This window comes from Humulus lupulus, chromosome 8 (assembly GCF_963169125.1).
Source record: "Humulus lupulus chromosome 8, drHumLupu1.1, whole genome shotgun sequence".
NCBI classification, from domain to species: domain Eukaryota; kingdom Viridiplantae; phylum Streptophyta; class Magnoliopsida; order Rosales; family Cannabaceae; genus Humulus; species Humulus lupulus.
The window spans coordinates 6,864,035-6,935,074 of NC_084800.1; the positions used below are offsets into that span (position 1 = coordinate 6,864,035).

Here is a 71,040-nt window from a genome sequence, read left to right on the forward strand (position 1 = left end):
AGAAAAATATGGTTATATTATCAAGCTCATATAGACACACACGTTTGGCAAACAGTAAACAATACCTAATGTTCAATCTACATATTTACATTATTTGGTCTGGGTACTGAAATATTCTTGGCTAGTCTATCATATAGTTCAAAGTTGATTAAAATATTAATGTTTGCCGAAATTGCACGTGGGGATGTGTGGGGTCTGTCTCCTTAATTTTTTAATGTACGTTTGGTTAAAAAAGAGAGTGGAAAATTACTAAAGATAATAATATTATTATAGATAATAAAACTATATGGCCAACTAAAAGGTAGACTTCCAGGCAAAAGAAAAAGAAAAAAGAAGTAAAGGTTTGATTGGGATTCATTTTAATTTAGAACCATTAATTAATCTCCCTTTGTGTTTTGGACTTATATAAATAGTAAAGGTTCTTTAATAAAGCAATGTTAGAGCTACAAAGGGATAATAATAATAAGTTGGTGACCATGTATATGTAGAAGCTTTATTACGACAGTGGTAGAGTAGAAAAAAATGGCTTATATACTTAGGTCTAGGGGTGAAAAAGTAGTAATATGTCTGTGTTGATACATACATACACAACGCAATTAAAACTGGAATAAAACATACGACACTCTCACTTCAAGGAAAAGCAAAGGGTATAACGGTCATTTCGAGCGGGATTTTCAGCGTAATGGTTGGTAGCATGGTAACTGTGAGCCACGGTCGTGTTACGCTGCATGTAAAATAGTTATTAATAAGTAAAAATATATTTTTAAATATTTTTGTAAAAAATAAAATGTGAGTTTTGTAATTGGAATTGGAATATTTTGGCGATTTTTGAGGGTATAATAATTTTAATTTTTTGCGAGTAATTTCAAAACTGTAAACTATTGGTACGGAAGCAGAGTTAAAAAACCCACCCAAAAACAAAGAACAGAAAAGCAACAAAAGCAGCTATCCTTTAAGCTGATTGGGTCAGAGTGTTTTCTTGAGCGTTGTGTCAGATTAAACGTTTTTCAGTTCTCATCCCAAGATTTTTTTTATTTTGATCCAACGGCTCAGATTCCTGCAGACAGGATCATGGTGTCTGCATGTTTTTATTATTTCACAAAACCGATCATGCAAATCCTTTCTCTCTTTCCTTCTCTTAATTAATTTTTTTTAAAATTTAAAAATAATGATAGCAAAATAACAAAACCAAAAAAAACATCTACGTATCTCATCCCATCAATTTCTTGACACACTTAAAAATTTATTAAAGTAAAGAGCCCTGTCCTGCCCTGTAACGAAGGTATTAATTAATTAATATTAAGTAAAGTGTTTCTTATCTACTTGACATTAATTAAGACGTACCTAAGCCGATGACTTTGACACTTTAATAACAAATAAAATGGAAATAATTGGGGAAAGGGAGTGTAATGTGCTAATCAAGTCAAGTCCCTATTCGTTGTACCCTATTTGAAGTGTGACTAAATCTACTTTATTAACGCATAACAAAAGAGTATTGATAAGAGATATTATTAGTGCCCTAACACCATAAAAATAAAAATGGCATATCTTACATATTAGAATTTAACAAATATTATGAGCCATTATTAACCAATCATAATGTACTACCTTATACAGTATTAAACCTCTTAAATTGTCAACTAGTAATACTCCTACCATAATCTCCCTTCACATTACTAATACTAATATTAATAACTAATAACAATTATAATAATTATAATGTGTAGTCTCTCTCTCTGGACAAGACTCTAATAAAGAGGGGAAGGGATGTTTGGTTTTGGGGTAGTGTGCTCTAAGAAAAAGGCTTGTGTGTATATTGGCGATGTGGTGTGGTGTGTGTGAGAGAGTATCTTTAGGGATAGGGAGGTCAGCAAACCACGCTCTGCTTACTGAGCTGAGCAAACCTAATAACGTTTTTCTAAGGGACAATGGTTGCGTGCTTTACGATCTAATTGCGTTCCTGTTTTGGGTGTCTTAGGGTGAAAGGGAATCTCTCTAGTTTTGTCATTTTTATTTTTTATTCCTCTACTTAAAAATAACTATATAAAATAAAAACAACATTCGGTCTTTACTCTTTAACCTTGTTCCTTCCTCCTCGTCCTCTCATTCAATATTCATTCACATCCCAAAAGGAGAAGAAAGAAAGTTAGCAAAGCCCACTCACTAAGCGTGCTCAAATATTTTGTAGAAATAAAGAAAGAGAAAAGGTCTTTAGGACATCAATACCACCCCCCTCTCTATTGTAGCTTCTTCCTTTCTTTTCCCTCTCTCCCTTTTGCTTATTCTATTTGGGTTTTCTTTCTTACCTCTTGGTGGGGTTTCTTTTTGGGGCGTCTTATTAATCATTATATGGTCTTTGGTGAGTTAGTGTGTGTTGGTTTTAAAGATTTTCATGGGTTGAGGTTTGAGAAACTTGGTCTCTGTTTCCATAACTACCTTTTCTTCTTCTTCTTCTTCTTCTTCTTCTTCTGTTCTGCTTTATATTAAGTTGTTTGATTTTGGCTATATAGTGTGTAACTGGTTTTCAAAATGTTTAGCTTTGGACTTGGTTGAGGACTTTGAAAAAGGTATATGTATATTTATGAAATCCATGACCTTTTTCAATCTTTGGTTTCTATTCAACTTCTGTTGAGTTGAGTTTTCATGTATGTGTATTTTTCTCACACGACTCTTTTCGTTTGACAGTGAACTTCTTCGATTTGCTTGCTTTATTTTCAAGACTACAAAGAGAAAAAGGTTGAAGAGTAAAGGAAAGTAGTGCTGATTCGTCATCTGGGTTATTTCAAAATTGTGGTTTTAGTAACTATATATTGACATGGAAGGAAGCTCGAGAAGAGAGGAGGTTTGTCCTCAGTTACTAGATTTGATTCCTCAAAACAGAGAGTGGCTCGTGAACGGAGAAAAGGAGAGAAGCCATGGCACATCAGATGAGAAAAAGTTGGAGCTCAGGCTTGGTCCACCAGGTCAAGACTGGCCACTGAAAGGCAACAGAGAAAGACACGAGTCGCTCCTTTCTCTTGGTTACTTCACCCAAAAGACTAATAACATCAACAGCAACAGTGGCAACCATAACCAAAACCACAAGTTTTCTTCCTCAGAGAACGGAGTTGGGAATGCTCTATCTTCTTCCCCATGGCCTTCTACTCCCACCTCTTCGGGATACCAAGGGCAGTTCCAACAGCAAGGAAAAGCTCCGACGTCGTTTCTTCAAAGATTGCCTGTTATAGCAAAGGAAGCGTCACAGCCCTGTTGCCCTAAAGCAGTAGTAGAGTTGCAGAAGGCAGAAAAGAAAGCATTTTCTCCAGCTACAGCTCCTGCAAATACAGCTGTGACCAACAGCTCTCAGAAAAGGTACCTCAGCTTTTTTTTCCTTTTTTTTCGCTCTTGCATCTATTTCTACCGTTTGGACAGAGGATATTCACTCCTAACACAGCTCCACAGTGTGTTGTGTGGTCCATGCATTACCAGCCCCCTTATTTTCTTTACATTTTAATCGATCAAACTCAATTACTTATACGATGTGCATAAATATGTGGAAATTTTTTTGCTTGTTCTGCAGTAAGATAAATATCCTTGGTCATTTACGATAGATAACTCTTAGCTTATTTTGGCAAATCTCTTCTTTTTTACTATTTTGTCTCATTTCCATGATAGTCTTTTCTTTTCTTGTAATCATTTCTATCTGTGTCTCTTTAAATGTTACATGAATGTTGTCTTTAAAAAAACTATATGCAAAGGCAAGCCAACTAGCCAAGTAGTGTGTTTTTTTATGCAAGTTCTCTTGTCTCATTTTCATTCTTTGCTCTTTCCATACAAGAAAAATAAAGTACTTGAAAATAATTAACCATTGAATTATTTGGATTTGGTCTAATTTATCTGTTATATTAAAAAACACAGAACTGCTCCTGCGCCAGTTGTTGGGTGGCCACCAATTCGTTCATTTAGGAAGAATCTGGCTAGTAGTAGCTCTTCTTCAAAACCCACCTCAGAATCACAAAATCCTGTCCAGAACAAGAAGATTCACGGTGAAAAACCAGCGGAGACCTCAGGAAAAGGCCTATTTGTGAAGATCAACATGGATGGTGTCCCTATTGGTAGGAAAGTGGACCTCAAAGCCCATGACAGCTATGATAAGCTCTCTTCTGTTGTTGATGAACTCTTCAGGGGACTACTTGCAGGTTTTTGTTTTCATCATTAATTATCTTGTTAGTACAATAATTCTTGATTGTCGAGTCATTGTTTCATTTTTACCAACGTTTGGTTGTAATCCATTTTCACATATGCCATATGGTCAGACTGTTTGTTGTGAAGCATATAATTTATTGCTATATGTGTGACAAATGGTCAATCCATTTCTATTTTTTTACCGAACAAATATTAAAAAGTACAGATAAGTCGGAAGAATTGTCGTTTGCCTTCCCACCAGACATGTGTTAATCTGACTTGATACAGAATTGTTTAATTCATTTTCTCATTTATTTTCTTTTGTCGTTTGCTCTTTTGTTTAGCTCAAAGAGATTCCTCTGCTGGTGGAACTCAAAACAATCAAGAGGAAGGGAAAGCCATTACTGGATTACTGGATGGAAGTGGAGAATATACACTTGTTTATGAAGATAATGAAGGAGACAGAATGCTTGTTGGGGATGTCCCATGGCAGTAAGCATCTTCATCTTAGATATATAATAATATTATATAACTCTGCTTAGTCTTCTAATTAATTGGGTTTGTTATGTTTATTTATATTCCTTCATTATTATGTTCGAAAACATTATATTCTATTGTTCTTTTAGTCTTTGATTAAAACAAGGCAATACAGCATTAGATTCCCTATTATATTTTATCTGAAAAAAATCTTAATCTTAAATTTTGCTGAATTTCTTATTTAATTATGTTATTCTTGGTAACATTTATATAGTTTTTAATTAAATTTCTCATTGTATTGGTTGGCAGTATGTTTGTATCCACAGTGAAAAGGCTGCGAGTTCTTAAGAGCTCTGAACTTTCTGCACTTAGTCGTGAGTTTTCATTATCTCTATATATTTTCCCATGTACATCTTTGGTCATTGTTATGACTACTATATTTAAACAAATTATTGATACTAACTATGTGATATTTTTTTTTGTTCTTGTTTTCAGTTGTTAATAATAAGCAAGACCAGATGCGAGTTGACTCATCATTGAAGTGAAGAATGAGAGAAATATTTTATCTGAAGTAAAAAAAAAAATTCCTACTAAAGTTTGGAAGAGAGTTTGTATTTGACATTTTGTTTTCGTGTTTTCTATGATCAAGAAAGTAAAAAAAAAATGTTAGCCTAAGAACAATGTAATGAAGTTTTTCGGATTTGTTTTTGCTGAAAATGCTGTTTATTCCAACTCGGCTCTTTGTAGAAAAATGATAGCCTTCGTAATATATGTTCTGAATTCTGACACTGCTTATATTATTACTACTTTCATACTTCGGGTTGTGAAATGGGTTTTACTCGAATGTAACTTGTGACAAGAACGTCAAAAAATGTATATTATTATTTATCCAAAATGGTCTAATATGATATATACTTTGCTTTTATTTTATTTGCAAAAGTTTGAAATTTGGTAAATAAGTGGGGAGTCTGGACTAAGTAGTAGTAAAGATTCAATGGTGCAATTAACATCCAAGGAAACCATGCCAATTAGTATATCTTCGTAAATGTTGTGACTTTTGTTGCCTTATCTTGTAAGTAACTCCGCTTGCTATTGTTAGTCATATCTTTACACAACATATATATTTGTTCTTTGAGCTATTCAAAATCTATAGAATTTGTTTCACATTAACCTTTAAATGAAATTATCTTTCAAAAAAAAGAAAAAGAAAAAGTAACTTGACAAACATGATGCGAGCCATTTACCTAATTCCTGCTTAGACCTTTCGTTTTTTTTAAGTTAATCATTTCATACATTGTATTTGAATTCCAACTTTTTTATTTCTCAAGTTTTGAAAAATAAAAAATATATATTATATTGCTAACTACAATTCACTATCAATCCAGTTGTGATAGGTGTATTTATGTGAGAATTATTATTATGAATGATAAGAATTGACATACCAAAACATACATGGGAGTGTGACTTGATTTGGATTGGCTAAAGTAAATGACCATAAGCAATTGAGTTCGGTGATGTGAATATTCCGTTGAAGGGGGAGAGAGTAGATAGATATGGGTTCCCTTTTGTTCTTTAAAACAACTCAAAAGACAGTAGACCAAAAATTCCCACTCACTCTGCTCTGATAGTGATCTCCATAATTTAGGTACAAAAAATTGTACAAAAATGGTACTAATTCTAATCCAAAATTGGTGGCTTATTTACTACTAATCAAGTAGTATAGATGCTCATGGTTTGCTTTAGTCTTCTCCATAAATCTTTATTCTTTGCCAAGTTTCATTTATTTTTGTTATTATTTACTCGCTTTTAGTCTTCTCTTTTATTATTACAGATTCATACTGACATGTAACAATGATATCTAGTTCTTTTGGGGCAAACTGTGCATTACTATTTACAATGCAATTTGATGTAAAGGAAAGGAATTTTAAATAAATAAAAAAAAAATTAAAAAAAAAGGTTTTTAGGGGGGAGAAGAGAGAGGTCATTGTCGTTGAGAGCTGCCTAACTTGGGGGCGAAAAATAAGACTGGTCTTTGATTCCAAAAGTAGATATTGTGCGTGTGATTCTCTCTTCTTGTTGGGATTTCACAACAGTAGTAGTAGAATTAGTACTTGGTAAAGCACAGTTCTTTTCAACTTTTCCTCTTTTTAGTCCCACTCTTGTTCTGCCCCTTTCTGTCTCCACATGCATTTTCATTTCAAGAACAACCTTTCAACACAACAAATCTAATAAAAAGATTGTTCGACTGCTTCATTACTTACCTATATAAAAAAAAAACCAGGGAAGAAATCAATCTGAACTACCATCTCAAAAATGAGTAGATATATAACACTTGTTTTATCAAGTAACTTAGTAGAAGTACTTTGTGTTGTTTTCTTGATAAACGACTTGTCGTTTGTCATTGTATGTTGGCTTATTTGGAACGCAGATGGTAGAGATTTCCATACACGTTATACATAGATAGACAGAAAGTGATGATCCCACACTTTATTTGGTTGGTTTCTTTGAAAGAAACAATAAAGTCAAGGAATTGGGTAAGTGGATGGAAGTGTTGCTGATGATTCATCATTATGTCAATTATGTGTCATTTCCTCAAGGCCGCACCCTTCTTTTTTTAGTGTAAGACTATAGTCTTCCTCTTTGTTAATATCTATTAATTAATTAAAATAAATTCATGAACTTGATAAAGATATTCAAAACATATATAAAAATGAGTAATGATACGTGCACACAAACATTAAATACATAAAATTATCACTGCTTTTTAAAATAGTGGGTACATACTAATCTTAATAAAAGTGATTAATTAAGTTAAACTGCCACATAAATATATATTTTGGGTGCACATATTTCAACTTTGGCTGTTGTATAACACATTTCAACTTTCATACACACACTCATTTGAATACAATACCTTGAGAATAATTCTGGAAAGTTTATATCAATTTATTTTAGGTCTTGCCTCACTTTTAGAGCATTGATTCCAATTAGAAGAGAGTTTCGATCAGTATTAATTAATTAGATTATGAAAACAGCAAAGAGTGCTCATCGATCTGTTAGCTTGTTTTGATTTTTTTTTTCAGTAATTATTCTTCCGTTGTGAATAAATATTTTACCAAAAATATAATGTGTGTTAGTTCTTATTGTGTTCTTGTATTGTATTTAACTTTTTTAATTTCTGTATTTCTAGATCCAAGTCTAAAAATTTCATTCAATTATGAAAAGTTGGGAGTTGATTATTTTCTTCGTATCCCAAGTGCAAGTGCAAGGATGATGTAAAGCTTTCGTTATATATTTTCTGCTAATAGTGGAGAGTGATAATCCTCATTAATTATTTGTTTATAGTAATAATGGGATCAACTTTAATTTGCTTTTAGTTGAAGATCGTTTATGTATTATGTTGTAGACCACTGAGACTAGGTGTACTAGCAATCTAGATTCTAAGATAATAAAAAAACTATATAATAGGAATAGATTAGGATTAGGATTAGGATTAGGATTAGGTTATGTTATGTTTTATTGTTACGTTAGCTGAAAAGTCGTATTTTGTACGTACGTACGTCATGGAAAGGTAGCTTATAGGCTTGCCATAGCCTTGGTTTCTATAAGGGCAACGCCAATGTCAAATGTCATTTTTGTGTTAAACTAGCACCAAAATGCTAAAATTTTAGCACCATTTTTTTTTCCAATTCCAATTACAACACCAAAATTTAAACTAAAAACTATAATCTATATTATTATATCATTTTATCTTATAAATATAATAATATACATATAATTTTATAAAATATTAATATAAAAAAGTTATGACGTTTGCTATAGTACGCCATCATATTTGGTGGGACACTCTCGCTTAACAACAAAATAATGGGAAAAATGTCGTGTGGTTAGAATGACATATAGTGTAATTTTAGCACCATTTTGGTATTTTCCAAATCCATTAGAATGACGTATAGTGTAATATATCCAACCGCACGTCATTACTGGATTTTGATGTGAGTTTCACATCATTTTTATTCCAATGGCCACGGGACTGCAAATGTGTAATGTCCTAAATTCCCTAATGTGGCTTAATACCTAGATTAAGGGGTCAGGAGGGTCATAATTGATTTAATATGCAATTATGTTATTATATGCATGATTATGTGGGCCTACTTCTTATTAGAAGGACATTTTCATAATTTTTGTCTGTTAAGGGCATAATTGTATATTTATGTGCATGTGTTAGGACTAGTTTTGGTATGTTTTTATGGCGTGTTTTAAGAGGCAATTTTAATCTTTTATTTGGTTTTGTGCGATATTATGCTGGTGTTTATTGTGTTTTCAGGATTATGTGTGGTTATGAAGGAAATAGTTTGAAATTGAAGGAAAAACGCGTAATTCTTGAAGAAACGGTGTTAAACGAGCTAAGGAATGAAAGCTAGGTGAAACCGGGGGTCAAATTGAAGATTTGGTGAAAAATGGAATTAGAGCCGCAGCTCTATGGTGTAGAGCCGCGGCCCTAAGAGTTACAAAGAAGGCAAATACGTTGGCAACATTTGAGCCGTGGCTCTATCAAGTGGGGCCGCGGCACTACAAGAAGTCAGAGAGGAATCCTGGATCGCGAATTGCACTAGAGCCGCGGCTCTATTCAACAGTGTCGCGGCGCCAGTCCGTACGGTACCCGAAGTTAGGGCATTTTTCAAGGGCAACTTTGTCATTTCGCACATAATTAATTAGGGATTATAAAAGCTTTCTTAATGACGTTTTTAGAGGGAGATTAACCCGAGGAGACGGCTGAAGGCACATTGTAGAGGATTGCAAGCGGAATCGAAGAATTCATCACAGTTTTCTTCTTTTCTACTTTGAATTTCTGTATTTTGGATGCCTTTTATTTCTTCTATGGTTATTATGGATTTGATCATGAACTAAACTATTTTTCTAGGGTGTTAATGGATTCTCCTGAACCTTTATTTTAAATTAATGCAAGTTTTAGATTTCAATTTTATCTTGTGATTTATTCAATTCGAACCTAATGCTTGTGAATGAATGATCACCATTAACATGAAATATATGATTTTGATTCGAAATCTGAGAAGTGAGAATTGAATATGCTGTAATTGAATAAATATAGATTTCATATTAGGATGATTTTACCTATGTGATTTGTGTAGTTTTAGGGTTGTTAATCTTAATGCCTATCTTATGTTTATTTATCACAGAAATGTAGAAAATTTGCATAAGATTGAGACTTATATATCCTAGTACGAATATAAGTTATTATTGTTGATCTGCTATCACAAGAGAGAAATTGAATAGTAAGATTTGTGTTAAGGAGAATTAAAGAGGATGGTTGATGAAATTAATTGCCCTAGTTTTTAATCCATTGAATTTCCTTAACGTTATTTATTTTCAGTTACTGAAGTTAATTTTAGAATTTTGTTTTACAATTTTAGTTAATTCTTGAGATTTATTTATCGTAAGCCAAATAGAAATAGGAACTAAGTTTTGGTACTTAGTATACAGTCCTCGTGGGAACGATCTCACTTACTCATTATTACTTGTTACGATTACGTGCACTTGCGTATCGATTTTACACAACAACATGTTTGTGATTTATGGGTGAGATCATATTATTATGTGGATATGTTCGAGCTATTCGACATGAGACGATTCTAGAATGCAAGTTAGCGGTTTGGTCTATAAATTTCTTGATATCTTTAAAGATGGGTCACACGTGATCAAATTTGAACCCTCTCTTGTATTTTGGATCTTGTTCTAATAACATATTCACTTGATTAAATTGTTCAAATATAAATTGGAGAATGAATGGAATAAAATTTGAAAACAACTTAGTAACCACAAATAAACTATAATTAGATATACTTACAATAACTTGTTCGGAAGCACCACTTGAATTTCTATATTCAATTTGGTTAACACATCCCCTTACTTTGACAACTGCATCAAAAATGGTCGTCATTCGGGTTTGCAAAGATCTTCTCAGCCTACGTTGACGGCTAAACATTTGAGAAATGTCAAGATATACATGACATAAGTGCATATCTTCTTCTAGTGAGTATGACAAAGTTTGAATTGAAGTCATTTTGAAAGAAAAAGAAGTTGTTTCAGAAATATATTGAACAGTCAGAGAGTAGTATGCAATTATATAGGAGAGGCTTAGCTAGTTAAGATGAGATTCTTAACTTCAAAAATTGGCAAAAGAGTAAAAGAGAAGATATGATATGACTACACAATGCAACTATTGAGATCGTAGTCAAATTAATCCATCGGCCTAGATTAATCCGCCAGATTTTGGAAGAGTAAAAGAGAAAACATGATTTGACTACATTCCTATGTTTGGATGCATTTTATGACACGTTTGCTTAAAATAATAAGAAAAGTTCTCTTCGCAAATACCAAGGGAATCTCATTACCTTCAATGACTTCTATTATTTATTTATTTAATTTTTAAAAGTAAAAATAAAAAAACAATTTTGTCCTATATAAATCCATCTCGCTAAAATGGTACATTGTTTTTTTTAGTAAAAAATAATAATTTAGTCAATTTAACATTTCGATTCCGTTTCCCGATTATGTAAACATGATAAAACGATTATGATTACCTTTCAAATCATTTTTAGTAAACGATTTGATACAAATAATTATTCTGATTCTTCTACATTTCTCTATTAATTTACTCCGATGACGATTACATATTAGTAAATGTGTTATTAAAGTATTAGAATATCATTCCAATAGAATGGTTTTCCCACCATTTTGGTGCAATAAATATTCTATTTAAAAATAAGAGAAAAGACAATTTCAATACAAGACTGAAAAAATATTATTAATTTTTTTTATCAATTTTTTAAATTCATATTAATTTTTATTCCATTCAATTTTATTCTTATTCCCAATCTTTTTTCCTCTATTTTCATTCCTTTCAATCAAAAGCTACATAAAAGATTAGATTAGTCCGGCTAAAAAAAACGTAACTATTGGGATAAGTCGGATTAGCTTAAAAAAAATGGATTAGATAGGATAAAAAAAGCTACGTTCATCCAATAAAATTGTGGCATCTCATTGAAAAAAATTAATAAGTTAACATAATGCGCTCCTTGTGACGTTCGTTGACTAAATATTATCATAATTTTAATAGGTGAACAGAGTCTTTTTCACTTAAATATAAACATGTTGATCTCTCAAGATAGATGAGTCTTGTCGTTATTTGTTAGCTTTTAATGGGCTTTTCAACCAATATTATCGTTTTGGAATATTAAATTGACGGTTCTCTACAATTTTGTCGTTTAAATGGTTTTGTTTTTTCGTTTGAAGTTGTTTTTTCTGATATTGTGATTTTTTTTTATTGTTGAGATTTCTTGATATTCGTAAAATAATGGTTTTTGAACAATATTTTTTACGATACAATGTTATCTTGAAATGTGTTTCCGTTTTATACTTTTCATAAGAAATTTTGTCGTTTTGAAATACCATTTCAAGAGATTTTGTCGTTTTCATTGTTGTCGTTATTTCAATACAATGTCGTTTCCCCTTCCCATTTTTTTTATTCTCAAGTTGCTTCCCATATGCCATATCCCATAAAAGTTAAATCCTATTTGCATAGTAAAAAATAAAAAACCTAACACTAACCCAACAATGTTGAATGAGAACATGACCCATTCATCAATCTCAAGATATTCAAAACTACACACACACACACATATATATATATATATAATCGTTACTTGAATGAGGGTGAAACTTGAGAGATCAAGTGCCATAATAAAATGCCCACTATATAAAAAGGTTTACTCAAAAATTTAGTGTGAAATACTGTCTAACATATATATTTTTGTGCGAGCGATCCATAATATCTGACACGTTTATTATTATTATCTCAACTAAGACAAAATGATGAACTCTCATCATATATAATCTCGAAAGTAACCGATAATAAAACCATGGATTTTTGGGTAACTAAAACCATCAGAATGAGAGAAATGCAAGGATCTCTATCCAGTAATTAAATTTGCCACAAAAATCAAAGTTACAACTTCTTCTTACTTGGGTAAATAATAGCCTTTGAGAGAGAGAGAGAGGTTCTTCTGACTCATCAATACAATGAGCAGTTTGCTATCATAACATATTTCAAGCACATATATATCGTTATAATACGTACTAATAATTGTTCTTTTCCTTGGTTGTTAGGGAGTAAAAACCATACAAATATACAAATAGAAAGAGAAGTTTGAATATAAATCTTAAAACAATAATTAATGAAAGTTTCTCCCTAGTTTGAAATACATATATATATATATAGGTGATCACGTACGATGATGGCCAAGCTCACGGTCGGTCCTCAATAATTACCTGCGTTTGAATAGAATATCATGATATCTGAGTCTGAGTGTGTATATTTATGCCTGCGTTTTTTTGGGAACATCTGATGATGTTCAACCTTGGTTGCGATGCAGATGCAGATGCTCATCCTTCTTTTGCTTTGCCTGGCTTCACCTGTGTGCCTTTTTCTAACATAAATACGCCTCTTTTCCTAATAAACCAAACTCATGTATATATACATATGAAACATACACCAACACATATATAAACATGTATATTTGGCTTTAATAATAATAAAACACTACTTAATTGGTATTATATATATATGTACGAATATAACTCAAATTAATTTAAGTTATTAATTTGACATTCACTAGCTAGTAGACCATATAGATATATATATATATATATATATATATAGTACACTCATTTAACGGTGTGTAGAAAAAGAAAAAGAAGTCATTCACTTTTCAGGGCATATATATATAGTCACTTTTTATAGATATTTCATTTGGCACAGTGCTATCACCACATGATCTGACATTCTTTAACGGGTTAGTGATAGTTAATAATATTTATTAAATTAAAATTTATGATTTTCAATATTAAATTACACTAATAATAACACTATATCACATTCTTACGGTGGTGGACACCATCGATTGACCGTTAGCATTTCTCTGACTTCCTTGTTGTAATTATATGAGAGGAAAAGAAACGAGAGCAAATGTGTTTTATGATTGGTGCTATATAATGCAGTAAATAGAGACTAGTTGTACTAGTAGTTGTGTGATAACCTGGAAGCTCTAAATTCAACTAATTCCTTTAATCTGAAGATAAGAAATTGTATATTATGGTTATACAAATTAATAGTATATACATACAGTACAACTGTATTCATCACAGGCAATAATGGATTCAATAAGACCAAGAACTCGACTTTATATAAAGAAAGAGAGATTGGATATATTATTCTCACTGAAGCTAGTCAACATGCAAATGAATTTGTCATGGTTGGTGGTGGGTTTTCTTTTAGCTAACCACTACTATCATATTTATATGTATTTACTTTTTTATTCAATGCCACTCAACAAGACAGATGAATCATAAAAACCCCTTTCCCAAATATAATTGCTAATGGGTACTAATAGTGTCCAACAATACAAAGAGAGCTCTCGTAATGGTTTTGGTGAAATTCAATATTGAGTCTCGCACAATTTAGTTTAATATTTATTATACGGTATCGCTAATTAATTAGAATGTAACATTTCTTGTGGTGCTAAGTACCTTACTATGTGTCAAATAGCAACAGTCTTTTCCTAATATCAATTTCTATCTAGAAAAGATATCCTAATTAAATCCCTTCTCTAAGTATTTACATACACGTGCCATCAAATAATAGAATGGCATTTGGTATGTTTTGTTGATTAAGAAAAGTGAATCAAGATCTTTTGTCAAATTAGTGTGTCTTATATTGTGTCTAACTAATATAATTGTGACACTTCATATTAAAACCTAATTTGTTGTAAAAGAGCAGTAGTAATTTTTTTATAAATGAAATATTCAATATGAAGTGTCACAATTATATTGGTTAAACACAATACGAGACACAATAATTATACAGTAAATCTTGATTCAAGAAGCGTGTTTTAGTTGCCACTACTGCCCACTCATTAGCATATCCTAGGGTGAATATTATGTATGTTTCGTAAAACTCAGTAACGGCCCAAAACAAATTAACGAACAAACAAGTAGAGTGGGATACATATACTTTGGATAACGATATCTTAATATGAGATATGACACTTTGATACAATTTACATTAGCAATAGATGATTAGATTCTTATGTGTTAAAATTCAAATCCACTAATGATGATAAGAAAGAAAAAAGAACAAGATAAACTACTCAAAACCGACAAAGCACAAGAAACATTTATTTAATTAATTTATGTAAATATATATATATATATAATAAAAAAAGGTGGGATTCCATCATCTTTCAAGAAGTTTCTTGTCCTGCAAGTGGAGATTATGAAGAAGCTGTTTCTCAAAATATTCAACATGGTAACTCATTTCCCTTTTGAATAAATCTATAGAAGAAAATAGATTATGAAAAAATATATAATAATAATAAAGGAAGAAAGGCAAATATTTGGACCACTTCCACTCAAATATACACATCCATGTACCTGTAAGTCAAACTACAATGAATGCCTTTTAAATCCCTTTTGCCCATTTCAGTCAAAGTATGTAATTAAGTTCTACTATACTAAAATATGTAATAATGGACACACAATTTACACCATAACATTACCCTATTTTATGTACCAAGTTATTTTAATTTAGTGAAACTCATGTTCAATAATTGTAATTGGTTGAAATTTTCTGTCACACATATATGTAAGTGTAATATTTTGCTATACATTGGGTGGCCATATTATTACATTAGAGCACTCACAATGAGTAGTTGTTCTATTTTATACTTTAAAATATCTTATTAAAATATATTTTTTTTCTATTTTACCTTCAATATTTTGGTTTTATACTTTTTTGGACCCTGTGTTTTTTTCCATTACCTGTTTGGACCCTGTGTTTGGACAAATTACTTTTTGGACCCTGTATTTTGTAAAATGATTAAAATAGAACCTTAAACACAATTTTGGTCAATATTTTTCAACTAAAATCACAAATAATTTATCAAACTAATAATTCAGACCAATAATAAAATCATTCTTCTTAATTACTGTGTTGTTATATTTAATTTTGTCTTCATCAAAATTGAGTTTAGAGTTCTATTTTAATCATTTTATAAAACATAAGGTCCAAAAAATAATTTGTCAAAAGACAGGATCCAAAAAGGTATAAACCCTAAATTTTTACATCACACCATACATCAACTTCTCCATTTTTTCTATACATCATTAAAATATTATATATTTTTTAATATACTTTATTCATTTTTTAAAAATAAAAAAAGCTAATGAATAGTGCTTTTCTACAAGTGAAATTTACCACACCTATTGGAAGACTGATTTCATCATTTTTTCACTATATCTACATTACCTTATCCATTAGGAGTGGGAGTGCTTAATGATTTTGAACATATATATAAATACTCGTGAAGAATACCCATAACAACACAATTTTGAGTAAACAAAGAAGAATTCTTTCTAATCGTTAGTGAAATGAACCCATGCCCAATAAAGCCCCATTCCAAAACAACAATATCGAAGTAGATGCTCATGAAAATTCTTCTAATTATAAACTATGGCTAAAAATGACTTGTTCGCTATATGAGTTATTGTGAATGAAGAGTCATCCACGAGATAGCAGAGACCAACCAAAAGAATAACATAAAAATTGGTATTACTTGATGAAGGAAGAAGCGTTCTTTATTTTTATTGGTTTCTTTTTTCACTGAAGAAAAAGGAAAGGGTAAAAATTGCAGGCCGAAGCAGAATACCATGGCCGCTTACAGGTCCTGCTTTTATACATTGGATTCCACTTTTTCTTATGTAAGTTCTCCACAGCCATAAATTATACCTCATTGACACGATTTCCTAACTGAAAAGAGAAGAGTATGGGAGGTAGAGACACCGAAGAATGAATGAGTGAGCTTGTAGAAGGAAAGGATACGAGGGCATTGAACATGAAAATTTTAAAAAGAAAAAAAGGAAGGCACAACGCAAACTCAACTATTGTGAGGGTTCAGGACTCATCAACTCCGAGGTACTGGGAATGAGAAGCAGCAAGAAGGGCAGCTCCAATTCCTGATCCATCGTTAGAATGCTCAATAACGATGCTTTCTGAGACTTTTTCTCCTAGCAGTTCTGCTATGGTAGTCTCCAGGCACTTGCTATATGCAGCATAATGCTCATACAGTCCCCCATCCAAGGCTACCACTGTCTTTTGGTTCTCCCCATCCTTGGATGTTTCTCTTCCCAATTTTTTCAGAATGCCCAAAACTCCAGCAGCAGCAAGGCGGGCCCCGCGTGTTGCAACGATGTCACAGAGTTGAACAACTAGTTTTCTTTCTTTTAGAGACGCGTTAGGTATCTGAATCAAATATAAAGGCATTGTCATACTTGAGAAAGCAATACATACAAGAATTTACTAAAAGCCATTTAGCAGAGAGCATTCGTCAGATGTAAAATTCATGCAAATGGCCCTTCAGCAACAGAGCAAAAACTTGAAACTACAGTGAAATTTAGTCTGAAATTAATAAACAAGGCTAGTGCAACTATTTAGTCAATTTAGAGAAGGATAAGTAGATATAAATTTACTCGCCCCACCCCGACCAGAGAAAAAGAGAAGTCCCGTCAAGGTAGAATAAGAAGAGAATTACCTCCAAAATATCCCTCAGTTTTTCCGCGACATACTTAAGATCCGGAGAAGTGTCATGATGCATTGCAGACATGTGAGGAGTCCTGCATATTTCGTGGCTAGCTATAAGTACTAAGTGAGCCCAAAAAAATAACGCAAACATAAAGCATCTATTTGCAATATTTAAAATATCAGAAATAGTATGTGAACAAGCAAAGGATACTCACAAGAACTGTCTTAAAGATTTCAGAAGTTATTAGAAAATTTATTATACAAGTAGGATATACTTGGATAGGATTAGATTAAAAAATTCAAAAGAAAAAACATAGAACAATGAATGAGTTGATCATTTGCCAACAATAAATATGCAAAGTTGTAATTTTTTTTTCTTATCATTGAAATCCATTAAGATAGAGAATTAGATAATATAAAACTATTCCAAGTTTTCCAATGGAATTAAGTTATTCCATACTAGGGGATTATTTAAGTTGTTGAAATAATTTTTTCAATATTCTCCAATTTCATAATAAAATTACATGATAAAAATTATCCAATCCTATACTCTCCAAAAGTAACTTAAAGACATACTAAAGATGAATTTTGGATAGTTAACAATCAAGTATTGTTACTATGAATAAAGTTTGCTGGTGTTACCTTTATTCTTAGCATAGTGGAACATCAAATGAACAACTAGCCAAAGGCATTGTGTTGTCATCCATAATAACAACATTAAGTATAAAGTATACTTAACAACTTCAAAACTACTACGAGACATCATAAAACGCATGAATGTTCATGAATGATGTTCACTTTGTTCTCAAGTTTGTGATCTCACACAAAGGCAGAGGACAAGGGAACTGACCAGGCAAAGTTGAAAACAATTATGCTGACAATAAGTATAAATTGTGCTCAACAACTTCACAACTATTACAAGACACATACAATGCATGAAAGTTCATGAATGCTGTCCAATTTGTTCTCAAGTTTGTGTTCTCATAGCAAGTCAATAGACAAGGGACCTGACTAGGCAAAGCTGAGAACAGTTATGGCTAAAGATTGATGCGACATTCTAATCAAACATTCATGCAACTTATGAACAGTCACGACTAAGCATCATAGAGGTGTAGCTCATGCTTGATGGTATTTGTATAATGCAACTTACAAAAATATATAACCAACAATAACTAGGGAGCAACATTTACAACAAAAACCACGACACTTTTAGTAGTAGAACAAACCTTAATATAAATGGAATTCTTAATTTTGGTGGTACGGTATCACCAAAAAGGGAAACTTCTTCAGCAATCCTACATAAAACTCTGCGAACAACTTCACCCAAGTACATGCCAGAAATGAGCTTCTCAAAAACCTGAGGAAAACAATGGAAACATTACAGATGTAATATATGTTAAGAAAAGAAAGCAAAAATCATAGCTGATTATAATTAAATGAATAATAAAACACAAAATTAGAATACCTGTTCACCGGGGTTTAAACTCTCAGCATCCAAGGAGTGATCATACTCGGTCAATGGAAGGTGTGATGACCTAAAGTTACCCCACTCCATGTTGATAACCTGCAGTGAATATGGCACTGGATTTGAGATTTTACCTTCATTGCAAGCTTGGTTCCTCAATATTGCTAGGTGATAGCAGAATCCAATTAAAAAACTGGAATGCAGAAAGTACTTCACAATAAAACTGACATAAAGTGATTAAAATCCATAAAACAGCACTGACCATCTCTCCTGACTTAGGTAGAAGACCATGCCATTTTGGTATGGCATGTGCGCATTCCACATATGCTGCATTTGTTCCAGTGCCTAAAATAACAGCAGCAACAACATCCTTGTTGCTATATCTGCCTCCAGCTAGCGTCCCAACTGTATCATTAACCTGGTCAGACAAATGTTACAAAATTAATAATAACTAAAATTTGAAGGAACATTCTCACTACCAAGCAGACATACATGTGGAATGACAAGCACAACAAAATCAAAATTAATATTTTATAAGTAATCCTAAGAAACTACAACTTCAGCCTACCAGAGCTGACACACGCATATCAAGACCTTGCCTTTCCAGAGCTCTTGTCAACTCTGCAACAACATCTTGGCCAACCTATTAAGCCAGAAGAATAAATAAGTAAATCAGAGAAGAAAAAAAATGTTCATCAATCCTATAGTAAGCCAAAAGTGGATTGTAAGGAACTTCCATACTCATAAATTAACTTTCCATGTACACATAACATTTTATGTTAGCAACAGTAAAATATTCCTGGTTTTTAAGTCATGAATTTTAACAATGCTAGCTGAAACCACATCTGCTCCTTAACAATACATCAGTTTTCCAAAAGCCGTCATACTCACTAAAATAACAGAAAAAGAAGAACAAATAAGTATTAAAGATGTAAATTGAACCAAAGCATCGAGAACTAACTGCATCATCTATAGAGAAGCCTTTTGTCCACTTAATAAGGGTCCCAGAATCAATTGATGATTGCATCACAGGGAATGAGAAGGTAAAACCAAGTTCCCTCTGCCTGCCTGGAGGGAGTTGGAAATCCTGACCTTCTTGAGCGACAAATTTTGAAAGCTCTGCCGCAATATAGTCAAATAATGCCTGGAATGATAATTGTAATTGAAACTCAGAAAAAATCTTTTAAACCAAGCATATCAAATTTGTATTACATTTCATATCACAAAGTACTTACATCTGAAGTTCCAACCATCAGATCTTGAGGGATTGACACTTCAGCAAATTCTTGATTGACAATTCCGCCATCTTTTCCCCCCAGCTGCACACGCAACACACGGAAGTTTGTTCCTCCAAGGTCCAGTGCATAAAACAACCCTTTTTCATTCCTAAAAATGGGAGGAACAAAGAAGAGGGGATAATCAACATAAGCCTCTCTCAAACTATCAGCACAAATATCCAAATAAACCTGGAAAGAGAGAAAAGACGAACAAATTTATGATACTTTTACATGAGCATTACCCTGTATAGTAGTTCTCATCTTCGTTTTCACACAATACATTTTTTATTAAATAACCAATTTTCAAAAGATCCATTCTTGAGCTAGAAATACACTGACACAATACTATTAAAGTTAGTAGAAATTGCAAGTTACTGGTAGCAGGTTTACAACCGATCATGATTATTCTCCCAAACATTGCTAACTACCTAAACCTGCAATTTACCTCGTCTCCTGATCCCTGCGAACTCTGAACTCTGGAAAATATAAGGACAATTGGCCACGTTCAGGTGCCTCAGGCAGGCCTGTTTATTGCGACTAAGTAGGACACACCATACAAAATCATGTACTATACACCAGAAATTAATATAAAATTGAGTCCTGATGAAATACGATGATCGAGCTTATAGGCATAATACAAATAAATGCGTGATTGGCGAACCATATTTCAATACCAATAGTAAATCGGTGTACACTTCTAGATTATAGAGAAGATTCGCAGTGGTGAATCAAGCTTTGACTTTTAAGATTGATCTGAGCAGTGAGTGTAAAACAATTAATTTTGATTGATACGATAACGAATAAAGACTGATAAATTTTTCAAGAAACTGGATCAAAATATGGTAAACGAAAATACAACACATAAATTTGAGTCCGAATGGATCGAATTTCAGAAACAAAACAAGCACCCGTACGAAAAAGTGAGAAATACCCAGATATGTTATAGGCCATTATGATAAGATACGAGTGAAAAAATGATTACCCAGTTGGGAGATTGTCGACATAGCTGATTAGCATCTTAAGCTTGCTGCCGCCTTCGGAAGCGAGCCCAGCGTGCATCTCCACAGTCATGGCATCGGCCACCTGCTTCAGTTTCGCAAGGGGGGTCCCACATCTCTCCTCAAAATCCCTGATGATCGCCATAGCTCTGGCCCATTTTGCAGAGCTCCGCATGCGGTGGCGGACTACCAGGGCCGCCGCGGCACACACCGTGGCGGCGCAAATGATCGCCGCTCCGACTACCACCTTTCCCATTTCCGGCTGGAGTTTGGCAAAATCTGAGGAGGAAGCCAATCAGAGAGATCTCTGGGTTACAGAGTGAGAGAGGAGAAGGTGCATTGAGATATACACAATTGGGTTTGTGTAAATACTATCGAAGAAGGGTAACACTAATTAGCATATCGAAAATAAAATTAATAGTTTAGATGAAATAAAATACGACAAAAAAAATGTATTTTAAAAAATAAAAATTGTTACCAAACAAAAATATATGGTAAATTATCCCCATCTTACCTTACTCCTTTTATATTCTTTAGTTGGTTTTTTTTATTTAATTATTTTATTTGCTTCTATTCTTTTCTTTGCTTGTGTATTTTATTTTTTAGCTTTAGAAATTGTTTAATTTTGGTTGTGTTTGGTAAAAAAAATTTGTTTTTGAATTTTTTAAACACAAAAATAGAAATATAATTTTATTTTTGTTTCTTTATTTTTAAAAATAAAAAATAAAAAACTCGTTTGATAATTTTTATTTTTATTTTTTGTTTAACTATATCAGGTGTTGATTTGAAGAAGAGAATAAAAAAAAATGAAATGAAAAGTCGAGAACGGTTTAAAAAAAATTTGAAAGTAAAAAAATTCTATTTTCAAAATTTAATAAATTTTAATTAAAATTTAAAAAAAATAATAAATAAAAATAGAGTTACCAAAAATATTTTATGTTTAATTATCAAATTTTTAATCAATTAAATAAAAAATTATTTTTTTAAATGTTACCAAACATCACCTTTGTTTTTCTAAGAGTGTAATATTCACAAGTTCTACCAATAAATTCATACAAAAAATCTTAAAATGACTTGGAATCTATGACATTACCAAACTTGGAAGAGGATTTTGATTTATTAATGTAATTAATGTATATTATTATGAATTTTAAAGTATTTGCAAAACTTACCTGGTCTTATCCTTTTGTTTTATAATATTACATTTGGCTGAGGGAATATAAAAGATGAAAGAATCAATCACATTCTCCTTCTCGAATTAGGTAATGGGGGCAAAAACCAAGCAAATGTAGCCCAAACCCACACAACACAACATTTATCACAAATACATCCAAAGTTTATTTAAATAGTTAAATTGTATTTTTCAACAGAAAAAAAAAATAGAGTAGTAGGGTTTGTTTTGTAGTAACTAGAATTTTCTTTAACCAACTACGAATTGTGTAAAAAAAAGAGTAGAAGAAATAATATGATGGTGCTGTTGTTCGTGCCTTTATTGGAAAAGAATCAAAGGTTTTGGTTAGATGGACCCAAGTGAAAGCGATCAATGAGCCAAAAATATGACAGTTGATGGCTTTTGATTGTGATAAAACAAGCACACCAAACAAAGGGGTCGACAACACACGCCTCGATTGCTCAAATGGCCATGCCAAAACATGTATGCCACTCTTCCTCTTAACCCAAAATCAAAAATCAAACAAAATTAATCTTTTTTTTTTATTTCAATAATGCCCCTCCTCTGGAACTACAAATACAATTGCAGATTGGTACTTCAACAGACATTTCTTCTATCTCTTACCATTCAGAAAGCCTTGTCTTGTACAGTTAGTTATACTTGCTTATATTGATGCAGACTCCAACGACCTGTGACCCATCAGCCAAGCCAAGTCGCAACAAACAAGATCCTAACTTCTTTAGCCTCAAATATTATTGCTAGAGACGCAGCCGAAAGCACTAGCCACACTCAAAGTAAAAGAAGATTAAAATGAAAATGAGAAGTAGAGGGTTCAAACCCAAAATCCTCAAAAGAATTTCCATCACTCACAGCAAAATTTTTTAGAATATAATGCCCGGATTCAAGAATGAAAAGTACGTATTACATTGTTTTTATCTAATCCCAACAAGCAAATCTCGAGAGATTGATACGTTATGCTTCTTCATTTTTAAAAAGAAGGAAAAATCACCAAGAGGGTATCTTTCAAACTATCAATACACTTTGTGTACTTTTAGACAATTTATTTCATACATGATATGGTCCAAGAAAAGAGGGTTGGAGTGGAGAGGAACAATGACCTAGCTAGGGGGACTAGGCCCCCCTGGCTTTTCAAAAGGGAAAAAAACAACAACATTAAGAATTTTATTGCAAAAATAAATATAAGGAATTTTAAAAAAAAGCAACGTTTCTATATAGTCTTTTAAAAAAAATTGGCCCCATAACATTTTCTTCTAGCTCTGCCTTTGGACAGGTGGCAATATACTTGCTTAGCACAATGGTGGCTTTTTTTGGCTTTACCAACTTTAGTTTCAATTGTTACTTTTTGGTATGAAGATGAAGTCCTCTCAGCTTTGGCCACATTTAAAATTCTATAACATGCCTGCCTGTGCCTGAGCTCGACAGAGAAGATGAGGAGATAAGTTTATAAATATCTGATGATCAAAATTCAAAGTCAACAAGTATTGTCTCAGTTGAAATGAAGAAAGGAGAGTTTCAAAACTAGGAAAATAACCCATCAAAATTTAATAACAACTCAATATATATAATGAAAAGGTTTTAATTTGTGGGACAGCTGAATATATATAAACCGGAGTCTACTTTGTTTGTAAGATTGCTAAAGATTTTTGTGACACTGTTTCAAAATAAATGTATTCTATAAATATTACATTTGATTCATTTTGAAATAGTTTAAGAGATGTATTTTAAACTAAAAGGTATGTATATATATATATATATGTTTCACACTCCAATTAGAGATCAAATGATAGATTAGTCATAGAGAGTTTTTATTTTATGTATTAAGAAAATGAGATTAATGGATAGCATATATGGACTGGAATATTAGGACATGTCTCATACTTTGTGTAGGGTCACCTCTACTGACACCGAAATTCATCTCAATTTCAAGTACTTTGAAAACACATCATTTCATTCAAAAAAGAGAGTAAGTGAGAATCGACTCTTACATGAATAGCAAAGGCAGGGCTGATCTGAACTATAGGCAAGGCAGGCTCAGACTAAGACTATCCTTTGAGGTTTGTGATCCCTCATGTAAGACAGCACCTAGGGCACTGTAGCAACAAGTGTTTTTTTTTTGTATCTTTAATATGCAAAAATGAGTTTTGTACAACACAATTTTTTTGGCTTTATTTTATCTGAAATGACATTGACTGTCAACAGATTGTAGCATTGAAAACCTTCTCATTTTTCGGCTTAGAAGTTTCAACCGATGATGACATTTTCAATACTTTACCAGCAGAGCTGGTAGATGATCAGAGAACCCAGTATACTGAAAGCTTGCATTTAATAATATGTTCTTTAACTTTAGGAGCCTCTTTTTATTCATCAGAGCTCCCTTTGAACTTATATTTAGCACTTGAAACTATGTTGTCTTACTACTCAAGTACTTAATAATGAGACAGCTATTCCTTGTTCTATTACATCTGTTGTTACTTATTAAATCCTAGAATCCAGTAAAAATAAAGGGGGTATTAATAAGAGTATTTAACAATAACACCAACAAAAAAGTACTCGGGCAATAAAGAAAATGGGTTTACCATAATAGAGAAAGTAATAATAATCAAAATGATGGAGAAAAATAAATTGTGAGTGGAGATGCGGGGGATCGAACCCCGTGCCTCTCGCATGCAAAGCGAGCGCTCTACCATTTGAGCTACATCCCCATATCTGACAATTGTAGCTTTCACAATTTAATTATTCATGTTTTCAAACATATATTAAAGTAAATAAAATTGATACCTTTATGATCTTGTGTTTTAAAAAAATTATTTTTTGACTCTATAGTTCAAATATAATTTTAATAAATAAAAAATTAAATATAACAACACAAATTTTAAGTAGAATAATTTTATTTTTATTCTGAATTGCTAGTTTGGTAAATTATTTATAATTTCAGTTGAGAAAATTTTAACCAAAATTAAGTTTAAGATATATTTGAAATATTTTACAAAATGGTGCAAAAAAAAAATGTCAAACCGCTAATATATAAAATAGATATATATTTTAAGATATAATGATCTTTTACTTTATAAAATTATTAGAATAAGGATAAAGAGTGTATGAACCAAACTTATTTATACATTTTTATATGTATATTGTGTTTATGGTTATTTTTGCAGCAACTTAAAATTTTATAAATATTTTATCCAAAGCTCAGAGAATATTTCGTTAAGATTATACACACCAATAACTTTTTTATTTTAAAATACTATCAGAAACTCCCACGAGTCCCAAACTGACCACCTTTCTTTCTCCTTGCATCAATAAAGACAACAATAAGATTAAGAACGTCTTTTATAGCTTAAAAAATCTCAATTTTTCTCATCAATTTTTTTAATACCAAATTCCTTTCAGCGTAGCATAAAAGTGTTTTTCTCAGGGGGTATGCAATAAATAAAAAAAATACATCGTAAATCTAGCTAAAATCAAAATATCCAACTGTGCAAGTGTAAGCTAGCACTTCCATATCACATCCAAAAAGAACTACTTCCATAGCTTGCGCAACGACATGTTTTTCTCAGTGTCTTTCTTCATAACCTTGGCCACAGCCATCTCAAAGTCTTCCTGTGTTACATGAACCCTTCTCTCCCTCAATGCAAACATTCCTGCTTCTGTGCACACAGCCTGTAACACAAGACAAGACATTTTTACAGATGAATCGAATGTGTATAATAAATAAATAAATAAAACCCAGCTAACTTTTTAATCTACTAGTCCCATCGAAAAAGAATTTGGGACATTATGTCCAGAAAGAAAGAACCTACCTTCAGCTCTGCACCAGATGCACCGTTCATCTTTTCTGCAATCTTCTTCAGATCAATCCCACGCATTAAATTCATTCTCCTCGAATGAATTTTCAGGATGTCAAAACGAGACTGCAAATTTTTTAATCACGAATGAGTATTGCATTTAGTTTCAAACAATAGCATAAGCCAGCACATAATATGTACGAATCAACGTCACCAATTACTGATTTCATAGGATAAAGCTGAACAACATTTGTAAACCGAAAATGTGAAGAAATTCCTATAAAGATGCTAAAGCCAGATTAAAAGAATTAAACGCCTATACCACTAGAAGTACAGGACTCACCTCCCCATTAGGATTGGGAAACTCAATCTTTCTGTCAATTCTCCCGGGCCTAAGGAGTGCTTGATCCAGTATATCAATACGATTTGTTGCCATCAAAACCTGTCAAAGCAGCATTTTAGATAAATGTTTTTGTCACAAGTCACAATATGAAGGATATTTTTATCAGCTAATCATCTTGATCACACATCTTTTGAGTTGAATATGTAGCATGAAACCCTATAATACCTTGATCTTGTTTGATGCTTCAAACCCATCCAGCTGGTTGAGAAGCTCCAACATAGTCCGCTGCACCTCACTATCTCCATTGCCACTTCCAGATTCCATTCGAGCAGACCCAATACTATCAATTTCATCCATAAAAATAATAGATGGAGCATGTTCCCTGAAACAAACAAAACCTGTATTTAATGGTAATGGAATCATGCAATTAGCCAGCAAAAGAGCAAACATCAGAATTTCAACTATGTTCCAAAAGACCTCATAATATAGGAGCAAACATTGATTTGCTTGCAAGACTCATTTCATACCATTGCTTAGAATTATTCTGTCAGTAATTTTCTAGTCACAATTAAATATTCCCAAAAGAACCTTCATAATACAACAGACTTCCAACAACAGCATTAACAACACGACAAAAATAAAATGGTTCATTAACACAAAAGATAAAAATATACCATAAACACAAGGGTGAAAGAACAAGATCAAAACAAACCTCGCCATGACAAAAAGTTCTCTAACCATTCTAGAGCCTTCTCCAATGTACTTCTGAACTAATTCAGAACCAGATACCCTGATGAAGGTACAATCAGTATGATGAGCCACAGCCCTAGCCAATAGTGTTTTCCCTGTACCAGGTGGCCCATACAGGAGGACCCCCTATCATAGGAGAACATAAATAACCGTCAATGTTTTTCAAGGTTACTATTACTCAAATGTTATAAATGAAATCCAGCATTACCTTTGGTTGAGCTATTCCGAGACTCTCAAACAACTCAGGATGTTTGATTGGAAGTTCAATGACCTGAGAAGCAAATTACAATTCATGCATGAACAATCAATTAAATAAACCAATACGGAAACCAAGAGGAAAATAAAAGGAATGCAGAAACGACGAATCCACACAAATTACCTCCTTGATTTCTTTGATCTGCTGATCAAGTCCACCAATCATATCATATGTAGAATCTGGAACCTTTTCAACTTTCATAAGGTTGACTAAAGGATCTACTTTACTTGGCAAGACCAAATGAAGAACATAGCTGTCATTTCGGAGAGCAACCCTAGTAGATGGTGTAATCTTTGTGATATCAATGCTTTTATCAATATCAACAACGTATTTCCCTTCTGGATGAACCTGAAAAAAGAGCAGGAAATAATTTTAGGTTTTTAGCTATAAGAAGCTCAGAATGAATACCTTTTATAGTTGAAGTTCCAAACAACACGAGCAGAGACCACCTAATGCTTACCTTGACTAAAACCTTGTTTTTCCCCATTACTTTGACTACTTCTCCAACATAGGATCCAGGCTCCTGAAGTAGTTGTAGCTCTTCCCTAAGCATCCTCACTGTCGAATTACATAATTAAACAAAATCACTAATCGATGCAACAATTCCAGAATACAAAATTGTAACCCTCCAACAAGTTACAAAAGTTTAATACTCGACTCCCAATATAACAAAATCTACCTATTAAAATACAATGAAATTTCAAGCAGAAACAATAATCAGTTGCATGTAAAACACCAAGAATATTCTTACTTCCAAAAGCACTAGTCCTGAAATCCTGCTAGTTCGTTTTTCTTTTCATCTTTTTCTATTAATTCCACATATTGAACCCGGTAGATAATCAGGAACACAACGGGGTTAAATAAATAGGTTGGATTTGCTTCTGCCATCAATGTACCAGATATACTACAAAACAATCTTGTTCCAATCCCAAATCATAGAAAAATAATGGTGCTTTCTCAACTCAGAGAACGAAAATAAGCACTAAATTCCTAGCATAATACTTTCCATTTCTATACTGAGTTAATTTAAATACCATTCTAATCGAAATTCAATTCAAAGCTCAAACCCTTCTTTTTTAAGCATCTCATTATTTGTTAACAAGTTCCTTAAAAGTACGAGTTCTTCCAAGTAATAAACGATTCGATAGTCCTACATTCTAAAATCTTTATTTTCCAAAAAAAAAACCCAAATCGATCAAAGAAACCGACCCAGAAATCCAAAAGTGTAGCTAAACCGAAATAAAAATATAACCTGCCCGTAAGAAACTCAACAATTTATAACGATGATTAGGGTTAGGTAAAAAGCGAACCTCTGGAATTGAGCTCGTTACGCTGAGCTTCAAGACGATTAAGATTGTGGGTTTTCATGCGGACCTGGAGCTGTAGATCATGGATATGTTGGAGGTAGTACTGTTTAAGACCTTCCCCTTGCTTCGCTGCCATGGACGAGCAAGTCTCCTCCGGCATCATCGCCTCTGGCTGCTTGGATTCCACGAAGACTGTCGCCATTGGGAAGGGCTATTCGTTTTGGACTGAGATTTGAGTTTCGTTCCCTAAACTCAACCTTTTAGCAAGTCGGTTAGAAAAAATAAACTATGAAAAGACAGAAATACCCCCAGTTCCATTATAACTTTTCCCACATGTATTTTGACTCATTAACTCGCATGTATTTTGACTCATTAACTCTTAGGACCTTATGTTTTGATAAATTATTTTTTGAACCCTATATTTTGTAAAATAATTCAAATAAGTTCCTAAACTTGATTTTGATGAACAAAAAATTAAGAATAATAATATAATTTTTTAGGCAGAATGACTGTATTTTTGTTCTCAGTTGTTAGTTTGATGAATTATTTGTGATTTTAGTTAAAAAATTTTGATCAAAATCGGATTTAGAGGTCTATTTGAACTATTTATCAAAATACAAAGTCAAACACAAATAATGAGACAAAATACAAAATATAAAAAAAAATATAAATCGTTCTTTAATTAATCTTTTCTATAACATTTTGGTGTTTTGTCTTAATTTTATGAAAGATTTTTTGTTTTGAAAAATATATTTTTGTAATCTTTATTTTAATTTAATTTTTCTTGATTTTAAGATTATAGTGTTAATTTTTAAAAAATAAATTCTGATTTTTTTAATGTTTAGATTTTTAATAATTTTTTAGTTAATTTTTAAAAAATTTAGTATTTTTAAACATATTTTAATTTATTTTTATAATAAATATTAAATTAAATTATTTTGAGGCCAATGATGCGGGTCTCTTATAATGATTTAAGTCAAACTTGACTTAACCAGAAAAAAGGTGACAATGCAACAAATCTTTAATGAGAATGAGTTTTAATGACAAATATTTTACATAAAGAATTAACTCTTACAAAATAAATTACTTAAAAAAATTTGCCGCGATTATAATAGGTATAACTAACTATTACACAAATAAACTTAGATCAGTTTAGATCTAACTATTTTTCAAGTTTCGTATTTATATAAGTTGGAACTATAGGTTTTTTTTTTACAATGAAATATTTCATTAAAAATAATCAGAGTGCAATACATAAATTAAGAATGATGGAAAATCATTTAATCATGCAAGTTCACTATCCGATTTGAGTGCATGCGCAACTAATTCATGAAGAATTTTATTAGCCAAATGACAAACATTAATTAGGAAAGCTTTAGAAAAACTAAATAATGGACTTGCTATATCTTATAACAAATATCTTAACACATGTTAAAATAACAATAAAAATTTAAAACTTATATGTGAAATTCAACAATCCTTCAAAATAATATAACATAAATATTAAATGTCAAAATAATTGAAAATTACTTTGAAAACCAATAAAAAACTATAAGAATAATATAACTGGCGTAACAGAAAAAGTTGGAACTATAGTTTTGTGACCACAAGAGTATGAAACAAAGAATTTATAGTTAGAACTATAGTTCTGTCAAGAATAATATAACTGGCGTAACACAAAAAAGTTAGAACTATAGTTTTGTCAAGAATTTTTTTAATTTAATGTTCTATTTAAGTTTTTTTTTCGGCAATGTTTTAATTAAGATTTTAAGTGGTGAGATATATATTTATTTATTTTTTAAAATAAAGTGTTGATAATAATTTGAGTAAATGAATGGTTAAAGTTTGTTTTCTAAAAAATAAATAAATGAAATTCACGTCAAAATTGAAAAATATATATATAAAAATTATGATCACAGAATAATTTATCAATGAGAGAAGTGGAAAATTAAAAAATCAGAGATAAAATAATTAATATAAATATGCTTATTTTTTTCGTTTCTTCCAATCATGTATGCTAGAGTTCTACTTCTATCATGCTAAAGGAAAATATGCCAGTCATAAATATAATTATTTTTTTATTTGATTTAAATTTTAATATAAATTATTTGAATTTAAATTTTGTTATATTATTTATAATATAATGTTTAAATTAAATAAATGTGACATAGTGTCATGTTATAACATATTATATATAAGAGTTACATTTTTTGATAGTGTGAATATCCAAATGAGTAATATATTTGAGGTGACAAAAACAGTTACAAATTCTTAATTCTCAAATATTACTCAATAATGTGTAAATTTGATATTATACATTTTGATTGAATTTGTTAAAGTCAGAAAGAGTATAGAATCGTTTGAAAAATTACACAAAAGTGTGTGCTGAAAATTGGTTGTGGGCACGGCCACAAGTGTTCCTGGCCACGGCCTATGGACAATTCCAACAACTCATGTAACTCTCAATTTTTTTTTTTTTTTTGATTCTATAAACATCCAATTAAATATTGGTAACAGTCATGGGGTTTGTGAAATTTAAAATTAAACGGGTGTCTCAAAACTTTATAAATAGGAGTCTATTGCTCACTTGTAAGACACACAAATCTCTATCCATTAGAGCACTTGGCTAGAAATTTACCATAGAGACTTGTTTTATTTAATTTGTGAGAGTTCTCTTAGTTATTGAGATAGAAGGAAATAAGCTTTTGAACAAATATTGTAAACTTTATTCAAGTTGGTGATCCTCAAACTCTTCACTTTAATTGTGTGTTGAGAGTGTTTATTTTGTTCTTGTTATTATTTTCCTTCTATTGCTTTTATCTTCATCTCTTTTTATCTATTTACATATTTAGTTATATTCTTATGCTATAGAATTGTATTTACAGTAGGTCTCTTGTTCTTATTTTTTTAGTTTATTTATATCTATTGTCTAGAGTTGTATTTTTTATTATTTTCTCAATTTGACTATTTCTATATTTACTTGTATTTTTTTATTATAGAGTTGTAATCTTATTTTATCAATTTTTTTTTTTTTGTATTATTATGCTTAGAATTGTATTTTTCTTGAGACAATTTACATATCTCTAACAAATTATCATATTGATTCCTTTAAAAATTCTATCCACAAAAAGAAGAAAGGGTGGGAGTTCGAGGTTTCATTATTTATTTGTTTTTTTTTTAATTGTTTATAAAGTAAGAAGCTATTTTTTCCATATATTATTATTATTATTATTATTTTCACGTGTGGGAGTTCTATTCCTATCAAATACTATTTTAAATTGTCATATATTGGCAATTGTACGTCAGATTTAAGAATTAAGATGCTACTCAATTTATTACTTTGGTTTTTAAATGCCGATAATGAGTTAGAAATATAATTATTTTTTTAAATAATTTAAATTTTATCTTTCAAAAATATATATAATTTAAATTTTAATATAAATTATTTGAATTTAAATTTATCTATATTTAAGATAATATCTATAAATATATGTAATTTAAATTTTAATATAAATTATTTGAAGTTAAATTTATCTATATCATCTATATTTAAGATAATGTCTATCAAATTTGTCAAAAAAAAATATCTATCAAAATATTTAAAAAATCTAAAATTACAAAATTATTAAAACTTTTCTTATAAATAGTTGCAATTTTTTTTAATACATATTTCATTCTCAATCTTTTCGAGAAGAGAAGAAGAGAAAAGAGAATAAAGGAGAGAAGAAAAAAGAGAAAGAACAGAAGAGAAGAGGGCGGAAGGTTCAATTAATTCATTGTTTTTTATGTTCTACTTTCTATATCGTTTTTGATATCTTATATTTTACTTTCGACGTTCTATTTTCTTATACCATATAGTATTCTTTGTTTTTGATATCTTATATCTTACTTTTGCAGATTAAGACGTTGTATAGAAGATGATTCTGTCAAGTGTTTTATTTTGGTACACGATTAAGATTATTTTCATATTCTTGGGAATAGTCTTCGTAATCACATCTGCAAAGAGAATAATGAAGAGTGAGAAAAATCCAGAAAGATTATTGGTCTAGAAAAACAAATTGAGGGGCTTCCTCGCAAATAAAGTCTATCTTTCTTGACGAACAATGTAAGTGATTATCATGATTTTTTATTTTTTTTATTAAATATAAAAACTTGAATGATGCGATTGTGATCATTTATTTGCAGAAAGAAAACTTTAACATGCTTCGTATTTTCGCACGCAGTTTTAAATTTTATATTATTGCATGCACAATTCTGTCTACTCATTCATATGTATAGATTTAGGAGGGTAGACACGATTCAGTTAGTAATCAACAATATATACTGCCAAGAAAGAATTAATGGTAAAATCAAAGTATAATGGAGAAGAAATAATGGGTTTCTGTAAACAACAAGTACTTGTACTGCCATTATTGCTGCACACGTTAGCACTCAATTACAAACATAAAACTTACAAAAAGACCCCAGAAAATTGAAAGGAGATGAGAAAAAAACAAATAAAAAAGAGAGAGACACTTCTTGGAAACACTTGCACGCACAACCCAACAAACAACAGTTCCTGACTATTTAGAAAGCTTGAAGTACAGGATCAAAAGGATGGCAATGACAAGAACTGCAATAATCGACCCAATAATCCACTTGTTCTTGCTCATCCTCCTCGCCATGTTAGTCAAAATTTTCTTGCTCTTGCCAACGTTGTCATCCACTCCATCAAGCTGCAAGAAAACAAGAAGCATTGGTTAGACTCATGGTTGAGGGTATTTTGACTGACAACAAGATCACTGATATCTAATAGCTAGTCTAAAGGTTACAGGAACCGGGGACGGAGCAAGAGCGTGAGCTGTGGGGGCTATTTAATTTTTCTTTTTTTAGGGGGGAATTGAATGCTATCTTCTCAATCTTTGGGGGGTTGGTTGTATTTATAAAAAATCACAATGTATCAAAAATATTATATAAATCTGAAATTGGAGAGGGGGCTTCAGCAATCCCCCTGGTAGTATAGTAACCATCTTCTACAATTCAGTTTTAAAAAAGAATATAGAGAAGAGATCAAAAGCTTGAACTTAAATGAGTAATAAAATGCCATTTGGGGCTAGCTCAGGTGGTTAGGTGTGTGAGTGAGTGGGGAGGGGGCAGGGGTTCAATTTGTCACTGTATCGAAAATACGTAACTTATTAAATTTAATTGATGCCTAAAGTAAAGCACAGGCAACAGTAATCTGCACTTTTAAATACAGCTTGTTGTCTCGTATAATGGGAGGAATCAGCTTGGAAGCTTGAAAATGAGAGACAAATTGATTTAGTATTTAATAAGGCATTACCGTATTATGAGCATGTAAGAGAGACTGCCGCTGTGAATGCAAGTCTTGAAGAATAGAGACACCTAGCTCTTCTGTTTCCAGCATGGTTCTTCTGCCATCCTTAATCCTATCACTAGTCTTGTTTAATCTCTCTGTCGAGAACATTAATCTTGATCTCTGATCAGCTGACGCCTAAAGCATATGCATCATTCTCATTTGAATCAGAAGCTCGGTTAAATTCAAAGAACCATTCAAAACTTTAGAATTGAATCTACTAGATAACAGGGCATTTCAAAAAATTTCCTATTGAATTAATTTAGATGTAAGAGCAGTAAAAATGAGGGACACTATAAAAGAAATAAAAGGAATACAGCATATTCTACTGATATACACATACCGTCAGGGTATCAGCCATGCCTGATTCCAACAACTCATCTCGAGCAGAAGCATTCAAGTTTCCAGATACTAGTCTTTTAACCTCAGTTTTCAGGTTGTTTAAATCTGATTTATACTCCCTCAACTTGGCAAGAAGCACAACCTTAACATTGGGCTGCAAAGCTCTTGCCTCTAGGTCCATTTTCCGAATCTAAAATATTTAGGTGAAAAGCAAACAATCACAAAAGAGAAAGGAGGAAATAATATAAAAGATTACATTAACAATCAAAAAACTCAATTCAATACCAAAGATTCCGCTTCATCAATTCCGGTCTTTATTTCTGAAATCTTTTGTTTCTTTCGCTCTGCACATGTAATACACATATCAATAACTCTTAACTCAATAGATTCTTCAAATTCATTCGCTAACATGAATGATATGGTATATATAAACTATGGACTGTGGTGTATCCTCAGTCCCAGGTCCCAAAAACCACAATCAACTAAAAGACTTCATATCCCAATCACAATCCTTCGTTCAAAACAAAAAGCACAAAAACTCATGTCTAAATTCAAATGAACTCAATTGTCAAACTTTGAAATAGAAAATTAAATTATTCAATGTATTCTATCAATTTCGAAAACCCTTGAATGTAATCATCAAATAATTGACCGAAAAAGTAATAACAAGGGGCCAAAAAAAATAGGACCTCCATCAAGAGTGCCAGCCGCCGTACACTTCTTGGAAAGATTAGCCGAGAGCTCGCAGTACTGGCGCTCGTAACCATCGAAAACTTCACTCATCTTCGCCCTAATCATTGAATTCATTACCAACCAAAAAAACCCAAATTATTCAAAATTCAAATCAAATAAAACCCCCTAAACCGATTATAACTCAATGATCAAAGCACAAAATTGAGTAATACATAGCCAAACAAGAAACTCAATCTACCTTTTTAGAACAACAACAACAATAAACCATGACTTCAAACCATGTTTGGCACACAATAAAAAAGTGGGTAACGAATCTACTGTAATATCGAATTAGTGTTTGGATGATCTCAGGTCATATTGGAATAGACGTTCAATTTATTTTTACTTATGTTAAGAAGAAAAAAAGACTTCAACTTAATGAGAAAATCAAGGTTTAATCTATTCTCCTTCCCCAAAATGATTATCATATAAGGGCATGTTTACTAATCTGTAATGAAACAAATCGTAAAGAAAAGGGTTTGTAGATGACTGGGAAAGAAAATCATCTCATTCACTAATTATGAGAAAAGATTATCAACATATATTGGAATAGTACACATGAATGGATAGGAAAAGGAAACACTTTCTTGAGTTTTATTCTCGCTACCTCCATTATTAACAAGTACAAGTATTGGTTCCCCATTCATTACGTGTCTTTATTCAGTTCTTCTCCGTAATTAGGTTCTAACTTCCTCTGCTTAACAGCAAGACTGTTCTAATTGACCAAACGAATTAATTTAAAATAAAATGAAGAAACTTAATTTTTGGTATGCTATGATGCACAGACAAGCTCACTAAGGTATTCAAATAAAAAACACTTCTTTTTATCCATTGAAGCAACCAAAATCAAATCCTGAAATTTCCTCGCCCTATAGGAAAAAAGACAACATTCCTTATGATCAGCCAGACAAGGAACCAATTCTTTTCAAAAAAATAAAACTTACAAATAGAGAAAATCTAACTTCAAATCACGAAAGCCTAATGATAACAAAATTCACAAAAATTGGAAAGCAATAAACAAGATTCGACATCTGACATCGTAACGTATATGCAAAAAACTTCTAAAATGAAATATTTGGATCTGAAACTAAATTAGATTTGTACCGATCTGGGAAAATAAAGACGATTTAGGGTTCATAGAATCTCACACAAACCTAGAAAGAAAGAAAGCTGACAAGAAGAAATTTCAGCAAATCAATCTTGCAGTCACCGGAGACGGATACGTATACGGAAGAAGAACGGGAAGCCGGCGCCGGCGATGGGTTCCCTTCCTTTCTCTTAAAGGGTCCTTTATCAGACGATGTTCAACCTCGGACTTTTAAGCTTAATCACTTTCAGGAAGACGTTCTATTATTTTTTATTTTTAGGAAGGAAGCGTCCTATTATTACAAACTGACATTTATTTTATTTTAGGTTTTACACGGCATGTCCATTAATTGTTTGCATTATGTAATTTAAAAAATTATTTTTTGGATTTTATATTTTATAAAATTATTCAAATAAAACTTTAAATCCAATTTTAATTAAATTTTTCTTAACTTAAATCACAAATAATTTATAAAACTAACCATTCTATTCAAAAATAAAATCATTATATTTAAAAGTGTGTTGTTATGTTTAATTATTTTTTCATCAAAATTGAATTTATTAATTTATTTGAACTATTTTATAAAATATATAGTCTAAAAATAAAAATTTTAAAAAAGAGAGTCAAGTAATCATCAGAAAAAAAATACATGGTCCAAAAAAGTATAAATCTTTCATTTTATTATTAGTTATTTTTTATACACTTGTAAGTAGGAATTTACTAAAATAACCTTTGATAAAATATTAAAAAGGATAAGAGGTATTTGCCTCCTCAACTTAAAAAAAAATTAAAAAATAATATTATGAAAATAAGTAGAATGTTTCGTAAAATCATTTTTAAAAACAAAGCTATAATAATCAGAAAATTTTGAGAATAACAAAATATTATTTTTAGTTATTTTTAATTTTTTATTGTCAATTTTTTTTTCACATCATCTTTTTAATTATTATTATTATTTCGCATCAATTTCTCTCTCCTCACTTTTCTAACATTATTTTTTATCTCATCGCTTTTGATTTTCTTATTTTCTCTCTCGTCACTTATTATCTTATTATTTTCTCTCTCATCACTTTCTCTCTCATTTGTTTTTTGCAATAATTTCTCTCTTCTCAATTTTTCTTTCTCAAAATTTCTCTCTTCTTATTTTTCATCACTTTTTCTCACTGTTGATCGCGTTTTTGGCCAACGACATGTAGACGTCAAAAACGATAAAAACATTCAAGAGAAATAAACGACACAAACAATTTTTATAGTGGTTCAGCCCCAATGTGTTGGTAATAGCCTAATTCACTTAGAGTTGTGATTATAGATCTGCACTCAATATCAGATGAACCTGAGTCAACTGAGTTTCTTCAGTGCACATTACAAGAATACAAGAATTCTCTCAAATACAAGTACTCTCTCTCTATCTCGAAAATAAGAATTCGAATCAAAAGTTCCAAAAAAGTTCCATTTATGATGCCATAAGCCTTGTATTTATAGGCTTAGGATCGTACAGATGATATCCCCTCATAATAATATAATAGTACACTATATTCGTGGGATAAATGAGAGACTCATGCGCAAGCCAAGATCGATTCTTGTTGAAGCCGTTTCTGGAATCTCTTGCGTAGCTTTGTTCTGTCTAGTTGATCCATATCTCATTCAAGCTGGTCGACCACACCTTCACTAGGCAGACACACACTAGAATGGGCAGACATGCACTTGACTGGGCAGTCATGCACTTGACTGGGCAGACATGCACTTGACTGGGCAGACATGCATTTGGCTGGTCGGACATGGTCTTGACCGGTCGGCCAAGGTCATGCCTGGGCAGACAAACATGTGACTGGTCGGACAAGGTCATGCCTGGGCAGACAAATGGTCATGACACTTCTTTAGCTAGTCAAAATTCTTCACTGGTCTACCAGGTCACTCCTAAGCTAGGTCACCCAACCATTCCTTGTCATTTGTCATTTCTGTTGCCACGTCATCGTTTTCAAATTTTGGGGATAACACTCATATTACTTTATCTCTTTATTTATTACAAACTTAAAAAAAAATATCTCTTTGTAAATATATTTATTAATTTTTTATTTAAGTTTTTTTTTTCAAAATAAAACTAAAAAAATTATTTTTAAAAAACATTAACCAAACACCTGTTGTTTTTTTATAACTTCAAAATCTGTTTTCTGTTCTCATTTTTGAAAACACAATTTTGAAAACAAAAATAAAAAACAATATCAAACATGCCCTAAATAACTATTTTCGTTGTATTTAAAACCTAAAAACTATTTTTTTAAAACAATTAATGGTGCTTGAAATTGTTTTCAGAAAAACAATTTGTAAAAACAAAGTTACAAAAAAACAAAAAAAATTGATAACAATAGAAAGTTGTTTATAGTTGTTCTAAAAAAATTTGTTGACAATTTTTTTCTCACATAACCTTTTTAATTAATATTATCTTAAATCACTTTGTCTCTTATTAATTTATCTCTCATCATTTGTTATATCTTTATTTTTTATCTCGTCACTTAATATCTCATTATTTTCTCTTTTATCACTTTCTTTCTCATTTTTTTCTTTCATCATTTTCTCTCTTTTCAATTTGTTCTTCCTCAAAATTTATCTCCTTACTTTCTCTCTCCTTATTTTTCACCACTTTTCTTTCACATTATTACTTTATCTCTCCTTATTTTTCACCACTTTTCTTTCACATTATTACTTTCTCTCTCCTTATTTTTCACCACTTTTCTTTCACATTATTTTATCTCATTGTGAATTTAAAAAAAAAAAATCTTTAAAAACATTAACAAACACAACTGTTGTTTTTTTAAAACTACAAAAAATGTTTTATGTTCTCATTATTGAAAACACAATTTTGAAAACAAAAAACAGAAAACAATGTCAAACAGACCTTAAGGGTTTTATTGTTTGTTCGCGGTTGGAAATCTAGAGGGTATTTGACTCCTGAACTAAAAAACTGTTTTTTGTTTTTAAAAGCTAAAAATTTTTTTTTTTAAAACAAAGTTACAAAAAATAGAAAATTTTGATAACAACAAAAAGTTGTTTTCTGTTGTTCTCAATTTTTTTTTTTTATATATATATTTTTTCTTACATCACTTTTTTAATTATTATTATCTAACATCATTTATTGTCACATCATTTTCTCTCTCATTAGTTTCTCTCTCTAACATCATTTATGTCATCATTTTTTCTTTCATCACTTACTATATCTTCACTTTCTCTCACATCACTTAATATATCATCATTTCTCTCTCATCATTTTTTATCTACTCACTTCTCTCTCTTCACTTTCTTTCTCACCACCTTCTGTCTCATTTTTTCTTAGATTAATTTATCTTTTCTCAATTTCTATTTATTCAAATTTTCTCTACTTACTTTCTCTCACTCATTATTTATTACAAATTTTTAAAAGATTTTTCTCTTTGTAAATATATTTGTGAATTTTTATTTAAGATTTAAAAAAAAATAAAACTAAAAAAATTATTTTTAGAAAACATTAACCAAACACCTCTTGTTTTTTTAAAACTACAAAAAAAAATTTATGTTCTCATTTCTAAGAACATAGTTTTGAAAACAAAAAACAATACCAAACATGTACATTTTCAAAAAGTGTATTTCTTAAATGAAAATTTAGATTTATAGTCTGAAAACATGTGTTTTGAAAATGTAATTGGTTTGGTAAACTGTTATTGAGTTTTAATAAAACTGAATATGTGATTGGTAGAAAATTTGAAAATATAAAAAAAAATGATATATTTGTAGGATTTTATGATATAATTATTTGGATGTGGTAAAAACGTGAAAATAACATTTTTCATTTTGTAGCTTAAAATTAGAAATATTATTTAGAATGAAAATTTAAAAATAAATAACCAATCAAATATTTACATGGGCATACCATTTTTTTAATTTTAAAAATCATAAAATTAATTTTCATTCACAACCAATCACACCTTTTGGATATGCTTTGTATACGTAAAAAAAAATAACATTTTTCTAAATTTTGGAACCTCATTATATTGGGGTCTAGAGCACAGGCCCTAGATACAAGACTGACCTATCTGTGCATTGGATCGGGCCTGATCAAAACTATACGGTACTAGATCTGTTTTTTTTGTTTTTAATTGTAGGTGCAATGGCATCCTTAACTCTTTTAAAGATAATGCCAAAGACAACACATTGAGAAATTTGTTATCTTTGTTATCCACCAACTTTATTTTAGTTACTAGTTTCCTTCCAACATAATTTTCTTACTTGATAAGAATCAATTTAATTTGCAATCATTTCTACGACATATTTGCCAATTAAAGGGAGGTACTACATAATTTGTCAATTTATATATATATTTGAAAAAATATCACTTTTATATCTATTGAAAAAAAAATCATTTACATTTAAGCTCCTTAATTTTATTTTAATCTGTGCCTCCATTTTCTCTGAACCGGCCCCCTAAGCGAAGAGGTACAATTAGGCATTCAAATAAAACTCATTTAAAACAATTATAATGCCCTTTATAGTTATTTGAATTATTATACTTTATTAAAAAAAATAACTCATTTAGTTCCTTTTATTTTTTTAAAAGTATCGTTTTGGTATCTTTTTTATCAATAATGATACTTTTTTATTTTAAAATCATACATATTTGATAACAAAGACAAAGATTTGATAAATAAAATTTAATCAAATATGATCAAATTGTCATAAATTATAAATAATTAAAATTGAATTTAAAACTCTTATAATTAATAGCAGTTTGATTAAATTAATAAAAAATATTAATTAAATTTAAATTTAGAGTATCAAATATATACAATTTCAAAATACAGATATCAAACATGTTCGATTTCAAAATACTAAATACTAAATAAGTATTATTGTAAATATATAATACCAAAATCATACTTTATGAAATCAGAAGATACAAAATGGTTACCAGCTATTAAAAAAAAAATGTCATCATTACATTCTTTTTTTTATTATTGAAAAAGAATTGCATTAAACACGGCGACAGTAGTGCAGAACAACACATTACAAAGAAATGGGCTTATGTGCATAAATGCTCAAGCTTTGGAAGACAAAACTATTTTATCTTAGCTAAACAATGAGCACAACAATTTACTTATCATTGACACAAAATAAAAAATTAAAAAATCACTACAAAATATTAAATAGAGATATGATGCAAAACACCATGTAGGTCAGAGAAGCCATGTATAGGCTTTGACACAATATTCACATCAATCAAACAATTATATTAAAAATATAAAATAAAATAGTTAATGTTTCTAAAATATTGTAATATTATATTTTTTTTACGGTAGTTATATTTAATGTTTTAAAAATATTATATTTTTATAATCATTTTCTTTTATGATATATAAATACTTAATATTTTTAAAATATTATTTTTTATACTTAATAAATAGCCGAAATTCAAACTTAACCTGAGAAATGTAATTTAAATTAAATATAAAAATGCAACATTTTAAAAACATTACATATATTTTTACAACTCAAAAAATTGAGTATAAAAATATTTTTTATATTTACCGACAAAAAAATTATAATATTTTTAAAAGATTAAATATTCTAGACCTCTTTTACTAAAATATATATAAGAGAATTATTTTATAGGTCTTCACTTTAAACTCTATCGGTGTGGCTTTTTACTGTTATCGACTCGTGAATAGTTTTCGGCGCGGTTTTTTTATATGACCGTATATATTATAGTTGTTTAGAACATCCTGCAAATTTTCAAAAAATTCCTAATAATTTACAGTACCGAAAACTAGGTTCAAACATGTTGTTTTCTACGTATATAAAAAAAATTAGTCACGCGTGTAACAAAACCTAGTTTTCGGTACTGTAAACTATTCATAATTTTATAAAAATCGCGCCGATGCTCTAAATAGCTACAATATATAAGGGCATAAAAAATCACGTTGAAAACTATTCAAAAGTCGAGAATACTGAGAGCTCTAACCTTATAAAAGAATTGTCCAATGCATATTCGTAAATAATAAATTTTATTAATTTTAATACTAGGTATATAATTTTCTTACTGAATATACTAAAATATCTAATTTAACAGAATCTGAATTGTGAAACACTATTTGACTGCATAGCCTCCACAAAAAATTGGACGATTTTTTAAAATTATTTATTTATTTTTGGTTGTCTTTTTATATATAGATAACATAGGCTACTATTTAGTATTTAGTATTTACTCATAGCTGCCGAACTGCATCATGTGCGAAGGGCAGTGGTCTTAGTCTTAGGCCCGTGTGGAGTTGAGTGCCTAGCACTGACAGTGTGAGCAGGCCTTTTTCTCCACCTATAACCGAAACTTGGGCTTTTATTTATTTATGGAACAAGTAAATCAGGCCCATTTTCAGACCTTATTATCATTGTTTTAAAAAATAATGTCCTTTGAGTGCATTTAATATGGCCTTTGTTTCTGAGAAATATACAGTATACAGTACACATTTTCTAGTTGGCATAACCAGATTTTCATTTGTACAAGAGTACGCAGTTGGTGATACTGACAGTTTGATCAATAACAAAAATGAATACATATCAATTTTCCTTCTATTATTACTTCTGAGATGATGATGATGATGATCACGAGTGAGAAGTTTAAATTATTAATCTGTGCTTACACATCTGATGTCAACAATGACAATACATTGATACAAAAATTATTTTAAAATAAACTAATTTTATTTCCCTTATTTTTACCAAAAAAAAAACTTTAGGGGCTCCTCCATTACATTCCAAAAAAAGTTGTACTGGTGTTCTCTTTTTATTTTTGACACAATTTTTTTTTATAGTACATATAGTAATTGGTTAGAGTATTTTGTAAAATTTTAAGAATTTATAAACTATTTATCATGCTGAAAATTAAATTCAATTGTAATATTTTTCATACTCATAAAAAAAATAATCACAAATACAATAAATATTTTATTCTTATTTTCAACAATATAAATTACTAATAATTTTCTAAACATTTACATTAAGGCAATATTATGCACCGTAGTAGTTCGGGAGTGTCGTGAGAATTCCTCAATTTTCATATTGAAATCTATTTTTCTTTTGTTTCCCTCCTATTTTCTTTTCTGGTTAGTCTCCAGTCCATCATAACTAAACATTGACTGGATACGTACCATCATAATTAGTCTAGACAAATTCTAAACAAATATGTTGTACATTTTCAAAATAAATGCAAGGTCTTGAGTGGTTTGGGACGAGTTTGACTTTTTTATGATTGCATCATCTAACTTTTGGTTATCAAAATAATTTTTGATCCCCTCTTATGAATGCTTAGCAGCGTGCCCTCTTTAATCATATAAATGAATAAAGCATATGGTGCACTTGTTTAGTTTCACAACGGGTATAGATCTAAAAGCTCACTATGTTCTTATAGGTAGGGCATAAAATTCAAAATCCTGAAAAAATTGAGCACACTGAACTTTTCCAATACCGAAAAAATTAAAACCAATTAAACTAAATATTGAAAAAATTATTAACGACGTAAATCGTTACTGTTCGGTCGGTTTGAAAAATCTGAGTGCACCGATCAAATTGAATCGAAACAGGGCGAATTGATAATGTGTTGTGATTTGAGGTTATGCTTATGAACTTTTAATTATGTTTCATTCTTTTAAATTTGTGAATGTAACTATATTTTATGTATTTATGTTTAAAAAAAGCACAAAAATAGATGCCAACAATATAATTTTTTTAGTTTTTTTAACTAAAACTTTTTCTAAAATTAGTTAAAAAAAATTAACATCGTTTTGGTCTATTTAACCAATCAAACCATGATCCAACACGATCGTTTATTTTAATAGGTTTGGTCGGTCGTTTTTTGGATCGTACTAATTCGGACCGAAATCCAAATTCTAAATTTAAGAATATGAAAAAACTACTCAAACCGACCGATACTCAGCACTACTTAAAATAAGAAAGATAAGCAAATAAGTTGTCCCATCAAAAATTAAAATCACACAAATGCGTTAAGCTAACATTAGTGACATTTTGTGTTTACTTTCTTGAATCATCTGTGTATTTACAATGCATGGTATTTTCCTTTTTATGGAAGATTATTTTGGAGGTAAGAATAATGATATTATATATATATTTTTTGTTGTTGAAATTGTATTGTGGACTTATTTAAACTTTATGCTGATGAATTTAATATTAAATTACAAACTATCAATAATTTTTCCTTTTTAAAATTTACATTAATATCTCAGTTGACTGTCTTTATTGCACCTTAATTTGGCTTCCATAATAGCAGCTATTTGCCTGGCCTAATTTAGCTTGGGTCTCCAGATATGTCTCAAATAATTTTGATGTACTTTTTTAACCAAAAATTGGTCCCAAAACAAATACCTTATTTATTAAATTGGATTTGTGTAATTAAAACAATATTCAACCATGTCAATAATCATATTGGTTAAAAGCATTTTAAAAGTAGCCGCAATATAATAGGTGGGCTTTTAGGGGAGTGGTCCAGCAAATTAATTCAAAAAAATTATGTAATGGTTGGCTCAAGTAAATGTATACCAAAAACAAAAACAAAAAAAAGTATGGTCCAACTTTACTACATCACTAGCTTTGTATAAAATTTATATTCCACATGGCATTAAAAGATAATTTGTTAAACCTATTATTTGATTTTTTTGGACTTGACTTCTGGTATCATAAAATTGAAATGCTTTAATTTAACCATTTTCAAATTTTTTTAATGATACATATAGCCTTGGACCACTTTTGTGTTTTTATTATCCCTTTGACTGAATTATATCTTATCCACTTACATTCTTTACACTTTACAGTATGCTGTCATTTATTTCATTCCTCTACAATTTTTAATGTCTTATTCTTTGCATAGTAAAAAATTACTGTATCATACATTTTATGTATGTGACAAACTTAAATAACACATTTTTTTTCATAGTCTTTATTGATGACTAACCCAATTTATTTTATTTTACATGTTACCATGCTACATACATATTTGTATTTGTTTAATTAGCTATGATACACTGAAAATGGAGCCAAAATTTGAATCAAGCTGAACTAATAAACAATGTTTTCTCAGATAGTAGCTTCATTACAATCCTCACTAATAATAATAATAATAATTAGTAGTAACAGAAATTTCAAACAACACAGCAACGTATACCAAAAGAAGATCTCTATTCAAACTTTCAAATCGAATCTTATTTCAAATTAGTATAAAAATAAACATGATAACAGTCAATGATTCAATGGCAAATAATAATTTGTTTTACAGGATTTTTTTAAAAAACTTCACTAATGTATTTTTTAAAAACAAAATAATTAAAACCCAACATTAATGAATTACAAATCCCAAGATTGGCTCTCTCTCTCTCTGTAAATAAGCAATGTTGTTTTCATCATAAGCAGCGAAAAATATTCAGAGCAACTTCACCACACTCAATTTGGAAAATACCACTTTTCTACTATAGCATTGTTTCAGAGATTTTATTCACCAAATATTTACACACATATATATATGGCAGAAACTGATGGACGCCCAGTGAGATATATATATTTTTAAATTAATTAATTTTTAAATAAATAGTTTTATATTGAGAGATACGGAAACTGAAAGATCTTCTTGTAAGCCAAGAAGAGAAAGCGATGTCACGGCCTTCTTTCGAGTCATTATTTGAGACAAAGAGAAGTTATAAAAGGAGCCCTTTTATTGGGACGGCCATTAATTCTAGTTCAGCGAACTTGTAGACTCGTAAGTACGGAGAGGAGAGTTGGAGAGGAGAGAGGGAGATGAGAGAAAATCTTGGCTTTTGAAAAGGGTTTGAGAAAAAAAAAAAAAACCAGAGTGCCTTTCTTCTTCTTTGCTTACAAAACATCAAACTCAATTAATACACTCACAAAGCTGATTCACGAGATTGTCAGTTCCAATCTTTTATATTTTTCGTACACGTTGCTCTATAAAGTTGGAAACTCTTCATATTCTTAAGAAGAAGAAAAAAAGGAGAGATTTTCTAGTGCTATTTCTGTTGTGAGGTTTACCAAGTCAGCCATTGGAGAAAAGGCTTTGTTTTTGAATTTAAGAAGGTGGGCCGAGTTGTGTTTTTCTCTTTATTTTTAATATTTATGAATATATATTTGTGTGCATTTTTTATAATAAGCTTGTTGTGCATTGTATTCTTGTTTAATCGTTTGTTTGTTTGTTCGGGTGAGTTTTGAAAGTTCTTTTGTTTGGATATATTATAATTGGGGTTTGAGTAAAGGGAGCTCAAGCCCCTCCTCTTCTCCCCTGTATCTTTCTGTGACATCTTTTTGTCTTGTAATACAGTTCTTCACGAGGTGTTGTCAGATTTTTTTTAAAAAAGATAAAAAAAAAATCTAATCTTTTATATCCGGTTTTTTTTTTTGTTAAGGTTATTGATGCTTTTTGTTTGTTAATCTTTTGCTCCACACTTCTCTGCTTGCAACCTGTAAAGATTCCAAAAGCTCTTTCAGAACATTTCTGCTCAATAAGCTCCACCTGGGGTCTTTGGATTCAGTTTTCTAAACAATATATATATTTATTATTATAAATTTTCCCTTTATAATTAATTGTCTAATATATTTTGAGAGTGCTCGTTGTCTCTCTCACTATAGTTTCACTTTCTAGAGTTTTTTTAGAGAGAGGTATAGCTACTTATGTTGTGTTTCTGAGTTACTCCCTGGGGTTATTTTCCTCAATTCACTTCTTCACTTTCTGTCTTTTTCTTCTTCTACTTCACAGTCACACAGTCGGTGGTTTCGCTAGTATTTTGACTAAATGACTGTTTGTTTCCAAATAAAACTCCATATTGACTCTTTGACTTAAAAGGGTACTCTCTCTTTCTTGCATATCAGCTATATTTAACTCCAAATTCTAGAGAGAACTACAGAAAACTATATCTGCTATGGGGAAAGCTACTAGATGGCTTAAAGGGTTATTGGGGATGAAGAAAGACAAGGAGAATAACGTTGAGACTCCAACCACGGCGGCTGCGGCTGCGGCTGTGGTGAGTGACCGGAAAGAGAAGAAGAGGTGGAGCTTTGGTGCTAAGTCAGAAAGAAGAACAAGCGCAGTTGGGAATGTTCAGCCAAATCTCTCGCCGAACTTGTCACCTTCGGACGCTGCCTGGCTCAGATCGTATATTGCCGAGTCCGAAAAGGAACAGAACAAGCACGCAATTGCCGTGGCTGCAGCCACCGCCGCAGCCGCTGACGCTGCCGTGGCTGCAGCCCAGGCGGCGGTGGCTGTCGTGAGGTTGACGAGCCAGAGCGGTGCGAATCAAAATGGGAAGAGAGAGAAGTTGGCCGCGGTGAAGATTCAAACCGTTTTCAGGGGATATTTGGTATGTGTTTTTACTACTTTTTGTTTAATCCGATGGTATATTAAGTCTGCTTGTTTTCTGATTGGACAATGGAGGTTGGTATTGTTGGAAGCAACAACAAATCTAGCAAAGGTTTTGGTTTTTTTTCTTTCTCTATTGTCGAAGTACTTTGCTTGTTTCTTACTTTTATGTTTGGTGTCAAATGCTTTGGAAAATTGTTTGTTATTTAAATTTTTTAATGGAACAGTACAAACGTGTTTTTAGGTCCAATGAAACAGTATATCGGTTTCTTAAGTTATTGACCAAGCATTCCGTTTCTTTCATTTTAATTTTTTTTTGTTACATTTCTGTACTTCTGAATCTGAGATTTTAAAAAATAAAGGTTGCTTTTCCGTTTGGGTTATTTCATTTATATTGTTTTTAGTATGATTTCAATAATCCAAATTTGATGGATTTATTTTCTCATCTCTTTATTTTAAAATGTCTCTGCTTCCAATGTCGTTGGACAAACTTGGTTTGTGTAGTTTCTAATGAATCTTATTATGTTTTTTGAATTTTAGGCTCGGAAGGCTCTGCGAGCTCTGAAGGGACTAGTTAAGATACAAGCTCTTGTTAGAGGGTTTCTGGTCCGAAAACGAACTGCTGCAACTCTTCACAGTATGCAAGCTCTAATAAGAGCGCAGACTGCGGTCAGAACTCAACGAGCTCGTCGTTCATTCAACAAGGAGAACAGATTGTTTCCCGAATTCCATTCCAGAAAGTCCATTGTGAGCTCCATTTCACTTAAAAAATCTCCATTACTGAATCTTTAAGTGTCACTTGACTGATCTTTCTTATTTTCACTTTTCAGGAAAGGTTCGATGAATCAAGATGTGAATTCCATAGCAAGAGGCTTTCGGCAACATATGAAGCCTCGATCAATGGATTCGAGGAAAGCCCGAAAATCGTTGAGATCGACACATTCAAGCCGAAGTCAAGATCATCTCGTAGATTTAGCGCAGCATTATCAGAATGTGGATGCGGCGAAGACCTGCCATACCAAACAATATCATCGCCTCTGCTTTGTCCTGTTCAGGCTCGAATCTCTGTTCCCGAAAGCCAACACCTTCAAGATTTTGAGTGGTACTTTAATGGTCACGAGTGCCGATTCTCAACCGCTCATAGCACTCCTCGGTTAGCTAATCCCTCTTGGTCTAACGCTCCGGCCACCCCGGCGAAGAGCCTTTGCGGGGACAGCTACTTCCGGCCCTATTCGAACTTTCCCAACTACATGACCAACACAAAGTCGTTCAATGCCAAATTGAGGTCTCACAGTGCCCCAAAGCAAAGGCCAGAAGCAACCACTCCTAAGAAAAGGCTTTCACTTAGTGAAATACTGGCTGCGAGGAACAGCATTAGCAGTGTTAGGATGCACCGATCTAACATTGCTCAACAAGTTCAAGATGAAGAATCCTACTGTTGACAAAAGTTGCACAAGGATGATCCTCTGCTTTCGCTTTAGAGAAGATAAATAAAGAAAACTTCTCTAGCTTAGGCTTTGTTTGCACTTTAGGATCAACAATTAATAGGGTAGAACACAGTGCTTTTGTGTAAATTACAGGCTTTTTTTTTAATTGTCTTTATGTAATGAGCAATGAGAAGAGAGCTTTTCATTTGTTTTTTCTTTCCCTTCTGTGTTATTCTTCACAATTTGAATAGCAAAAAATAAAATAGTTATAACGAAAAAAACATATGTCGTTTTAAGAAAACTATTGAAGAAAAATAAAAAGAGTTTGACTCGTTTAGTCAACTTTGAAGTTTGTCAACGTATACTATTCATTAGTCAAGAGGAGAGGGTTTGTACACATGTACTTTTGCTAGGACTATTGAGTAGGTAGGGGTAGTCTATGGAAGAAAAAATAAAAATTGGTAAAAGTGCAAGATTATACAAAATTTTGAAAACTATAGATTTCCCGCTTTTAAGTAGAAGAGAAGAAGAAAGTGTCCGTGAAGTGTAGTGTAGTGTAGTGAAGCTTCGATGTAGGTTCCACTTACCCAGCCTAATTCGATAATTTAGGGATAAAAAGCTGAATTCATATAAATAATCTACAGGCGAATCTTTCCTATAAATAGCATATACTAGCTCTCGATTACTTGCACCTTTCAAAAAAGATTTAAAAAAAAAAACATACTTTGACTAATGTGGTAGTTAAATTCAAATTTCATATTCCTTGTAGAACTAATAATACAACTCACTCCAAGGTAATCGTGGTATTTTAAACTTTTTTGTTTTTGAGGATTCAAAGTACGAAATTTTAATGTTTAATTAATTATACATGTGCCTAACTAATTTCTCAATAATAAAAATTTGATAGAAAACATAATAATTGTGGTCGTTATGCATGTAGCTTTCAATACAATGGTTCATTAAATAATTTATATAGAACCATGGATGTCTAAATCCGTAGCAATTAATATCTACATTGTGCAGCTGTACTCATCATTGAATATAAAAGAAAAGAAAATAAAAAAATATGTCAAAATATATAGAAAGCTAATAATTTTTTTAAAAGAAAAAGGAAGGTACACCATCATTTGGCATGAAGACTAGCTAGCGCGGTGGAATGAAGCCACATGTTGTTCTTGAACAACTTGCATGTGATGAAACCACAAAGTGAAAGAAGTGAGATTTGATAAGAGAAGGTGAGCTTGGTCATTATGTAACTCAAATATTTTTGTTTGGAGTTGGAGTTTGGATAAAATTTGATATCAGCAATGATTAGGGCTTTGATTTGATTGATGGGTCGGGTCTCTTGGGACTTGTGTGGGCCGAACCTTTGCTTGCATCATCAAACAAATGGCTCACGTGCTCCACTACAACAAATCTTCATCATAAAGGGCAATTTGGGTATTTGAGCCCTCTTTTTGACTGAATCATTATTCATTATTATCCTTTTTGCTTAAGCCATACATCATCCACATGCACCTTTCTTGGGACTGCGTCTGCCTATGGTTCTCTTCGACAATTCTTTCATTCCATCTCCGCCCTTGTGTTTTTTTCCACTTAAATAATACCACCTCTTCTTTAACAACTACTAACTCCACAACCATAAGTTATTTCCATGGAAAAACTAATCATATGGGCAGAGCACGTTATATAATTATAAGTTGCATGTTAAGTTTGAATATCTTAAAATGACGTTTATACCCCTCTTGTGACTTACACAAAATAATAATAATGTTTTATATACACATATCTCACTTGTCAGAAAGAGACGTTTGAGAACGGCTAAATCTCAAGAGAGAGTACTAAACTAAACAAGTATTTTCCCCCTAATTATCAGTATGTCTCATCTGATTCAAACACTAACTAAACTAATGTGACCAAATTTATAATTATTTATTTAATTTTTAAAAGTAAAATTAGTATTTTTCAGAAAGTGTTTGCTCGAAGAACGTGAAGGGCCTAATATATTTTTGTAGGAGAGCCTATGCTTTCGTCATGCTCTCTTGTCTTTACAAATTTTAAAAAGAGGCCTATGATTAATAAAGCATCATGATTATTTAATATCTTAATTAAACCTCAAAAGCTTCCATCATATCAACTTGTACAAACCTAAGATTGGTTTTCACTTTCTAGCGCTTTGTAATTTTGAAACTTTCAAATTTGAAAAGTGAGTTGGTAAAGGCTAAAGAGAAAGTAAATTAGAAGTAATATTAGGGGATATTAATTAGTATAGCACCTAGTACATTAACTAATATGTATAAAGTGAGACTTATAGGTAGGTACGTGGTACGTAAGTGTATTTTTAATATCTGTATTATTATTGTACACACATACTTCACAACACTAGCTACAATTATTTCTAGCATTTCCCATGTAAAAAAAAAAGTGGGTACTGGTCAAAACTTGCATTAATCACTTCAAATTTCAATTTGGTATTTTTACAGGTTTTAGAAAGTTCGGATAAAGTAACCGAGAAAGTGAGGAAAACTGAGGAAGTGGTAAAAAAAAGAAATAAGTCGTAGTTTGACTATCTTGGAGTCTGGCTTTTTTGGCATTGAGAGGATGAACATTAATTGTTACATTTGTTTGGGATTATAAGTAAAAACTAACTGTGTAATTAATAAATTTGATAGAATGGAAACATTGATTTTGGTTTGGTTTGCTTAGTTGGCCAATCATGTGCTGAGCACTATTCAAATCAAAATACTAAATATACAAATTACAATGACTTTTCCACCGGCCCCTACACTATAGAGTCTAACCTAACCTTCTTTCTAGTTCTAAAAAAAGGTTTTTGGGTTTTGGAAACACTTTCACAGATTCACTTGGTGGACCCAACCCAACTCTCTATCTTTGGCTGAACTGAGGTTGGGACTTGGGACTTGGGACTTTGGACTTTCCCCCAAGTACAAGAACGTCAAGACAAAGATATCATATACCAATTTTAAGCCATCTTTTGTTTTTTAACGATAAAATAAAAAAAAATACTATTAAAACGTGGTAGCATCATTTTCCTACTTGGATTTTTTCTTCTATGGGTTTTTAATAATCAGTTTAATTAATTAGTGTCAGAGAGAGACAACCTTTCTTTGATTTCCTCTCTTTAAATTGCGGTGTAGTAATCATTAGAAAGTTCACGTATGAACTTTTCATAATTAGAGGACTTTGCTTGTTTTGCAAGGTCTTTAATTACTGTTTCGAGGTATTGTGTACGTATGTGGGATTAATGATCATTTCATCCTATAATAAACAGAACAGTTAAGACATAAGACAGTGTTATGTCTTATAAGAGATTACCTTAAACAATACTTCACAAGACAGTATTAAAATGAGGGTAAGTTTAAAATCATTATAACACCCGACAATATCCTTATAGCAACTCGACAAACGGCAACTTGAGTTGAGGCAGTGCCATTTCTAACCCAACTCAATCATTTAAGTGTATATTTGAAAATTTAAATATGTAGTTTACAGCTATGAAAAAAGCGAGAGTAAATATTCCCTAAATTCAACTTTTAAATTAATTATATGTTTTTTTATTCAAAAGTATTAATTAGATTGTTTAATTACCAGTTAACTTGCTCATCAATTTGACCAAAACTTATCCGACCTATATATGATCAATTGAAATTTTTTTGAAATAATTAATCATAATTGGGGCACATAGTTATCAAAGTATTATGTTCATAATTGGCTTGATAATTACACAATATCAACAAATATGCCGATCTCAACCGAGTGAGGGACGGTATAGTCAATTACTGGTTTGAGACCAAGATGAATAGGAGTGTTCGGGTCCACATCAAGTTTCAGGAAATCCTTGTATTGTTCATGAATTCTTTGAATTGCCGAATGAACACACGGCCTTCTATATCTAAGGTTGAACTCTGAAATTGTTGGAATTTGTTTAAAAAGTGAATTGTTAAAAATAGAACAGTATCATTTTTGTCTTAGTGAAAGAATCCCACATGGAATGAGGGTACTTATTTAGAGGTGGAGACTCCACCTATTGGAATGTGTCCATTCTCTCTATATAACGCGTGTGAAAGAACCAACGGTAGAAAGAAACATATCTCATTTCTTTTTTTAAATTAAGCAAACTTTCTTCATATACGAAATTACATTTTATATGAATTTTATAATAAAGTTTACAAATATATGGCTTTATTTTATAGTTTTTCCTTAAGAATTTTTACTTTTATGCGTCTAGTATAAAAGTTGGTTTATGTCATAAGTTTACTTTTAATAAAGTTTTATTAAGTTGGAAGGGTATTTTTGTAATTTGATTATTATTTTTTTAGCTTAATTAAATTTTTTATATTAATTTATATAACTATTTTTATATTAAATTTTTCTTTGGTTGTTTCGTAATTTTTTTTTGTAATATGAATTATGTTTAATGTTTTTTTTATTTATTATAAACATTATTTTTTTTAGATTGTACTTTTTTTTTATTTCAAAAAAGTAAGGTAACGAGTTACTTGATTGAAATTTCACAGTTATGTAAAAACAAAATCCTAGATCCAGGTTAATATGACATGTATCAGGAGGGGTAACTAGTCACCTTGAGAGGAGAAACATTCTGCCATAAGAGGGATAACTAGTTACCAAAAGAGGGGTGACGGGTCACTCATATTAAATATGAAAATAAACATCAAATTTGAACAAAAAAGAGGAAGAACACTTCATTAAAAAAGGAAGATGTAACTATAATTTTAGTAACATATGTAACTAGTTACCATAAATAACCCAGAAATATACACACATATCAGAACGTGAAGGTAACCAGTTACCATAAAGAACCCTGAAATAAACACACAAAGAACGTGAAGGTAACAAGTTACTACAAACCTAAAGATAGAAAAACAAAACAAATCCACCCCTTTTCTCTCCCATCTTCTTCTCTTCCCTCACCAAGAACCCTAGCCGCTGCCTACCTCTCATTGTTGACCCTCCACTCCGACCACCTCCCTGCATCACCTTCGACCACGAACCACCCTCCTCCATCGCCTCCGACCACCACCAGAACCCTCTATCCCCTACACGCAGAACCCCATTGAAACCCCATCCATCCCCGTCGTTTTGCGCAGCTCTCAACACCATGGATCACACTCAGCCCATGCAATCGGAGAGCCCAGAATTCGAGCACACATCCCTGCTTGGTCCTTGTCTAGGTCGCGCCTGCCTCTCCGTCGCCTGGGTTCTGATCTGAAAAAAAAAAATTAGATATGAAAATGGCATAAACAATCTCGTTGTGGAGCTGGGAGGAGGTTTTTCGTGGAGATAGGAAGTAGTTCGTCGTGGAGGTAGGTGCGCATCGACACCACGACTGAAGCTAGAGGTGGTTTGTTGTGGAGATTGTGGTGTCACCTTGGGCTCGCGCTCGGATAAGGCTCTCGAACATTGTTGTGGTCTCGAACAGATGGATGGTCGCATATTTGCTAGAGTTGAATTCTGCTTTGGAGTCGCGGATTCGTTGGAGTTGGAGCGATTTGTGCCGGTCGGAGCTGGAAGGGATGGTGAAGCTAGTTTGGAGAGAGAAAAGGTTTGTGCGGCTGGGTTTGGAGAGAGAAAGGGTTTGTGTTGTTGTGGTTTGAGAGAGAGAAGAGTAGAATGCTAATTTACAACAATAGCCCTGTTTGGGCGATGTGTTTTGGTTTTAAATTTAGCTCCCATATTTAGTTAGTTAGCAACTGTATTTCTCATACTTTATTTTTTTTCTTTGTTAAATTTTCTCATACAAATTAGGAAAAGTATATAAGTTTTCTCATACTTTTTCCTCATATTTTTGCACAAAAATGGCATAAAAGCCACATTTATGAAAAATCTCCTTCTTCATATGGTTTCCGAGCAGTAGCCCAAAACACTGAGCCTACAATTTTAAAAGGAAAAATTACACCTACCACTATAAATTTAAAAAAAATGAAAAATACAGAATTTTTCAAAAATTACAAAAATATGAATAACAATTTGTTACAGTTCTGTAATGACCTGTTACAATTTTCTAGTTAGTCTGTAAATGTTATTTACAAAATTGTAACATATAGTTACAAACTTATAAATTTTAATTACAAATTTGTAAATTTTAGTTACAAAAAAATTGTATTGTTACAAATTTGTAAACTTCGTTTACAAAAAAAAAATGGGGATTTTTAAAAAAATATGGCTTTTTAGCCATCAATGTGCAAAAATATGGTAATTAAACTTTACTTACTTTGTATGGAAAAATTTAACTACAAAAAATCAGAATATGACAAAAGTTATCCCACATTAAAAAATAAAAAATAAACAAACAAATCATCCATTAAAGAGGGTAGTATTGTAATTAAACATCCAAATGCTACAATGCTGAAATTTTGACTCGATCAAAAACATCCCCAACGTAATTTTTTTTTTCAGCAAGAACACCCATCTCCTCCGACAACTCCAGCCGCCTTTAGAGCTCAGAACTAAGCTCAAAAGCTCACAGGTTTTTTCTTTATTATTCTTTTTCAAGTTCTGAATCTTTTCTTGTAAATATGTCTATGTTGCTGTACAACTTTCTTTCTTGATTGCCTTTTGGTTTCTGTATTGAATTAATTTGTATTAATGCATCTTCCCTTTTTGGCTTTTCTATTTGGAGCATTTTGTAGATCTATACACCGCATATAATCTTTAATCAACACTCCATTGATTTGTTTTTCACTTTTCCTTTTTTCTAATTAATCCCAAATCTTGTAACCCGAATCATTGTTCTCTCTCATTTTTCTAATATTTTCTTCTTGTTAAAGCACTTTTTGTAATTTTCCACTTGTCACTCTTTAGCTGATTTTCTCAGGAAAATCCAAGCTACGAACCTTCAAAATTCCCTCTAGTCTTTCTACAATCTTGCGTAATACACCTTTTTTTTAATATTTATAAAAATGCTTCAATTTGTGGGGTCGTTTTTGCTCTGCCTCTATGTCGTGGCTCCGTTGTTTTTAGATTCAACTTTGTCTTTGCGATAAAAAAACATTTGATATTGGTCTGAATTCTAATTGTCAAAACATTAACTAACAACAAAGTAACCAGTTACCTTGAAAAACTGTTATATTTTCCAATTAAGTTTTTCAGTGACGTATTTAATTGCAAACTAAAGTAACCAGTTACCTTCACCAGTTGCACCCAATTAACCACTTAAAAATTTACAAAATATTATAGTTATGGAAAATACTACTTCTTTGGTTTAATTTGGAGGCAAGTGGTCGGAGGCGAGGGAGGAGGTTGGTTCGTGGTCAGATCTGGTTTTTTTTTTCTGTCTTGAGATCTGTGGTAACTGGTTACCTTCACGTTGTTTGTTTGTATATTTTGGGAGGTAACTGGTTACCTTCACATTTTGATGTGTGTGTATATTTCTGGGTTCTATATGAGTGACTCGTTAACCTCTTATGATAACTGGTTACCCCTCTTATGGCAGTAAGTTACTAATCGCATTGTAACTGGTTACCCCTCCTGATATGTGTTATTTAATCTCTAAGATTATTTTTTACATAAATGTGAAAAAACACAAACAAGTAACTGGTTACCCCTCTAGATAAATGTTATTTAAGCTAGCTGTAGAATTTTTTTTACATAACTTTGAAAAATTAAATAAGTAATTGGTTACCTTACCCAGGTTTTAAAAAAAAACGTACAAACTAAAAAAAAGGAAAAAAAATGTTTACAATAAATAAAAAAATAATAATAAACACAATTCATATTACAAAAAAAAAATATTAGCAAAACAACCATGGAAAAATTTAATATAAAAATAGTTATATAAAATTAATATAAAAAAATAATCAAATTACAAACATACAATTCATAAAACTTGATTAAGAGTGAAAATATGGCATAAACAAACTTTTATACAAAAATATGGGAAATTAAACCCATAAAAGTGAAATTAAAACAAAAAAAAGTCATAGATTAACTTTTCTCGAAAAAAAGTCATATTTTTGCACAATCTATTAAAATTCCCATATAATATGTAATTTTCCGTATTTTTGTAATTTTTTATTGATGCTGTATTTTTAGTATTTTTTTAAACCTCAAGTATTTTTGTAAATTTCCCATTTTAAAAGTCCACGATAGTCGTCTTGAAAGAGAAATTACAATAAATGACCCAAAATAATGGCATGAGGAAGCTAATGTTCTTAATTTTAAAATTGTAGAGAAATGACCCTTTTATATTGTTGATTACCTAAGTTATCATTTTACACCAAGCCCCAAGTGAATATTAGAGTTTAGCTAAGGTTAAAGAGGTTAAAGATGATTAAGATAAATGTAGAATTTTGCTTTACTAATTTGTTCTATTGGGCCGTTTGTTGATTTTTTTTAAAACTGAGACATTTATCTAAATAATAGTTGTTTTGGGGGCTATTTTACTCGCTGCCCCCATCGAAATGATATGGACTACACACAAAGCCCATCCTTAAGTCCATCAAGGACCATAAAAGCACATTCAAGTCCGTAAGGGTTACTGTTTGGGCCATTCGTAATCTAGTTCTGAACCACAAAGCCCAAAATAGGCCCACAAATAAATATAAAGGATCCTAATTCATGGGCCTCACTTCATTTCCTTTCAAGTCAATGCGTGCACAAGTTCGTGAATACATCCAAGATCTGAATGGCAAATTGTACCGTTGGTAGTCCGGGCATTCCCAACGGTCATAAAATATGAAAATTCAAATATTTATATAGTTCAATTAGCCAACGGTCATCTCTGCGTTTCCAAGTTCATCCAAAAAGTACTTCGCTCAAATCTGCCTCCGAAACTTTTGACAGAAACACAGGAAAATTTTCAGTTCTGATCTGGGAAAAAGGTTTAAAGACGAAATGAACGAATTTCATCACCGACTTTCATCTTCACCGTCCATCAAGCCCTCTACCATTTCAAAAGGTAACTTTTCTTTTCCACCCTACTTTTTTTTCTATTTGGTTGGGCTAAAGTCGAACTACTTAAAGTTAATAAAGATAACTCAGATGAACGATTATCGAAATTCTTTTTTGTCTTCTCTTTAGTATTTTCTTGGCAACCAAACAAGCTTTTTAGTACCATAAATACATAGTTTTGAGTCTAATGGAATTGAACTAATAATGTTTTTCTTTTTCCTTACATAGATACAGATGAAAATGAACCAATCTATCAGCAAACGAGTCCCAGTTTGCAGAACATTACGAAACCAATGCCAAAGAATTACATGTCTTCAACTATTTCGGCAGCTTCTAAGGCAAATGCTCCTAGAAAGATCTTAGGCAACAGGAACGAGGCTACTGAACCCTGTTCGTTTGAGACTAAATTCGAAAAGATTTCAATTCTTGATCACTCTGACGAGTCTTTGTCTCAATCGAATGGTGGTGGTGAGGAGGATGCTCATGAAGTTGATCTGCCTTCTCAGCCTTATGATCCTTTAACCAATTATCTTTCTCCGAGGCCTCAATTTCTCCGCTACAAGCCTAATAGGCGGCATTGCCGTGTGATCTATCGTGGTGAAGAAAATGAAGATGGAGAGGCTAAAGAAGAGGGGTTAGTTAGTGGAAGTGGTTCTTTTGATTCTCTGAAAGCCAGCCACGAGGAGGCAGCTTCCGACTCTGGTGGCAGTTCTTCTTCTTCATCACCATCTTCAATAACTCAAGAGAAAGAAGATGAAGATGTTAACGAAGCTAATGATGAAATCGAAGAAAGCGATGAGGACGAAATTGAGGAGGAAGAGGAAGATAAAGGTTGCAACTTCAAAGGTCTTCTCAAATCTTTTTTTCTGTTGGCTTTTTTAGTGCTCTCTATCATGTTTATATCTTCCATGAATTCTTCGACTCCGATGTGTAGTTTGAGGTTTGATGAGAACACTTTAGGTGGTTACTGCAACATGCAGAATCATACATTTTCACAAAAGGGGGGTCTGGAAGTAAAATCGAATGTTTTTGATGGAGGGTTAGAGGAAGAAAACATGGTTGAAGCTATCTGGTTGAAGAAGCATGAGAGTTCTGTTGATTTCATGTATCAAGGAGAAGAAATACAAATGAATGTAGATGTTAATGAAGAAATTGAAGAAGAAAGTTTTGAAGAAATTGAAAGTACTGATGAGCTGAAAGAAGATGATGACGATGCTGTGGAAGTTGCTGAAGGTGAAAATAAGTCCAAAATTGAAGATGTTGGCCAAGTAGTTGAGCCACAAATTGAAGATGAGTTCTTTCAGGATCTTCTTGAAACTGCTGAAGATTACCAGGCACCAATTTTCTCTGAAGAGCCAAATGAAGTAACTTCAGTTGAAGAAATTCACGATGAGGAAGTAAGCCGAGATGAGGATGAAACTGAGTTAAACGATGAGAATCTGAAGCAAATGGAAACTAAATTCTCACTCGAAGTTCTTGTTGCGGGTTTGATACTTTCAACGATTATTGCAGCTTTGTTTTTGAGGTTTCGTTTGAGAGCAAAGCCTTGCTCTGAACCTCTTCAAGTAAAGGAAGAAGAAATCATTACAGATGATTCTGAACCGCTACCCTCAAAGCCTTATTTCGAATCTTGGAAAATAGAAAAATGCACAGAAGGACTTCCCAGTACGAGAGATGAACACATTGATGAAGTTGTCTCTCTTGGGAAGTATTCTCAATCCCACGCTCCATCAGTTGAATTTCTGGGCGAGTTTGTGATTAGAGAGATTAGGAACTCTGGTGTCAAAAACAGGAAAACAGAAGTTGAAGAAAGCAATTTTTCAGTTTCTACAGAGAACCTCGATGATAAATCTCATTCAGTTTCTATTCAACCCCAACCTGCTCACTCTGAGTTTTCTGTCATGGATGATTCCCCTTCACAAGGAAGCTATGCTGGGAAGAAGAACGATGTAAGTTTTGTCCCAAAATCTAATCCTTTTCATCTTTCCAATGTAGTTTAGTTTTTAATAGATTACAATAAATGATTGTTAATATATTTTTGTGTGTATGTGTCAAATACAGGATGGCGTGGATGGAGAGTCAAATAATGTGATGATGACTCCAACACCAGCAAAGCGATCAAGCAGAAAAGGAGAAGCTAAAGTAGTAACAGCAACTCCAGTTAGGCGATCAAGCAGAATCCGCACCCGGGCAGTTGTATCTCCATGATATATCATTGCCCATTGTCTAATTTTCTGACTTGCTCCATTGAAAACAGCAGCCTTTGTTGTCTTAGTATTAATTATTATGACCTTAACCTTAGGAATAGAAGAGCTCTTAATCTGTAAGAACTAGTTGTATCTTTCTTTTCCTTTACCAACCTTTATATGTTGCTTTTCATGGCACTTTGTCACTCCAATATGAAGTTTATCTCATCTTTTGAGGCTGCAACTACGAATTATCAAAGCTCACAAGATTGGATAAAAATACATGATCGATCTATTATCACCAATATAAAAGAAATAACAATTTTATGAAATTATTAAACATTTGAATATGGTTTCTTTTGGCAAACAAATTTCAGTAATTGGCATTTATAGTCGGTAGATTTGTACATATCAGAAGACAAAGATTTGCATGAATCATGCCATTTCAAGAAAATAATGGTACATCAGAAGTTCTTTTGTACATGAAGTGGAGGGAGCTTATTGTTACATGAAAAGCTAGCAGATCTTCTATTTGTGAAAGAAAGAGATGATGATGATGACGATGATGAACCTCTTGAGACCTTCTTGGAAATGGTGGCCTTGGGAAGGGTATATGGTTTGTGGGTATCTAAACCACCAGCATAGCTCTTACATGCCTTCATTTTTCTTTTAATATTGTAAGGATTTTCCTTCTTAGCAAGGTCTTCTATACTCATCACCTTTGATAGAGATGTGAATGACTCTGATTTGCCTTGGAAAAACTTGGAAAGACCTCTCCTGAAAATTTGAACAAGAAAAAACTTTAGCACAGTTCCAATCATAAAAAGTACAATCTTCAAAAGACTATTACAGAAATGTTGTTGACAAATCTCAGATGTGAAAACTTACTTGATGGGTAATTGGGCCATGAGTTCTGACAATTCATACAAAGGTCCATTATGATGATGGGATGAAGAACCAGATGATGAAGGTGATGAAGATGCATCATCTACCAAGTCTGATGAAGATGACAATGATGATCTGTTTGAAGAGGTAGAATTTCCAATGGAGGAGGATGTAGATGATGTTGAATTGTAAGCATCATCATCATGAGCATGATTATCATCATCTTCCATGATAATCCAGCTACTCTTTTTCCCATAACCATCATACAAACCTATCGAGAATGGACTTTGTTGTAGCATCTGTTCTTTACAGGCAGCCATTGATTGTGTGTGTGTCTAAGTAGATCGTAGCAAAAGAGCAAGATGAAGACGCAAAAGTGATCAAAGGAGAAGAACAACAAGGTGGTTGCGGATATCGTTCCAAAAAAACCTATATATATTCAAGTCCAATGAGAACATGGGACATTTATATACATGTATTTAAGTGTGTAGAAACGTTTATATATAAATATAAATAAATAATAAAAAGGTGGGTCTTTTTTTGAATGGATGATAATGGTTGCCTCCCAAATACAACACGTTAATGAGAGGCAGAGGCATGAAAGTTTAATGCTTTTTAAAGTAAAAGTAAACACTTGTAATATGTTTTAAAACCTAAACCATTGGTTGTATGAGATATTGATGCACTTCATTATCCTCCAAGTAATCTCTTTGTTTTATTTTATTCTTTTTTCATTTTTAAATATTCTCCATTTATCATTCATTGCCTTATCTTAAGATTCCTAGTTATCTTCTCACATGGTTTGAATTTGTTGACCTTTCTTATTGTGTGCCTAAGGAAAGTGGATAAGCTCTTTATCTTTAAAAGCCATCGAGTCACTTATCCACATTAATATATCAGTCACTATCTATACCGAAATTGACCACATTTTTATTTTATTTGTAAATTATTTGCATGAATCACAAATTTCATGAGTGAGTGGGTTGTCAAATCAAAACTCAAAACTCAAAAAGAAAAATTGTTCTAGATGAACCAACGCCCCTAACCCACGTTGGAATTCTTCCAACATTGCCTTCCTTTCTAATAATCAAAACTTCGAGTACAAGTCAGCATAAACATTTGCTCAAAATCTAACACTTCCAATTTTCATTTATTTTTTTATTATTAACTAATTCTCATATAAATGGTTTATAGATGTCAACTTCTTATTTTTGTTTGTTGGTAAAAAGTCTGTGAAGAGATTATGGTGGTGAGGTGATGAAACATGCTTAAGGAGCAAATTATAAAATACCAACAACCGAAACCAATCTAATTGGACCGACACACACTGTTTTTCTTCTTCTTTATTTGGTCAACATTATTAAATGTAGAATTTAATATACCCACTTAGAGGATTTAATTAGTTAAATTAAAATCTCCATCTGTGCTTGTGGCATGGTGGAATCATATCGAAATAGTCGGTGGAAACATGGTAGAGAAGAGACCAAGCCTCTGTAATAAACAATTGTTTTCTTGTTATCTCATTAGTTATATTGGCTAAGATCCCTAATCTTAAACATTATCTTTATAGGTTTGGTATCCTTAATCTTTAAATATTTCGTAAAAGTAGAGTAGTAATAGAAATAAGTATTTTAATTGACACTGTTTTTTCTTTCTTATTTTCTTAAATAATTTTTTTTAATAAACAAATTCATAAAACTTTAAATTTGCATTAGGTAAAAAAATATTCCATATAAAAAAAATTCTTTGTTCTCACAATATTATTTTTACCATCTCATTATTTGTAAAATCAAAGTCTTTCACATTTATAATTTCTTCTTCCATGATTATGTTTCATAATTTCAATTTCTTAAAATTGATATACTAATGTTTTAGAGGATTTTTGATCTCTTAAAATTAATAATTAATAATTAATAATATTTTTTTAATAAATACAAGGAAATCATTATTTTTTTAGTAAAAATATAAAAATACATGTATTGTATGTGTTTTCACCCAAGAATACGTGATCATCCGAATAAGACACGTGTCTCTTTTTTATGAGGCAATGCCCAAAGGATATGTCATTGGGAGGTAAGTCCGACAGTTGGAGGTCATCCTCTTCAGATAACGAGAGGGCGTCGACATCTCTCCTGGGCCATGTCTCGAGAGTTATGAATGTCTTATGATTCATAAGGTTTACATCCCGAGGATGCTTGATAGTCCACGTTTCCTGGCCCTCAGTTATATTCCAGGTCGAGGACCTAGTCCTCAGAATCTCAAGGATAGGCCAGGTGTCTGCCAATGCGTATTAGCTACCTTTGAGGACGACCTGACAACCTTTTTTGGGCGACCTGCCTACAGTATTGTCGATGGTACGACTCAACAACTCGCACTCCCACTATGCCGTCTGACACGAAGGTACGTACAGCATGCCCTGACAGTCTCACGGGCATGTTCCCCGTAAAGTGGTTACCTTTCTACAGTGAGCCCCGCAAATCTCGCTTGGGCCATAGTCTCTATTCAATGCAGCCCAATGCATTAAAGTGTATTAATTATTGATGATTAACATTAATGAACCCAACCTTTATAAATAGGACTGAGAGCCTCATTGTAAAGGATTCGATCTTCGATAGAGAGAAAACTACTTCTACTCGGAATAATCTAAATGCTACCTGAAAATACACCATTGAAACTTGTAATTGCAAACTTGCAATCCTCTTAATACCAGAGATTCGTGGACTAGAGTTCAATCTTTATGTTCTTAGAGCACTCCCAATGGATGCTCTACTCCATCATTTAAACTACCTCCCCAAAATACACATTTTTTTTATTTTATCTATAAGTTTTACATTATACCATACATCCGCTTCTTTATTTTTTTCTCTATATCATTTAAATATTATATTTTTAAACATTTTTTATTCATTTCAAATATATTTTAAAACTATCAATAATAGCCTTATATCTTTTAATATTTACAATATCTACCCATATGTAATATCACATAATTATATTATAATTTAAATTTATCCAAATTTATAAGATAAACTAAAATAGCAATTAATCTAAAAAAAATTACAAATAAGAAATTTTATTATTCTCAAAGTATATTTTGAGAGTATTAATTGGAAATATTTAAATATAATATAATATTTTGAAGATAGAGAAAGGGAGAAGAAATGAAAAATTAATAAAATATTATTTTAAAGGATGAATAGTAGACATTAAATATAGCGCTTTACTAAATCTAAAAATATTTATAAAATAAATCATTCATAGTATGTCTCTTTTACTTAGTTTTAACTATTTTTTTCAATTTTGGGTAATATACTTCACCCAATATGAGTGCTGTTACGGTTTATTTCTTAATCTTTCTTATTAAGATTTATAGCAAAATAAAGACAGATTTCTACATGGATATCATATCATTATATACCAACAAAATAAAAATCAAAAGGATAATTCTACCACCTCCCTCCAACTCCAGCACTTTTATATTAATAATTCTTGTTGTTTGGGTGTTTTATTTCAGCGTAGAACTTCTAATGTAGTGTTTCATGATTTGGCATGTAAAGCATAGCTAGTTGGAAAGAAGATGTTCCTCTTGTGCATGTTTTGTTTTCAGGCTCTCAGCTACAAAATGCCTCTTCCGTGTTTGGTCTGTTTTGTTTTCATGTTTTCCAAATATAAAATCTCAACCTTTTGATCTGTCACCATAATAGTCGTATCAAATTTTAAAATACTGAAACTTTCTTTAAACACTAAAATTCTTACATTACTAATGAGATTAGTGTTGAAAAACTAGATAAAATGCACACTTTGCGCCCACCCCGGAACAATCATTGAACAGCGCACAAAACCCATTTGCGCCTCAAATCAAATCAAATTAATTAATTAATATTTTTATTTTAATAATTTTCACCCAGTTTTAGTTGAATTTAAATCATTTAAATCCTTAGTTTGTAAAAGAAATTAAGCTCAATCGCCATCGTCCACCAGTAGGATCATTTAAAATAGATTGAGAACTAATATAGAAGATAATGCTTAGCCCACTTTGTTTTTTTTGACAAATAGCCCACATTGTTTGGTTACCATTTAAAGATATTGAAAACCTTTTTCTATTATAAAAAGAAAAAAAATCTTATTTAAGTCATAAAACTGAGACCTTTTAATCATAAATAATTGGTATAAAGATCATGAGAAACCATTTCAAGAAGTCATGAAGCACAAGTTTCTGGCAAATAGATATCATTCATGAGACCATATAAAAATATACTTCGGGAAAATTAATCAAAATAACCACACTTTATGCAAAATAGATGATAAAATGAGAGAAATATACCGATGTAAGCATCTCAGATCCATATATATATATATACATATAGAAAAAAGATTGAAAGAAAATCATTTTAAAAGAGATATGGGGAAAATGATTGTTGAATTTCAACCAAAGAAAATGAAACACAACTGCCCACTTTCCCCAAATTAATTTTGCAGGAAACTCTTTCGGAAAGTATGCACTGAAATTAGCACAACGCCGATACACACAATTCCTGCTTTGATTTATTCACAACCAAATATAAACAAGTAGAAAACAATTAACTTCTAAAGAAACAAAAGAGAGGAGGCGCGGAGGGTAGGGTACTGACTGTATCATCAGGTTGTGGAGGGGAGTATATATAGAAGCAGATGCAGGATGGTTAGGGTTTTTAAAACGATATAATGACTGGGCCTTCAACAGCCCATTAAATTGAAAATCTTTGATCTTCAAGACCAAAACTAATCTTATGGGCTTTTGGGTCGCTGCTGGACATTGGACCATCAAGAGCGAATCACCAATAATCCACCAATCACCCAATGAAAATTGGGAAAATTACAAATTGTACCCTATTTGATAAATTTTTTTTAAATATACGGTTATATAAATTTATTATAAATTTAAAGTATAATTATTCTTTCTCTAATTTGCCACATAATTATGACTTCTGCTTTAGTCTTCATCCACAAATTAATTCTTTTTTTTTTTTGCTGAATCACCCACCCAATATAAAGTATAATTATTCTTTCTCTAATTTGCGACATAATTATGACTTCTGTTTTAGTCTTCATTCACAAATTAATTCTTTTTTTTTTGCTGAATCACCCACCCAATAATTCCAACTGTAGTATAAATGTTTTTTTTTTATAATATGCTACTTTTACATATAAATATATATCAACTAAATTTATTTTATCTTTTTGTTAATATTCTCTATTTTTTTTGTCTTTGTAGTCTACATTTTTCCCTCTATCTCTTTTTTTGTTTTTTTTTAATATTTTATTTTTTACTTGATATTTAAATAGGTTAACAGAGCATTATATAGACAAAATAATTATGATATTGCTTTAAGAAAACATATAATATTACTATTAAAAATAAACTTATTTTAATTAAGTCAATCAATAAATTAGTAGTATATATGTTGAGAGATGTTATAAAAATAACAAAGGATAAATAATTAAAAAAATTGATCAAACTAAATAAATTTATGTTTTATTTATTGCTTTTGAATTCAATATCCATGATTACTAAAAAAAAAAAATATCTATGAGTTACATTAGTTATTGGTTTAATAATTATATATTACAATATAGTTAATGATCGTCACAATATTATTATTTTAATATTTTTAAATTAGAATTATAAATCTTTGTTACAATTATGCTAATAAAAGTTATATAATGTTTTTGTAAATATTAGTTACAAAATATATTTTCTAATTATAAAACTAGTTTAAGAAACTTTTGTTACAAAAATAAATTTTTTAGTTACAATTTAATCTCTTTTAAAACTAATTTTTTAAATATTAGTTACAAAAATGTAAAAATCGTTTACCATTTAGCAATAGATGTTTACAAATTTGTAACAAAATTTACAATTGTAACAAGTATTTACAAATTTGTAATAGATTTTCATATATTTTTTATATTTTAATGTATTTGTGTAGATTTCCCTTAATAAAGTGTTGTATAAATAATGAATATCTTAAATTTATATTTTTGAGTTGTATAGTATAAATATGATGGTTTCTGTAATTTTTTGGTATAATATTATAATAATATGAAAAGATATATTATTTTTATGTAAATTTTGGTTACGATCTCTTAACAATAAATTATTTTCGTAAATGTTAGTTACAAAAAGTATCTTTCTTAGTTATGAAACTAAATTTGTAAACTATTGGTACAAAAAGAAAAAAATTAGTTACGAATTTGTTCGTAAGTTTTATGTAAAAAAAAAATACAATTCTAAAACTGATTTTTGTAAATATTATTTACAAACATGTAACAGATGTTTACAATTTTGCAATAGATATTTACAAGTTTGTAAACGTTGATTAAAAAGAATTGTATTTTACATTTTTATTTACAATTTTTCCACTCCGTGTTTTTATCCAAAAATTCCGTATTTTTGTAATGCACCGTATTTTTCATATATTTTTTAACTTTTAGTGTATTTTTGTAAATTTTCCATGAAAATTTATACTTGTTATGGTAGCATTTGCTAAAAAAAAAATATTTTTTTATTTTTGAATTCTTCATAGTTTTATTCAACAGGACAATCGTCCAATAACAGAGACAAAAGTTCAGGGGATACAACACTTCCCCTTCCCATTCGATTAGTAGACATACAAGAAGCTCTGGCCACATGGTGAGCTACTCGGTTGGCTTACCGTTTTACAAAGCATAAAATGACATTTGGACAACTAGATAGGAGATTCTTACAATCAATAATAATCTAGCCAAAAGATGAAGCCATCACATTAGGACTACGGATGGCATGCACAACAGTTAAACAATCTGACTCAATTATTACCGATGGCCACTGCTTAGTCTTTATCCAACTCAACACTTCTTTCATTCCAATGGCTTCTGCAAGTTCAGGTTGAATAAATCCTGGCCTACAATCTGAAAAGGTGTCAATTAGGCCACCGTTACTGTCATGAGCCACACAAAACCATAACTCCCCAGGTTTTCAAAGAAGGTTGCGTTAAGAATCAATGTCAGCCCAAAAAGTCTAAATGTCCAAGCCCAAATGTAAATAAAAGTCCAATTCATTTTATCTAAAGCCAAGACAATGGAAGCTTCTCAACAACTGTGGAAGAAAGATATTTTTAAGAGAAAATTGTAGAAAGATGTAGAAAGTAGATTTTTTAGGAGAAGTGTGTAGAATGTGGTAATAATGTATGGCTAGGATTATTTCTCAATTTAATATTTGTATGGTGTAGATTGCATGGTGAGGACTATAAATTTCCTCCCTTGCATTTGGGTTAGGCATCCTCAAAAAATAAGTCTTTGTATTCTTAGTGTGGTATTTTGAGTGTAAGTTGTGAGCTTCCTATTGAGTGTCTATTTCTCTTCAAATTGTGAGTGATTTTTAAAAAGTGTTGTAGTGCCTTTTATTGTGGTATAATACAAGTAATTTGTTTACTTGTTTGGATCCAATATTAGTAAGTTTAGAGTTGTGTACTCTAAATTTTACTCAACAGGCTGCATCGACATTGACCTTAACCGTGTTATCTAGCAGTTTGCTCCAGTGTTCTACACCTTCCTTAGGACCAAGCGACACCTGTGAAGACACACTTTCCTTAACATGTGCTTTCTCCCATTGGTTAAGATTAGCACTGGCTAACACAACCACTTGTAATGCAGTAGTCGTTTTATTCTTCCAAACCTGTAAGTTTCTAGCTCTCCAAATACTCCAACAAACCATAGCAGCCTCTTTCCAAACACAATCCTTTCCTCTAGATAGAATTAGATTAAGCCACTCAATAAAGCTGCTCCACACACTCCTAACAGTACCAATAGTAAATCTGTACCAGTAGCTCTGTGCATATCTACCAGAGCAAGATGAATCGATTCCGCCTCTTTACGACAAAATGAGCACCCCATTGGGATGTTAACTTGCTTTGACCTGAGTTGAACATTTGTTGGCAAGCAACCTGAACAAGCTCGCCAAAGCATATTCTCAACTTTTGGTGGGATTTATAGCTGCCATAACTTCCGCCAAAATCCAGAATTGTCCACTCCCTCAACATTGTTTTTAGCATCTTGTAGCTGAGAATAAGCACTCCTAAGAATCTCCTCTCCACCTACATTGATTGACCCCATACTCAGTAGACAAGGGTGTATTCATGATCAGTCTAGGGCTACACATTAATGTAAGCCGGTAGCGAACAACTCAAAAGATTTAAATAATATAATTAGCATAATATTATAACTCGGAATTAAGATCGACTAAATCTATATTAGATTCGATAACAACGATACTTATTTATTAATCAATAATCAATATCGGTCCTAGTCTGATGTAACGAAATACATCCGATCTTATCTACTTGTTCAATGCCTTGGACAAGATATCACATTCTAAATGTGTAAGTAGATCATATCGTAGATTGACTAATTAGTGAAAATCCAATGCATTGATCTAATCTTATGACTCGTTCTTTTGAACATATAATTACAATTACAATCGACTGTGACGTAGTCACTATAATTGTAATTATCCATATGTTCGAGATTTTATAAATATTTATATTATTTCAATAATCATGTAATAAAGTAAGCAAGCAACACGATTGTCAAGCTATATGATTTCAACTTTATTTTTATGGGCTATATAAAATCGTGTTACGTGTCCGAGATAGTTTTATAAGGGCATAAAATCCAACACTTACATCCCCATAATTTTAAGATACCAAATTACACTCCTATATTTTGTTTAAATACCCACTTACACTCTTATGGTATCAATAATAAAAAATAATATGTGTATTTTACCAAACTTTTAAAAAAAAAAAGTGACTTGAACAATTTTTGGTAAAAATTGATTTTAATAATACAATAGTACCTTCACTTTATTTACTTGGAATTATTTTTTATTTTAAAATATGTAAATAGTTTATTTAAATAAAACATAAATATTATTTCAAAGTTTGAAAGAAATCTTTATTTTAAAATTGGTTAAAGAAATAAATTATTTTAAATAAAAAATGAAATATATATTTTTAAATATTTTAGGAAAGTTTTTTTTAACAAATAATTTATTTAACACAAATTTTTTTGACAATATTATTTAACACACTTTATTAACAAAATTGGGTATGTAACCATTTAGTACTTTGTGTTTTTGTTAAGTATCATATTGGTACCCTATGTTTACAATAATGCTCATTTGATAACCTGTATTTTAAAATCGTACATAGTTAGTGTAGATGTGATTTCTTACAATTGATTAGACGAGCACCAGCAACCTGTCAAGAACAAAGAGAGAGACGAGAGTTCAATTGGGAGCACTGATGGGTTGTCAGCCAAAGGGACTCCGACGCTCAAGTTAGTCGGGTTGTAACGAAAGCTAATTGAAAGTAACAAAACTATAGCGAAAATAATGATATAATGATGGATGGATGAGTAGTAAGATGGTCAGAGTGACGGCAGAGACGACGGCGAAATCCGACGATCAGGTCAGACCAGGCTGACTGATTCAACTTGCTTGACTAGATCGCTTGGAGAGAGTAGTACTTCGTTTCAGTAAGAGAGTAAAGTAGAGTAAAAATGGTTATCAGATGTCCATTCTCAACCCCTGAGGGTCTTCTTATAGTCGTTCTTTTCTTTCCGTTGTCCCCTCGTCTATCTCGCCCGTGTGACCCGTTCTTAGTGGTTCCCTCCGATTTTCATGGGAAGAGGGGCGTGTATTTTGACTGCTTCAATGTCCCTGACTGACTGAATGCACCCAGACTCGGGCCTGGTACCAGCTAGCTCGTTTGGATGGCTGAGCCCATTTACATTGGTTTGGGGCCTTACTTGCTTATTGGGCCTGGCGAGCTAATCTGGCTGACTAGTTGGGCTTTAATTGAAGACAAATTTTGTCCACTACAGTTTGTACCTTGTATTTTAAAATCGTATATATTTGGTATCCTAAACTCAAATTTAATCAAATTGTTCTCAATTATATGAGTTCCAAATTAAAATTTTATCACTTAATTACATATAACTGGTGACA

The 71,040-nt window shown here is 31.5% G+C and overlaps 7 protein-coding genes and 2 non-coding genes across 10 annotated transcripts; 3 read left to right on the top strand and 6 right to left on the bottom strand.

Annotated features, from left to right (window-relative positions):
• Positions 1-2,068: 2,068 nt before the first annotated feature.
• LOC133794367 (auxin-responsive protein IAA26-like) lies at positions 2,069-5,429 on the top strand. Its single transcript, XM_062231588.1, has 6 exons — positions 2,069-2,567; positions 2,686-3,351; positions 3,898-4,178; positions 4,509-4,656; positions 4,951-5,015; positions 5,137-5,429. The coding sequence occupies exons 2-6, from the start codon at positions 2,816-2,818 to the stop codon at positions 5,184-5,186; spliced, it is 1,080 nt and encodes a 359-aa protein (XP_062087572.1). The 5' UTR covers positions 2,069-2,567; positions 2,686-2,815; the 3' UTR covers positions 5,187-5,429.
• Positions 5,430-16,313: 10,884 nt separating this feature from the next.
• On the bottom strand, positions 16,314-21,424 carry LOC133794368 (hexokinase-1-like). Of its 2 annotated transcripts, XM_062231590.1 has the most exons (10): positions 21,024-21,424; positions 20,000-20,150; positions 19,726-19,908; positions 19,333-19,407; positions 19,027-19,182; positions 18,765-18,863; positions 18,526-18,656; positions 17,310-17,391; positions 16,661-17,020; positions 16,314-16,528 (listed from the first exon to the last, which is right to left on the bottom strand). In XM_062231590.1, the coding sequence occupies exons 1-9, from the start codon at positions 21,293-21,295 to the stop codon at positions 16,673-16,675; spliced, it is 1,497 nt and encodes a 498-aa protein (XP_062087574.1). In that variant the 5' UTR covers positions 21,296-21,424; the 3' UTR covers positions 16,314-16,528; positions 16,661-16,672. The 2 variants fall into 2 exon arrangements, with proteins under 2 accessions (XP_062087574.1, XP_062087573.1); XM_062231589.1 differs by having other exon boundaries at positions 16,314-17,020.
• Positions 21,425-24,860: 3,436 nt separating this feature from the next.
• Positions 24,861-24,933, bottom strand: TRNAA-UGC (transfer RNA alanine (anticodon UGC)). Its single transcript has one exon. It is a non-coding gene; the product is annotated as a tRNA-Ala (tRNA).
• Positions 24,934-25,546: 613 nt separating this feature from the next.
• Positions 25,547-28,914, bottom strand: LOC133794369 (26S proteasome regulatory subunit 8 homolog A-like). Its single transcript, XM_062231591.1, has 9 exons — positions 28,679-28,914; positions 27,829-27,926; positions 27,492-27,716; positions 27,321-27,383; positions 27,075-27,238; positions 26,588-26,744; positions 26,363-26,461; positions 26,035-26,145; positions 25,547-25,894 (listed from the first exon to the last, which is right to left on the bottom strand). The coding sequence occupies exons 1-9, from the start codon at positions 28,875-28,877 to the stop codon at positions 25,754-25,756; spliced, it is 1,257 nt and encodes a 418-aa protein (XP_062087575.1). The 5' UTR covers positions 28,878-28,914; the 3' UTR covers positions 25,547-25,753.
• Positions 28,915-33,012: 4,098 nt separating this feature from the next.
• LOC133794370 (vesicle transport v-SNARE 13-like) lies at positions 33,013-36,480 on the bottom strand. The gene is made up of 6 exons (XM_062231592.1): positions 36,257-36,480; positions 35,060-35,160; positions 34,656-34,714; positions 34,372-34,560; positions 33,996-34,166; positions 33,013-33,390 (listed from the first exon to the last, which is right to left on the bottom strand). Exons 2-6 carry the CDS (start codon positions 35,151-35,153, stop codon positions 33,238-33,240), a joined length of 666 nt encoding a protein of 221 aa, XP_062087576.1. The 5' UTR covers positions 35,154-35,160; positions 36,257-36,480; the 3' UTR covers positions 33,013-33,237.
• Positions 36,481-45,857: 9,377 nt separating this feature from the next.
• On the top strand, positions 45,858-49,222 carry LOC133793464 (protein IQ-domain 26-like). The gene is made up of 4 exons (XM_062230818.1): positions 45,858-46,308; positions 47,098-47,585; positions 48,125-48,331; positions 48,415-49,222. The coding sequence occupies exons 2-4, from the start codon at positions 47,148-47,150 to the stop codon at positions 49,024-49,026; spliced, it is 1,257 nt and encodes a 418-aa protein (XP_062086802.1). The 5' UTR covers positions 45,858-46,308; positions 47,098-47,147; the 3' UTR covers positions 49,027-49,222.
• An 8,443-nt stretch (positions 49,223-57,665) lies between these two features.
• LOC133794372 (uncharacterized) lies at positions 57,666-60,372 on the top strand. Its single transcript, XM_062231593.1, has 3 exons — positions 57,666-57,949; positions 58,171-59,891; positions 60,004-60,372. Exons 1-3 carry the CDS (start codon positions 57,886-57,888, stop codon positions 60,148-60,150), a joined length of 1,932 nt encoding a protein of 643 aa, XP_062087577.1. The 5' UTR covers positions 57,666-57,885; the 3' UTR covers positions 60,151-60,372.
• A 109-nt stretch (positions 60,373-60,481) lies between these two features.
• Positions 60,482-61,476, bottom strand: LOC133794373 (protein OXIDATIVE STRESS 3-like). The gene is made up of 2 exons (XM_062231594.1): positions 61,017-61,476; positions 60,482-60,905 (listed from the first exon to the last, which is right to left on the bottom strand). Exons 1-2 carry the CDS (start codon positions 61,331-61,333, stop codon positions 60,593-60,595), a joined length of 630 nt encoding a protein of 209 aa, XP_062087578.1. The 5' UTR covers positions 61,334-61,476; the 3' UTR covers positions 60,482-60,592.
• Positions 61,477-65,411: 3,935 nt separating this feature from the next.
• On the bottom strand, positions 65,412-65,555 carry LOC133799191 (small nucleolar RNA snoR135). Its single transcript, XR_009876386.1, has one exon. It is a non-coding gene; the product is annotated as a small nucleolar RNA snoR135 (small nucleolar RNA).
• Between the last annotated feature and the right edge of the window lie 5,485 nt (positions 65,556-71,040).

Coding starts and splice junctions, on each gene's coding strand:
- LOC133794367 (XM_062231588.1), top strand. CDS start 2,816: ATGGAAGGAAGCTCGAGAAGAGAGGAGGTTTGTCCTCAGTTACTAGAT. Junction 3,352..3,897: donor ACCAACAGCTCTCAGAAAAG/GTACCTCAGCTT, acceptor TAAAAAACACAG/AACTGCTCCTGCGCCAGTTG. Junction 5,016..5,136: donor TGAACTTTCTGCACTTAGTC/GTGAGTTTTCAT, acceptor TCTTGTTTTCAG/TTGTTAATAATAAGCAAGAC.
- LOC133794368 (XM_062231590.1), bottom strand. CDS start 21,295: ATGGGAAAGGTGGTAGTCGGAGCGGCGATCATTTGCGCCGCCACGGTG. Junction 20,151..21,023: donor GTCGACAATCTCCCAACTGG/GTAATCATTTTT, acceptor TCCCATTTTTAG/GAATGAAAAAGGGTTGTTTT. Junction 19,408..19,725: donor GCTTCTCTATAGATGATGCA/GTTAGTTCTCGA, acceptor CTGGCTTAATAG/GTTGGCCAAGATGTTGTTGC.
- LOC133794369 (XM_062231591.1), bottom strand. CDS start 28,877: ATGGCGACAGTCTTCGTGGAATCCAAGCAGCCAGAGGCGATGATGCCG. Junction 27,384..27,491: donor AGATCAAAGAAATCAAGGAG/GTAATTTGTGTG, acceptor TTTGCTTCTCAG/GTCATTGAACTTCCAATCAA. Junction 25,895..26,034: donor CATCTGGTGCAGAGCTGAAG/GTAGGTTCTTTC, acceptor CTTGTGTTACAG/GCTGTGTGCACAGAAGCAGG.
- LOC133794370 (XM_062231592.1), bottom strand. CDS start 35,153: ATGAGTGAAGTTTTCGATGGTTACGAGCGCCAGTACTGCGAGCTCTCG. Junction 34,167..34,371: donor GCATGGCTGATACCCTGACG/GTATGTGTATAT, acceptor CATATGCTTTAG/GCGTCAGCTGATCAGAGATC. Junction 33,391..33,995: donor TCTTACATGCTCATAATACG/GTAATGCCTTAT, acceptor GTTTTCTTGCAG/CTTGATGGAGTGGATGACAA.
- LOC133793464 (XM_062230818.1), top strand. CDS start 47,148: ATGGGGAAAGCTACTAGATGGCTTAAAGGGTTATTGGGGATGAAGAAA. Junction 47,586..48,124: donor CCGTTTTCAGGGGATATTTG/GTATGTGTTTTT, acceptor TTTGAATTTTAG/GCTCGGAAGGCTCTGCGAGC. Junction 48,332..48,414: donor TCCATTCCAGAAAGTCCATT/GTGAGCTCCATT, acceptor TTCACTTTTCAG/GAAAGGTTCGATGAATCAAG.
- LOC133794372 (XM_062231593.1), top strand. CDS start 57,886: ATGAACGAATTTCATCACCGACTTTCATCTTCACCGTCCATCAAGCCC. Junction 57,950..58,170: donor GCCCTCTACCATTTCAAAAG/GTAACTTTTCTT, acceptor TTCCTTACATAG/ATACAGATGAAAATGAACCA. Junction 59,892..60,003: donor ATGCTGGGAAGAAGAACGAT/GTAAGTTTTGTC, acceptor TGTCAAATACAG/GATGGCGTGGATGGAGAGTC.
- LOC133794373 (XM_062231594.1), bottom strand. CDS start 61,333: ATGGCTGCCTGTAAAGAACAGATGCTACAACAAAGTCCATTCTCGATA. Junction 60,906..61,016: donor ATGGCCCAATTACCCATCAA/GTAAGTTTTCAC, acceptor TCAAATTTTCAG/GAGAGGTCTTTCCAAGTTTT.